The sequence below is a fragment of the Saccostrea cucullata genome, unplaced genomic scaffold, assembly GCF_032062105.1.
Source record: "Saccostrea cucullata isolate Sc308-1 unplaced genomic scaffold, CSIRO_AGI_Scuc_v1 ctg638, whole genome shotgun sequence".
Lineage (NCBI taxonomy): Eukaryota > Metazoa > Mollusca > Bivalvia > Ostreida > Ostreidae > Saccostrea > Saccostrea cuccullata.
The window spans coordinates 887-72,975 of record NW_026919470.1 but is presented as its reverse complement, the minus strand read 5'-3'; the positions used below and the strand labels follow the sequence as shown (position 1 = coordinate 72,975).

Here is a 72,089-nt window from a genome sequence, read left to right as displayed (position 1 = left end):
ATCATCGTGCATGGTGTTGTTTAGCCCGATGTTTGCCAATGTATGTAAGAGTATGATAATATGTAGACATTTTATGTCGTACTGTAAAAGTAAATTCATACAAACAAAATCTTTCAAACTTAATAATGATTTGGAAAAAATGGCAATGTGATAAAATAACCCCACATTAGCCCGGTAGCTAGAAATGTCTACACACATTAATCAGGTAACATATGGGTTTTGGTAGATTTCAAATGCGAAAAGTCGGGTCAGGTGGGGTAATATGAAATGGGATGAAATGATGATGACTGAATAAGGGAACATGTGAAACTGGTCCGCGTATAATACCACAATGTTATGAACATCTCTGTCAACATATAAACAAGAAAAAAATGTACAAACAAATGCAACATATGTACACAATAGAAAGTAAGATGAGAACATTTGTTATAATATGGGAGCGGGGTTTTGAGCGTTGTAAGGGTAAAAGGTTAAATGAAAACTTAAAGAAATTTGGGGGATGTTAGTGGAAACTACTCATTACTAAGCACAATGTGAATATGTACTAATCTATATATAAATTTATAAATATAGAAATGTTAACAAGTGACTTTATATAACATGGTTTCGCAATCATATCTATCTATGATGGCAAAAATGTTATTTGATTGAGTACAGCAAGGCACGATGTAAATCAGCAGAGTGGTCTATGTGGGGCCACTCTCTTTCAACACGTGGCCAAAGGGGACTAGGTCCGACTCCTTACGGACCGCATACTACTAGTAAGTCCTGTCCCCATGGTCATGAACGCTAATCTTACCGTTGGATGTCCAGGCCTGCTTTAACTTGCGTTCTCGACAGAGCTGCCTGCAGAAGTATAGAAGACGATCACGGTATTTGGTTAGATCTTCGTTGATAACAATATGCTTAGTTTGAGAGTTTTTCCGCAGCTTCTTAGATTCCTTCATTACCGAAAACTTGACATCGGTAGATCGGAGTCTGACGATGATTTGCCTTGGTGACTGTCTTTGTTTCCGTGGGTCGCCAACACGATGGGAGGTCACAATATCAGAAGCTGCAAGCGCTACTCCCACTGATGATGTCACTTCCAGGAGCTTTTCAGAAGTTGATTCATCAGGGGTTTCAGGAATGCCGGAAACACGGATGAGGGGCCGTCGACCGTATTGCTCCAATTCGTCTACCTGAAGACGCAGATTTTCGTTTTCCTTACGCAGAAGGTTGAACTCAGACCGCAGTGGCTCCATCATCTCGGTGATCTGATGAATTAACTCCTGGACCTCCTCTCTGATAGAAGCTCTAGCAGATGCGCTAACAGCGTCGGCTATTTTTTGTAAATCATCGCTTGATATTGTTAGAGGCTGAGGATTAACTATGTATTGTGCCGGATAACCAAAATGTGAGGGTGGGTGTTGCAACACTGACGAGGGATGAGTGTCAGGGGTAGAACTACAGACTGGCGCCCCGAGTTGATTGGACGTACCCTCTATACCTGAGTTGTTTAGTGATCCCTCTCGGGTTTTTTTACTTGCAACGTCTGAATGTTGCAGTGAAATGTCACTTAAGTTGCGTTTATTTTTGTCACACATACTATGAAAGTTCAATTCTAATAAAACAAAGAGTGTATGAGAGTGTATGAGCAGAGTTCACATACCTCAACCACAAACGTAAACGAAAACTTTGCATAAACCTTCTTAAACTTAAGGCAAACACTCATAATGTGTCCATAGTCAAGCCTCCTTCTATGTCCTATCAATAAAGCCAGTCACCTCACCCGAGCACCACACTTTTAGTGGTAGAAATTACATTTTTTGGTGAGAGCGAAAACAAAGTGCAGCCATTCAACAAGGGCCACAACTCTTTTTTTCGTTTTTTGCCCTTTTGAGGGATATTATGTGTTTCCTGTTCTGGAGCTTGGTCTGCAGTTAAAGGTGTGAAGCTCTTTCGTGAGAAGTTCTGAGTGTTTGTCTGTAGGTCGTAGCAAATAAGTTGATTGGTTTCGTGTTCATGTGAAATCACCTTGAAACGTCTATCCACCAACTTATCATTAACATATCTGTATTTCCCATGGTAGATAACTGTAAAAAAAAAATATGACCAATTGCAAGACTCTGGATAAATTTAATGTCGTTAATTGTTGAGTTTCAAGCAAAAGATTGACGCTCTGCGTACTCGAAACAAAATGCAGACTGGTAGAACTCCCGAGAGAGAGTAAAAAAGATACATATTCCTACATTTTTGAGAGCCTTTGAAGAAAAAAATTAATGAGTAGTTCGGACAAAGGATCTTAATTCGATGACATGACACTAATTGAGTTGAGTGAACATAAAAAGAATTAGTTAATTGAATCACGTGGTTTTGCATAAATGTTATTTATTACCGGCCGCCAGGAGGCGGTCGGTTAGTTGATATGAAAGTTTTAAGTCGCCGTGCGTTTCTGCGGAGTTAGAACAATTTGAATAAAAATATTTAATAACATTCATAGTATAGAATATTGAACAAAGATATTCTAAATGTTTAACAAAAAGCACAATAAACATAAAATAAAATTTTTATAAATAATTGGGTTAATATTTCATCCAATCCTGATTGACAAACTCTGACAATACTGAAGTGCGGAGAAAATTAGCACGAAGTGTCTTATGTAGGCATAGTCTAAAACAAAGACCACATTGTATATCAACAATTTTACTTTCTCTTTTTAAAAAGCCTAGACAGGATTTGTTGTACTTATTTTAAAATACCGTGTATATTTATACATTTCCTATGGAAATTTTTCAAAAATTTTATGAAATATTGATTTCTTAAAAGCACAGAACCATTCGACAATTTTGTCCATGAGACTAGGGTAAAGCGCGTTTTTACAATGTGCCAAGCATTTTCCCGCCACATCTCAACACCAAAACAAAGAGACTGAAAGAAGAAATGTAATGGTGGATCTACCGGTAGATGGATTTGGGGGGTTGTTAAAATCCTCTAAGAGAGTCCCACATATTTCATATTTGTTCCGTTCAAATTAAAGTAGAACTATAGCTAAGTTTAAACTTTAGTTTTGTACTTTTATGTAATAATTACTTAAACATCAAATTCGTTTGTACGGACGCAGACGTCTATGTGGCAGTTTGCTTACACATATAATATTGTACATGTATTTTGCATGAAGAAAATCGACAATGTCTCATGCAAGTATTTCATGTTACGAGGATATTTTAACAGATAAATATAAGAAATTTTAAAAACAGATCACGCAAATTTCAGTTTCGAATTACTTTATCAAAGGGATAATTACTAGTAATTTGTTTGCGGCCGATTTTTGACGCTTGCATCAATATGTTTCTTGTTGGTAAATAAAACGGATTTTCGCCTTGCCTTAAAAAGAAGGATTATATACCAAACTTTTAAACTTTTTGACTTGAAAATAAATAAGTGTAAATCATTCTTTAAATAAAGAAATGATTAAATAAACGTTCTGTAAGATGCCAAATAAAAAAAAAATATTTCCAGCAAATAGAACAAATTAATGCAAAATTAAATTCATTATAAAATATATGAGAGGGTCAATGAGACCTAATGATAACTCTTCATCTTTATTTTTCACATTTAAACCTTTTAGAATAAAACAAAATGATTATTTCAGTACGAAATAAAGGCTTACTCATATTTTGGTTCGATCTACAGAATGCAGCACTGGTTGGTATGGAAAAGACTGTTCTCAGAGATGTAGTAGTAACTGTATTACACCAAACATGTGTGACCGCGTCACTGGATCTTGTGTTGGAGGATGCGCTATTGGATGGATAAACGACACATGTGACACAAGTATGTGTTATAGAGTGGTTTCTTGCTATTTTCTTTTTACATCACTTATTTCAATGTTCTGTATTGTATTCATTCATTATATTAAGGTATGAGTGAGGTACATACATATTACTATTCTTCATTAAAAGAACAAAAGTACCCATGGGTGTCGACGTAATTAGTGTTCTGGAAAAAATGTGATTGATGAAAAATTCTTACGTTTTATTTCTGACCCTTGATCCAAAAAAAAAAAGAAATGTCTTTGAATCACCAGAAACAGTTCTATCATTTGATCATTGACGTTACGCTTTCATAGCGCTACGGAAAAATTGATGTAATGCTTCGAATAGTGTTACTTGCTTGACTGGTACCCTATCGCTATCTCTTTGTACTTGGTATATGAGTTTAAAAAGTAGATATGCTATTTATAATAAAACAAATGAACATAAAGGAGGCTTTTGATTTGTATATATGTGATCAATTTTATTAATTTCTCGAAGCAGTCTTAAGGCTGTTCAAAGGTAATTCTACGTTTAACGTCACATCTAAAGTTCAAAACCTACGAGGGAGGGAGGAAAAAAATAAACAAACAAAAATTTCAAACAATTGTGAATTTATTCAAAAAAACCTATTCAGTATGACCTTTGGAATATGCAATAGTCCTATGACCTTTGGAATATGCAAGATTTAAAAGGTGACATAGCTACAAAATTCAATTTTATTCATCATTTAATTTATTATGGAGACATATTAGGATGACCAGCAACTTATTTTTCTAGTATTGTGAAATTCATACTCTGATCACAAAGTCAGAATGGACGTTATAAACATTCCTCATGCATGAGAATTAACATACAACGACAGCAACGCGAGTGAAAACATATCAATACTTACATTTTTAGGAAATTCATGGTCAATAGCATTTCAGGCATAACTCAAAAATTTGATAATTTTATTCGAAAACGGTAAGAAAAACATCCCGGTACTGAGGAAATACGTAAGTAAGTACTTGCATTTAGCTTTTACACTTTGAGCTTTTTGTTATAAAAATATATAGCAGAAAAATGATCCTTGTAAATTGTTATCAGTGTCCTATTGGTCTTACAGTCCAAGTGTTTGTATACATTTCATTTTTAAATGCATTTAAAGGATCACTCCTTTATAAATAGGGACCTGACCTATAGGACCTATAATCTATAAGATAGATTATATTTTAAACAGCCTAAACGCATTTTCATGTATTTCGATGAAGCAGGACATTTCTGTTGTCCTTGTAGTCCATTTACTAGCTCCAAAGCATTTAGGTTGATATCAACATAAATGAAATATTTCAAATCTATAGAAAAAGCACATTATTTTGAAATAATTGCTATTTAAACTGCCTTGTAAATGAGTCAGTACTATTCATATTCATGTTTTTAATTAAAAGCGCTAAAATTAAAACTGTTTAACGTCACCCACGCGCGTAGGTTTCAAAGAAATTCGTCTTTGAAAAAAACAAACAATTCGGAATTCCGTATGTCTGTTCCGGTTTTGTTCTACATTTAACGACTGAATTCTGCTTCCCGCAGTGACAGTAAATGTGCTTTGAAAGCCGCAGTAAAGCCACAAAAGGCAGTTGGTGTAAAACTAATGAATTAAAGAGTTTGAGACCATAAATGTAAGTAAAAGATTGATTATTTTATGATTGAAGTTAATGACAAAGGCTAGTTTGTTGATTTTTTTTTTTTTTTGGGGGGGGGGGGGTCAGTCTTCGAATCACACGTACAGACTGTGACAGATTCTCAGTTCGTAATTCTGTTGGCTGAAGTTTTCATTGTTCTTTTGAGAGAATTGAAAAACTTTTTTACTGAGTGAAAAGTGTGTCAAAAACCAAGATTTATATACAGCGAGAAGCATCATTTAAATCTTATTAAATATGTTTCATATTAAAAATATTTCTGTAAAAATCGAAAGGACATTAATGAGCAAGATAATTGATTTCTTCATAATTCATGTACCTACAAATAGCTACAATTTTTTGGGGAAAGATTGATTGATTGATTGATTGATTTTATATTGTTTAACGCCAAGTCGGCAATATTTCAGCCATATTTCGGCGGGTAAGTATTAACCGGTTTTTGTAAGTTTTTGATTTCTCTGGCGGCCCCCAATGAGCCTACTCTTTATCGAACTCCAGAGAAATGATCTTTTGCGTGCCAAGGGGGTTGTTATCCTTGACACGGGGCACCATTTAATGTCCCATCCGACGGACTTAAAATTCAAAAAATATGTAAACTGTTAAAAATAAAATCATCTAAATATATCTCATAAAATTGCTCTAATCATTTCTATATTTTATTGTAAAAATCAGTTTCATGTAAATATTCCAAAATTGCATGTACATTAACATTTGTAAAAAGGTCATGTATCGTTTTTGTATTACCAAATAGTCTACTTCGAATTGGCGAAAAATCAGAACATTTTAATAAAATATGATTTACAGTTATAATACTTGTCATAACCATTTGAGCAGGGAGAAGCTTACCGAAGATAGGGCCTTTAAAGTGAAAGAGAGTAAGGAAGGTGGTTTGGGTATTCCAAGAAGTGAAGAATCCTGTCTTTTGTGTGAAATTCAAGGTATTAATGAAAAGATAATCTATCAGCTATGGTCCAAATATTAGTAATGTATACAGGGTTATTTTTGCCCTATTTTTGCCCTTTTGCACTTGCACACTATTTTTCCCAATTTTAAATTCGCCCATTAACAGTTTTATTTAAGAAATTATGCTGTGTAATTTGAATTCGCCCAGTTTTAAATTCGCTCAATCAAGAAGAGAGCGAAAAGGGCAAAAATAAAGCGGGGGCGAAAATTTCCCTGTATACAGTATTCACACTTTTAAAACTAAATGCTAGTAGAACTAGTACTAAGAAAAAAAAACAACATAATTCAATTTGAAGATATTTTAATATGAACAGTTTTAAATATTGTCATCAATAATTTTAATTGTAGATATTGATGAACTATTCCTACAAGAAGAAGCATTTGCCTCTAGGATACCACGGATATATGGCAATATGAATCCAAAGGACAACTGAGGCCTGATTAAAAGCCACTTTCCTGCACATTCAGTCTAGGCTACATTGTTTGCTAACAAAAAGACTCAGACTGATTTACATACTAAGGAAAAACTCGGCTAGGGAAATTAATCTCAGGTGTCATATCAAAAACTCTTATTACTTAATTGTAGTGTTTTTAATGTACTGAATAGGTTAATTTGAATAAATTCACAATTGTTTGAAATTTTTGTTTGTTTATTTTTTTTCCCCCTCCCCCGTAGGTTTTGAACTTTAGATGTGACGTTAAACGTAGAATTAATTTTGAACAGCCTAATAATCTGTAAAAACTATATATCGCTTTTGATTACTTGCCAACATTAAATGCAAAATTATTTATAATTTCACAAACGACATGGATTGTTCTTTGCTTTGTGAGGAAAATGAAAATTTTAGATTCACTTTTGAACGCTCTACACACGAAAAATGCGCGATCCCTGCTAAATAATGTAACGCGTTACATGCTTAAAATACCTTTCATTTCCTTTTTAAAATTCTACATTTTGCATAAAATTATTTAAATGTAATTTTCTTACTAGAATCGGGTAGTTCTGTTGAAAATCTATCCATTCATACCAAATTCATCCATATTCATATGTTGCGAGTAATTTTTTTTAAATCACGGATGAGTTTAATATGTAAGACTAAAATTGTAAAATGGCACCAACATCGCTCTTAAGGTAGGATTCTTCTCATATTTCTAGTATATAAAAATGAATGAAATTTTCACAGAATAAAGAAGACAATATCAGTAAGTGATAGGATCATTGAGATTAATTTTGACCTTTTTATATTATAGGCAAGGTCAGTTCAAGGTCACTATCTTTTTCCTTGACATTAAGAATAAAAAATACTGTTGCCAATCATGTGATGCCTACTTCTACTTCAAAAGTTAAAAGATTGTTTTTAAGCATAATAAGATATAACTATATGGGGTCTATAGCACGATATAACCAAATTCAAATAAATAATTTAAATAAACTGGATATTGGGTAATCTGAATTTTCTCTGTTTTTCTTTATTTTTTCAAGATATATTTTCATATGCTTCCTATATTTAACTTTTTCTTATTTTCGCATATAATAAAGAAGTCTAATTAATGTACAAAATGATACAAAAACCAAAAGTTTTGATCGTTTACTAAGAGAGAAAAAATACTTTTTATGGATTTTGGGCTCAATTCTGCACTTTGATAGGAAGCATTTGAAAGCTAACATAGTTGTAGTTTGTTTGAAAAATCATATTTATTTAATATATTTTGAAAGTTTAGACCGTTATTATTAATTAAACTTGCATTTGCAAATTTATCCAAGTCTTTCATTGTGTAAAAATTATAACTCAATTCATTGTTCTATTATAATTTTGAGAGGCAGAAAAGAAGATATTTTCATACGCCACCATTCCGCCAAAAATATAATCCCTGCTAGTTTTCAAACACATTTTACCATTTCCATTTAAAGTTGTACAATTATTATGAGGAAAGAAAAATATGGTCTTTTTAATCTCTTACATCTAAATATATAAGACATATAAGCAAACATACTTTGAATGTTTCATCTAGTCAGAAACCAGAGAGGAATCCTACCTTAACGTCCATTACATACTTAGACTTTATGCTGTATACTAAATTTGGGAAAATGGCTTTATAAATCTGCCGTTTTACATGTTACAGGTTATCAGGGAAAATTACGCGAATCAAGACGTCATAATGCATTTGGTAGCGAGAAATTTAAGTCATTTTTGATAGTTTCAATTTTTAGAGATGTTGACAGGGCAATAAAAATGTCATGCGAGAGTTAGGTTCAGGGTTAGGGTTTGTCTGCAAGGGTTAGCCGTTAATTAACTTTGTTCTTAATTCTAAATATTTACATAAGTTGTGTTTTTTTACTAAGCAAACAGTGAAATTGATTTGAATACCATTTTCGTGTATACTCGCACGTAGAAATATGCACGGAGAAACGTGCGCTAAAGTGACGTCACAGTAAAAATGCAACGATATAGGACAGCGAGAAATTCAAATAATAAGCGATTTTAGTTGCTTTTAAACATGTAAAATGTAAATATAAGGAATGTTTTTAAGTTTAGTGTGAATTATTGGTGTGAGAATCACAGACTTGCACGTAGGTATATATTTCATGAAGCGAGCGCTTCATGAAATGTGCCTACGTGACAAGTCTGTGTGATTCACACACCAATAACTCACAAAAAACTTAAAACATTCCTTAAATATACATGAGAGGGTCAATAAGACCGTATGATTCATTAACTCTTAAGGACAGATGATACAAACAATTTTTTTCTTTGGAGGAGAGTTCAGAAAAGTGGATAATTCTTTAAACTTTTTCTCCAAAGAACTGGAAAATGAAATAGACTTGGAAAATCTTAGTAATATTTCAATACAAAGAATTCAGCAATATCATAAAGGTATAGCGTTTCTCTATATAATAATTACATACTGTGATGGCAATATAGAGACAACACTATGGTTATATATAAAATCCGCACTTTACTTAGCCAGCGGTCGCCAATAATACAACAATATCACTGTGACTTACAGACAATAGATGAAAATGTCTTGTCAGGACGGCATTCAACACGAGAGTGTTACGTCACAGTCCTCATCACTGCAGGACACGTGATCGGAGGCCACAGGGGAATTCGTCCCCAGCTCCCCCAGGACCACCACACTCCTCCCCATTTTGTAACAGGGCGTCCCAGGCCCTAAGATATATACAATGGGACAAACTGTTAGGTACAAATAATAGAAAGTTAACACCTAGCAGGGCCCATCTTTCATACATACACATGCATTCACACAATAATAAATCTTTAACCATTAATGTCTAAAATAATAAAAATCACAGATTTAACAGTTCATAACACAGTCACTCATCCTCCGCGTCATCTCGGAACACCACGAGGTCCCTCGTTGTTACCCTCCGACTCCTGTCGTCTACCAACTGGTCCAACGTTGATACATCTGGGGATAGGCTCTGCTACGACATCTACAGTGCGGCCAACAAATCAGGATTCCCTGTTCCTGATTCAGGTAAGTTCAGGTAAGTGTTCCGGGCTGCACGTCCCGGCTATAGCATAACTAATCTATAACGACCCCCTCAACTGAGGCCCAAAAAACACTCTAAAGTTCCTGAAGACAAGACCCGCTAGCAAGGCGACGTCCTGTCCCCTCGCTGCGGCAACTCGACGGTAAACTTCTCCGATGAGCCTATGCCCCATCGGAGCCTCAACTCCACAAGGAAAGTCGGGACTGTCCGACTCGACTAACAATCGGTCCGTAGGAATAGCTCCGACTCCTGACAACTGGGTCGCGGACATATCCGCGATCTGACCTCCTACCCCAAAGAACACGGGTCTGCCAGATTCAACCCAGAGCTTCACCTGCTCGGGTCCACCAGTAAAACCACGTATAAAGATAGGCACCAGGATAGGAACGAACATCCCGTCCATCAATGTAAGACAATCTTGTGTAGGGACGCGGCCCAAAGGGTCGTCCGCAGTTCCCTTCACAGCCAAAATCATCCCGGTACTGAATGTTGCCTGGCGGAAGAATTCCGCCAGAACACACCTCTGACACCTCTGGGTGGCTGGACTGGAATAGTCCAGTCTAATCTCCCCCACTACGTAGTTCTTACTCCTACAAACTCCCACCACGCGGGCCACATCTGCCTGCAAAACAAAGTCCGCAGACTCAGGAGAAATCCCCTGAGCCACAACCCACTGTGGATTGCCTAAGTCCGAGAGGGGCTCCTCTCGGAAACCGTATGTCACACAACCTCCAACCAGCTCCACTCTCACGTCAACGGGGCGCTGGTCTTCACTCAATAATTCCCCCCAGTCTGTCCCCTACAACCCGGGATCCTCCTGGGAAACCATAAACAACAACTTGGACCAACGGAACCTGGGGGTCCGCGGCGCTCCTCCGCTGGCGCCTTCCTCCGGCGGAACTACAACAACTGAGGGTTGCGGACTCTCCGCTACAACGGTCGTAGTCACCAAGCTCTCCCTAGAGTAGGGAGGCTGTCCGGCACAAGAACCACCTCACTGACCAATGATTCAGGCAACAACTCGTCTTCCCACGACTCCGCTACGTTAGAGCGAGACCGCTCTAAGTAGTTCCACGTCCCCATCAGATCAGCTCCATTTAGCAAAATGGCTATAACTCTGGGATGTATTAGCATTGCCACGTGAAGCAATTCCCCCTTCCGCACTCTGCGGATTTCCGGCTCCAAAGGCGGCATATTACCAAAATGCGCAGAGAATCGGATCATCAGGTCTCTAATACAGGCCGAAAACCCCCACTCAACTCTCCCCATCCGCCTCACTACCCAGAGGCGGAGCTGTCCCAGCAATCGAAATCGCTGGCTCCCTCAGGGGATACCCTGAGCAATCGGGCTAACTCAAGCAGAAATTCAAGGAGTACTTTAGGATCGTCAACCCCCCTAGTGTGGTATTCCCAAATGTGAGCTAACATCGGGGTGGCCCCCGAGAACTTCATCCCGCATGCGTGAACCGCACATCTGCGGGTACCAACCTTAACCTTGCATGATTAGATAACAACCCCGCACGCCCGACTCCCTGGGGTCGGTGTGCGCTGGCTTCCTGCGACCTCGCAGGCTCCTGCTCTCCAAGACTCAGCTCTGCCATCTCCGCCCAAGAGCGCCCCAGCTGAACAGGCTCTCCTCGCCCAGCTGGCGGCAAAGGGAGTGCTGCATCTAGGATCCCTGTAATAATCCCCCGACCTCTGGGCTCTTCGAGGTTCCCTTCCGGCACTTCAGCATCACTCGCCGGTGCGGCCACTTCCGAGTCCGCATCGCTGCGTTCCCGCATCTCTTCTTCGGCGGAGCTTCCGCCCTCAAACACAAACTCATCAACTTCCTTAGACATCACTTATGAACCTACAAAGACAGGTAATATTATCAAACCTATGTCTAACTTACTAATTCATGTACAAGTCTACCCTAACCTGATGTAAACCCAACTGTGACTTGCACATGCTTCCGCATCATTGTTTAAACCTAACTGCTCTACCTAGCCAGTGTCGACTCCGACGGGACTGCATTCGGGGCAGATATATTGAGGTACAGATTTAGCATAATCCTCACTTATACCTACACACCCTGGATGAAACCAGTCCCTACAGTTGTCGCACTGCACCATCATCCCCTTGGGATCAGACTGTAAGCAGACACAATGTTTCCTGGTTTTAGTCTCCCTAGTGGCTCTAGGTCTCTTGGGCGATTGAGGTTGTTTAGAGTGATCTTGTCTTTCCCTGACCCGTTTGCGAGTACCCATATACGGACCTACTGACTCCGTTGGCTTGGGGCTAACTTTTGAGTGACCCCCACTCCCCGGGCTCTCAGGACTTAATCCTGAGTCCGCGGTCCCCAGCGGTACAACCACGTCATGTATAGGAGAACTATCCCCATCTCGGGCTACTGACTGTCCGGGAAACTTATTCTTGTAGTTAATTAACCATTTGGGGAGTTGCCTGGACTCGCACCTTTTAAGCTTGTCATGGTGCATAACCTTGACCTCGCGCCGAGATTTGACAACAAATATTGTGTCCGATTTAACTTCGATTATTATCCCAGGACCCTCCATACTGACTCTACCTTTTTTTTCCCGCATTGCGGCGCCAGTAAACCAAATCTCCGACCTTGAACTTGCTGGTACGGACCTTAATGTCATGCGACCTTTTCAATGCCTTCTGCGAGACTTTTAGTTTTCCGCGGGCAATGTCGTGCGCGTTTTGAACATTTTCTTCTAGGTCACGTACATATCTGTCGACCTCACCCTCCTCCCCATTTTGTAAAGACGTGGAAGGTGGTGGGGCGAACATCAAGGTTGCTGGTATATTTACTTCTCTACCCAGCATGAGTCGATTTGGAGTATACCCAGTATGGCGGTTTACCGCGGACCGCATCGCTCCAGCTAATGGGCCTAGGTACTTATCCCATGACTTGGGCTGGCCATCTACGTAGCAACGAAACGCGTCCATTAGAGTGCGGTTATGGCGCTCTACCTGGCCATTCCCTGACGGACGGTAGGGTGTTGTCCTGGCTTTGTGTATCTCTAACATGGCGCAAATCTTACAGAACAGCTCGCTCTCGAAATTACGGCCCTGATTTGTGAAGATTTCGTAAGGATAGCCAAATCTAGAAACGAAGTCATTGATAGCGGAACGGGCGGTAACTTCCGCTGTCTGAGACGGAAGCGGAATACACTCTACCCACTTGGTAAAGTTATCTACCATCATAAGTATGTATTCGTTCGGGGAAGCGGCCCGAGAAAGTCTAAATGTACCCTTTCCATCGGGCTTCCGGCTTGGTAGCTCTTGAGCTCGGATCTGTTCGGCAACGAACCTCGCTTATTCCTCGCAAGTCTTGACATATAACTTAATGTCCTTTGTCATGCGCCACCAGTAGAACTGTTTAAGGCGTTCTTTAGTTCTCTGGATTCCCTGGTGACCAGAGGACGGTATGTCGTGACATAAGTGCATGATCTCGGATCGGAGACTCCGCGGCACTAATAGCCGACGGGGCGCATCCGAGTCATCGGGTTCTCGCCAAACCACACCTGACTCATCGAGATAGAAACAATCTCGCTCCAGAAGATATCACTTCTCTTCCGGACTACAGATAATTAAGTCACTTTCGGTAGGTAAAGTCCCAGACTCTAAGTACTGTCTCAGGTATACTATAGCTTTGTCATTTCTCTGTTTCTGAGCTAAATCTGCGGAACTGTAGGGAGATAGCGAGATTCCCGCAGTGTCACCTGTTAACTGACAAACTTGGGATTTAAACTCGACACTCCACTGACATTAATCTGAAAACTGGGTAGTGTAGAAGCACTCGCAGTCGAGGGAGTATCTTCCCTAGAACTAGAAACAATGGCCTGTCGGAGAGTGGGATCTAACGAATCACAGTTACCCCCCTCAGCGGACAGACTTTCCGCTGACACAGGCGTTTCGTCAAAGAGTTGGGACAAAGAATTACATCGTCTATTTCAGTATTAAACTCATGCCAGCGCTCGTGGGCTCGGCGGCAATAACGGCATCCGCCGCAGGGCAAGTCTTCGACCCTAATTCTCGTCGAGTACCCCTGGCATGAATCGGGTATGTCCCAGGACAGAGCGTCGGCATTTACATGCTTCTTTCCCGGGCGGTGTACGATCCGCATATTGTACTGGCTCAGATCTTCGAGCCATCGAGCGATCTGGTTCTGCGGATGCTTGAAGTTCATTAGCCAGACCAGGCTATGGTGATCGGTCCTGACCGTGAACTCGCGACCCAGCAGGTAGTGGCGGAATTGTCTGGTAAACTTAATAACCGCCAATAGCTCCTTACGAGTAGTACAATACCTGCGCTGTTCTGCGGATAGCACAGCACTCCCATACCCTATTGTTCTTTCTTTCCCACCCTGGACTTGGCTTAATTCCCCGCCTACGGCATAATCCGAGGCGTCAGTGTCCAGGATGAAATGGCCTGTACTGTTCGGTATCGCTAGAACTGGAGGATTGGTCATTAACTGCATGAGTTCCTCGAAAGCATTATGCTGCTCTTCGCCCCACCGGAAACCACCTTTTCCGGTAACCGCATATAGCGGAGCCGCGATTCTGGAGAAGTGAAGGATAAAACTACGGTGATAATTGGCGAAGCCAAGAAAGCGCTCTACGCCCTTAACATCACGCGGAACTTGCCAGTCACGCACTGAATCAATGTACTGATCCCCCATCTCAACTCCGTGCTCGCTCACGGTTCTACCAAGGAACTCGACCTTAGTCTTAAACAGCTCGCATTTCCGAGGCTTGAATATAAGACCATACGCTCGGAATCGCTCAAACGCTTGTCGTAGGTTATCAAGGTGAGCCTGCGCCGAAGATCCTAGGACTAATACCAAATTGATAGCTCGAGCGAAGGTCGCTGGGGCATTGCATAAACCGAACCCCATTCTAGTAAATTCCAATAAGCCGTACTTTGTTATAAAGGCATTCTTTTTCCGGTTTTCCTGAGCTATCTTAACTTGCCAATAAGCCGCGTTAGCGTCAAGCTTGGAGAACCAGCGGTTTCCCACTAACGTGTCCATGCACTCCTCGATGAGTGGCAGAGGGTACGTGTCCTTGACTGTCACCTTATTCAGGGCTCTATAATCCACGCACCAACGGACGCTGCCATCCTTCTTCCGGACGCCCAGTCTGATGAAGATGGCTGAATAACTCCGGCTTTTAACATCTTATCGAGATGAACCTCTTCCTCCCCTTGAAAAACAGCGGGGGTGCGTCGCATCCGGTGCTTGACGGGAGACGCGTTACCGGTGTCTGTTCGGTGTTCGATCTCGGAAAAACTTCCGAGATCAAGGTCATCAGTAGCAAAGACGTCGGCAATTTTTTTGACTAGCTCCGCTGCCTGAGATCTGACTTCCACAGGCGCGGTCTTGTGTAACTGCTCTAAGAGTGGGGCGATATGGTCATAAGTCTTGTCTCCCTCAAATGTTATACGACGCACTGTGGGCTTAGTATCATTGACTAGATCGGCGGGGACTGCTTTCCCCACCTTAGTGCCTGTCGTAACAATATGACTTCGGTCCGTCAAGTTCAAGATGCACAGCTTGGCTCTTTTTCCTGCAGCGTTGTATGTCCGCGAGGCTACTATACCAGGCGGAAATATGCTAGCTGGTTCCAGCATAAACTCTGGCATATCGGAACTAAGGGTACCCTTGATGATTTGAGCAGTGTGCGGGGGGATCCGCACTCTGCGGACTGAAACCGCATCGAGTACTGGTGCTGACTCATCAACACTCATAGCAAATGTAGTGTCAGTGCCCTTGACCCTTAAAGTACCGGCTTCACATGAAATTTCTACACCATGCTTGCGCAGGAAATCTATTCCCAAGAGCATATCATCCTGCAGAGGACCAACATAGATCGGGTGAGCAAAATCATAATCCCCGATACGTATGTTAAGACTCCCGAGGTACTGAGCAGTCATACCAGCTCCCTCGCCAGCTAGCCTAACATTAGTATCGCTTACCACTTCAGGCTGCGGCCTCAAAAGACTTATAAACTTCGCTTGATATTATGGTTATTTCGGCTGCTGTGTCGATGGTTGCTTTCACTTGTTCGCCTCCCACTCTTATAGGAATACGCCACGCTCCTGAACCAATGGCTTGACTACCGGACCTAACAGACGGAATTACATAGGTCGCGTTCACATTCGGTTGATAGAACTTGACTTGTCTCATCACCTGACGCACTAGGTTAGTCTTTAGTTTTACTACTCGTCGACTTAAGACAAGGCTTAGGGGTCCCCGATCTACGCCAACGCTGGCGGATCGGGCAGTCGCGAGGCAAGTGCCCTGGCTCTTGGCATTCAAAACATTTAATAGGTCTCAGCGCACGAGAACGCCCCCTATTCGGTGACGGATCCCTCGAGGACCCTCGCTCGGGACTTGATCCTCGGGTGCTGTCCTCCGAGTCGCTGGAGTAGTATTTCTTACCCGAGTCCCAATCTGGCGACTCGGAACGGTCCCTGCTGGCACGATCATAGGAACGGTCCCTGCTGGCACGATTAGGACGGTCCCTTGACTCCGAACTCTCTCTTCGTGCCACATAAAGATCTTGACACTCAGAATCTGATCTGGCCCGATAATAACCCAGATTTGGCGACTGACTCCGGTCATTTTGACGGTCTCTAGATAGGGATCTTACCGCTCTCGGCCTGCGGGCTAAAGCTCTGCGACTAAGCTGATAAGTTTTGACTCTCTTAATCGCTTCTTCTAGAGTCCCCGGGGGATTATTAATTAACTGCTGCCCCGCCTCGCCGTCATTACACCCCAGAGCAAAACGAACGACTATTTGCTCTTGGAAAACCTCTGGCGAAGTACCGCCACCAATTGCTTTCTGGGCAGTGTCCATTACTCGGTCCCCCCATTGCTCTATAGCTTCGTCCGCTCGCTGGCAGATAGAATTAAATTCCAGCTGTGAGGCGGCTCTGAGGGAAGTTTTACCGAATCTGTCCTTCATCCGGAGATGACCTCTCGGAAACTTAACAGCGTGCCTCGTCGTCTGAGGATATCAAAGTACTTAAGAGCTGCCCCCTCTAGTGTGAGACTTAGAGCAAACAGAGAGTCGGGATCGCTCTACTGATGATATTCGGCGATGGTGGAGAACTTGGCATAGAACGGACCCCATTCAACATCCCCGTTATATCTTACCCCTTTGACCTCGGCCGGAATATTCTTACCGACACAGCTAAGGGTACCAGCGGGAAGTAAACTTCGCAATTGACTCTGGCTCGCGGTGTTCATTAGCGAATGACCCTGTCCTGCATTATGCAAACCCCCATAACTAGGTACAAACGACGGACTACCCCCTAATGTAATTGACTCCCCAACCAACCTACCATAGTGGCCAGCGCCTTGACCACTCGAGTTAGCAACACTAGGATGCGCGGACGCTAAGGGCAATGTCGCGGAAGTACCCACTCGGGTGCACCATGCAACCTTACCCGGGCCCGGTGGGCCCGTGCTTGGAAGCACTGGGTAATCGCCCCCCCTGACGCGAATGAACCCAAAGTAATAGTACTCGGAAGTCCCGAGGCTAAACTGTCATTGCCAAATGATAATAGAGAATGACCTTGAGACATGTTTACAGTGTCCCCCCACCGAGACAGGTACAGGCTTTCCGCTATGTGCGGTCACTACTGGGGTCACTGCAGGCATCTGATGTCCTGGTAGTGCGCTAGGGACCCAAGGACTCCCCTGGCTACTAGTCACTACAGGCGGACTGACTTTAATATCCTGCATGGGCGGGGGTGACTGAGGCTGACTGGCCTTCATTAATCCAGCCAACATTTGCGTAATATTACTTAATTGGCCCCCCATATTCGTCTCCATAGACCCAATGTCGGATCCCATAGACCCCAGATGCGCTGACACACTACTGACACTAGTCCCAAGGGCATCAATATCCCCTCTCAGGGCCCCCATATCCTGACCTAGGGTATCCACCCTTTTAAGTACTGTACCAAGGTCACCTTGAATCTGACCCATTTCCCCACGGATTCGGTCAACCGCTCCCTCCAGTATATGCTGTCGTTCCTGGAGGAGGGAATAGAACGCGGACCATCCGGGTGTTTCACCTGGACCCTCTGAAATTGCTCCCTAAGTGAGTGACATGTCCCCCTCCCCATACTGAGTGATATTATCCGGGGCACTCCCCCCTGGGGCATCGGTGTACTAGCAACACCTGGGACGAACTTAACACTCGTAGCAGGCGGGACTTTCCCTGGACTGCACTCTAACGGGGTACCTATCAGACCAATCCGATCTCCTCCCCCTCCGCGAGCGTACCAGCCCCCTTCGGGTCTCAAAGTCCCCCTACCCAGACCAAACGAACTAATCTCACTAAAGTGATTTCCTAATAGTAGTATGAACAACTAAATCACTTTAGGTAAAAATATGTATTAATTGGAAACAAAAGATTAGATTATACAACAAAATCAAGGAGCTCTCACAGCATGGCCTGTACCCAGCTTGGCGGAAACGCGGGAAGAGAGAGAGATATGGGCTCCCGAGCCCGAACCCAATTACAAATTAAAAATACCCCCCAAATACACTACATTCCCCCCCATTTTGTGGAGGAATGTCCCAATTCCAACCAAGTGGAGGCCATTTATAATATATATATAATCACAAAACACTTTTGCACGAAAAATGATAATTAACCTTCTGTGATGTACAATATACAAGCTAATTACATGATTAAATATTCACAAAATATCTTTCAATCATTAACTGTCCAAATTATGATCACGATTGGCTCTACAAACAGAAACAGTTCACCACAGTTCTTCCTGGCCATCGGCTACTGGCGGTATTGGCGAACACGCCAGCCTGGATCCTCCCTGGACACAGAACATCTGACATCTGGACAAGAACATGAACTGAAAGATAACTGTATATGAGTCGTCTGATTAGCCCCACTCAATGAGCAAGGGGCACGAACCTTCTCCTTAATCTGGTGCAGTCATTTCCCCCAGACCCGCACAATTACACTTTGGTGCTTTGCGTCTCTTATGCCCCTGGCCTGCCAAGGCCTGGGTTCTGATCAGAGGCTCTGACATGTTCTTACCACTCCCTGTAAGTCGTTCTGGGCACTAACGACGGAAATGCCCAGGCTGATGGCATTTAGAGCAACGACCTCTCCGGTGCTTTTGCTTGCGTTGCCAGGGGAAATCCTGTCCCCTGCCTTGGGGTCCCTTTGGTCATGCCTACATCCTGACTTGACACCAGAATTTTCCCTCCGTGGCTTCCAATTTCTGGTCTCCAAGGATCCCATACATGGAGCTTGTGGGGGAGACTTTATCTCCATGCCTGACGGTGTACTACCTAATGAGACAGAGCGCACTGCTCTGTGCTGAGGAGTAAGGGCTTGACGGCTTAGCTGGTAAGTCTTTACTCGTCTCACAGCCTCATCCAAATTAACAGGGGGGCTATCGATAAGCCGTCTGCCTGCGCGCACATCCAGACAGCCCATCGCAAACCGCAGGACTGCTTGCTCCTGGAGCACTTGTCCCGGGACCCTTGCCCCTAGAGCACATTGCGCGGTTTCCATAACCCTGTCACCCCACTGCTCAAGACTCTCATTAGGCCCTTGAGCAATGGAGTTAAACTCCACTTGCGACGCTGCCTGCAATGCACCCTTTCCGAACCGTTGCTCGAATCCAGATGCTATCTCCTGAAAAGTCATATGCTCACCCCATGAGGAGAGCAGGTAGAAATACCTTAGTGCTGGTCCTTCGACGGAGACACTGAGAGCCAATAGACTATCATCATCATCCCACCTATAATATCGAGCTAACGTTCTAAATTTCTCATAGAATAGACCCCACTCAAGGTCACCAGTGTACCTGAGACTCTTGGCCTCAGCTGGGATATTTCGGCCCGACCTTGAGGAATCACTGGGAGATGACCCCTGGAGTCTTACAGGAGTCTCAAGAGAAGTATTTTCCTTACCGCATGATGCACCTGAAATATAACTATCTATTGGCCTAAACTCCAGAGCTGAACTCGCCACACTGACACCTGGCACAGCCTCCGTGCCTGTCTGACCCCTAACACACATCTGCCCCGATGCAGAACATGAGTGACTCAGAGTCCCGGGGGATTCACTATTTGTATTTTCATATGCCTCCCAAGGCATAGCGTAATCGGACTTAACCGGAGTTAATGGAACTTGAAAACTAGAGAGGGGCTCCCCCCAGGACACTGCCCCCTTACTGGTGAGATTGAGTCCTCATGATTGAGGGATGACTACCCCCATTCCCCTGACCAACACTCTGGCCGGGGGAAACTCTCAATGGGTTACCGCTATACCCACCTGAAAACAAGACTCTACACTGCCCCTCATTATTCCTCTGCCTAGGTTGACCCCCATGTGAGAAGACTACATTAGTGCTTGTACATGTAACCTGGGTGCTGCTGGGTACACTAGTTACATAAGTCAAACCACCTGGCCCGGGGTTCCCTGTGGGGCTACTCAATGAGGTTACATTGTGCCTACTCACTGCAGTGTTCCTGTTTTTCTCCCCTACATTCGATTCCAGGGAGTGGTTACCCCCTGACTTCCCTACCAGGATCTGGGTCAGTTGGGCTAATTGGGTCTGAACTCCCTTTAACCATGCCAGGACCTGATCATTGCTCGGAGTAACCCCCGAGCTCTGATGTGGTCCACCCCCAGCTGTCCCAATGTCAGTGGCTGTATTCATACCCTGCCTATCATTAGTCTCCAGGGTAAGGGACATGTCTACCTCCCCAACCACAGTATTATTCTCACCCCCTCTACTGCCCGAAGTGCCAAATACTGGTGGTCTGAACGGAGTTAACCCAGATATTTGGTCTGCCCAACCCGATTGAGAGCCATCCCGTGCATTTGCATTATGCCCCTGGGCCCATGCCAAACCAGCCGGCCTAGCTACCTTGCCCCCCAGGACACCCATGCCACTCATGCGCTCGGGACTCTCCTTTACCTGACCAAATAACCTTTTCTTCTCACTCATACTAGTAACTCCGCATTGAGACTAACAGACAACAGACTAATGTTTCGACTGACCTAATGCCCTAAAACACTAATACATCAGAAAATCATTACAACTCAAACAGAAAAATCGATTCACAATAATACATACTCCAATCACTGATTTCTAACAGATTTCATAATCCAAAACCCTATTCCATACACCGCCGAAATAATTAAAACAAAATCACCTGCACGTGGCCTGACCACGCGGAGTCCCCTACGCTCCGCTTCGGTCTCGTAATCCTGCCGACAACGCCAATAAATTGATTTCCTAATAGTAGTATGAACAACTAAATCACTTTAGTTAAAAATATGTATCAACTGGAAACAAAAGATAAGATTATACAACAAAATCAAGGAGCTCTCACAGCATGGCCTGTACCCAGCTTGGCGGAAACGCGGGAAGAGAGAGAGATATGGGCTCCCGAGCCCGAACCCAATTACAAATTAAAAATACCCCCCAAATACACTACATCACGGTCCATTATACACCTCAAACCACAAGATAAATTTACTGAATGCACATAAAAATACCTCAAGGCTAATCCACTGTAAGTATAAAACAATTGAATAAACCAAATGCACAAAGACTTTAACCTTATAAAGTTACATTACATAATAAAAAGGTACACAAAAATCCAACATGGCGACAGCACTAGCTAACACGTGCTAGGCCGGCACCAAGCTGCCCAGACAAAAAAAAACCTGGATCACAGCGTCAATATAGCATTTCTCTATATAATAATTACTGTGATGGCGAAATAGAGACAACACTATGGTTATATAAAATCCGCACTTTAGCCAGCGGTCACCAATAATACAACAATATCACAGTGATTTACACACAATAGATAAACACGTCCTGTCAGGACTGCATTCAACACAAGAGAGAGAGAGTGTTACGTCACAGTCCGCATCACTGCAGGACACGTGATCGGAGGCCACAGGGGAATTCGTCCCCAGCTCCCCCAGGACCACCACATAGGCTAATTTTTACCATTTTGCTTTTCCTGATAAAATTCACCTTGCTTGTAATACTTTTCTAAAGTTTATTTTACACTTTTAACACCAGTTTAACATATTCTAAAATTTGTTTTCATCTGTAAACCTTTAGTTAGTATGTTTTGTCCATATTTTTAATTATATTAAAATATCACTGATATTTTCCAAGTCTATTTCATTTTCCAGTTCTTTACAGAAATAAATTCAAGGAGTTATCCACTTTTCTGAACTTGTGATATGATATTAAGTATCCTCCAAAGAAAAAAAAATGTTTTTATCATCTGTCCTTAATATATATTTGCCATATATATATGGTAGTCTGATCTTCAGGTTTATAAAATTAGCAGTTAAGTAATCCAAAATCCTGAAAAAGTATCTCTGAATCAACAAAGTTGTGTTAATTTATCCACAGTATTCTTTTTAAGATTAAAGTTAGTCATTATATAGGGAAAATTGTCAAATCTCCAATATATTTGCAGAAAAAGCGAATTGGAATATCAGCAATGCATTTTCAAATTGCAAATTGATCAGCAAATATATGTAATAGCTACATGATGACACGAGATGATGCATACAAAATATCGATGAGTTATTGCACGCGAGGAGGCGTTACCCTCCGAGTTTGCAATAACGAAACGATATTTTGTATGCATCATCGAGCTGTCAATCATCTAACTGATTTATCCCATGACCCTTCATTTGACCTTTTCCCATATTTGGTATTTTCTTTGCATCAACTAATAAAGACTCTGAAACAGAACCACGTGATAGTCTTAACGCGAAGGGTTTTTGGTATCCAAGTAACGGATTTACAAATTTGGTAATTTTCATCGGATTGGGCTAGGACGTTATAAATTTCGATTTACAGAATTGGTATTTGGGATCGTTTCCGGAACTGAATCGGGAAAATGTTACGGAATGGACTGAAAATACTAGATTCGGAAAACATGTGTCGGCCATTGAAATAAGTGCGTTTAAAAAAATCAAGAAAGTAAAACCACGAGCCGTAACACTTCATGGGCGGTCAACATGGTTCAAGTGTTCAACGACTGGAAATCTCAACGAAACAGCAACTTGGTGAGTTTAAAGGGGCATGGACACAATTTCAACTGAATTATTTAAACCAATTTTAATATTTATAATTCCTACATAAGGCATCATCTATTAATTAGCAAAATTTTGAACATCATTTTTTGATTAGAAAACAAGATACAGAACTTAAAGTTCTTCATAATGTAAACAAGGCTTGTGCCTTGTTTTTGTTTACATATATATACATGTATATGTATAGAAAATATCTTTATTTATAACAAAATGAGATCCAGGATCCTCTTGTATCAGGGCAACTGACATTCAAGTTTTTGATGATCATTAGAAAGAACATCATTAAATATTTGTAAAAATGGAAAAATAAATTTTGAAATTTTAGCTGAAACTGTGTCTATGCCCCTTTAAAATCATTCTCGAAATACTCACTAGTAAATACCAAGAACTTGCGTACTTTATATATCACGTTTTTTACACTGTAATTGAAGCCAGGGGCGCATATGGATTCCCCTACCCCCGAGGACTTTATATCCGATATTCTACGGTACATGAGAGCAAGGTGTTCATGATATGAACTTCTCAGAGGATGCCTGGAAGGAAAATGCTACTACTGATTGTGCGAATTCCTATCATGGGAGATGAAGTTATCCGCTTCGAGAATTATGCTCCGCCAGACCGTGTCAATGTCTTTTTTGTAAAGATTTAAGCATTTTGATTTAAACTGTGTTATCTGTTTTGGTATTTTTCCCTCTTGTTTTTGTTAGTTCATTAAAATCTAGAAACGAATTTTTGTCTCATTTGCATAGCTCCTCCTACATCCAGGGTATAACAGTTGGATATCACTAGCTTTATATCACATATGTGATATTTAATATATCACCACACTTATGTTGATATGAGAAATACACCCTTGCGAAGATCAAAGAAAAATTTGTCGGTCATGGGATAATTAAGGTTAAAAAGCGATAGGTATCAAGGCATTCAGAGATATTTTCATGACATTTATACTTATTTGTTATTTTTTGTCTTCTATTACCGTCATATACTCTATAATACATAGTGTAAAAGGCTTTTGCTATCATTGCAAGACATCACAAATCCCAATTTATTTCATATCATGCTTATAAGGTTTGGTATTAAAGGCTGGGTTAAGGAAATCTTATTTCTCTAAAACTGTATTAATTTTTATCCTTTTATAGGGTACAACATTTATAAGACATTTTCTAAGACTTCCAAAAACCTTGAATCTTATAATGATGAATAAAATGAAAATTGTTGCATGAACAAATTAAAATCTACATTTTGATGCATTTAAAATTAAATCTTAAGTTTTGGAGTTATCCTTTCTGGCTGAGGATCGGATATCCTTAAACCCTTTGTAATAATTCAAAATGATTTTTCAATACGAAATGAACGCTTACTCATATTTTGGTTCGATCTACAGAATGCAGCACTGGTTGGTATGGAAGAGACTGTTCTCAGAGATGCAGTAGTAACTGTTATACACCAAGCATGTGTGACCACGTTACTGGATCTTGTGTTGGAGGATGCGCTGCTGGATGGATAAACGACACATGTGACACAGGTTTGTGTTATAAAGTGGTATTCTTCTGGTCAGAGACTAGATAAGCTTATGATAGTAAAGTGTCCATCCGTCTGTCTGTAAACATTTTTTTTCCAAATGCTACTCCTCTAACGTTTTGGTCTGATTTTAGTGTAACTTGGCACACAAGTAGTCTACCGTTTTTACATTTTCTTTAAATTCCGATTAATGGTGTTGCCCTGGTGGCTAAAAATAGAAATTTCTGTGAAATACTTTAAAAATGCTACCTAGTACAGTTTTGGTCTGATTTCAATAAAACTTACCACAAGTAGTCGACACTAAGATACACAATGCTGTGTATCCATTTCAGATTTCACTGAATGGTGTTACTTTGGTTACTAAAAATACTTAAGAATTTTCAAGTCCCGACTGCTACTTTTCTCTTCCTTTTTTGCTCCGTGGGGATCCAGGTTAGAATAGGTCCTCAGTACCCCCTTGTTTGTCGTAAAAGGCGACTAAATGGGGCGGTCCTTCGGATGAGACCGTATAAACCGAGGCCCCGTGTCACAGCAGGTATGGCACGATAAAGATCCCTCCCTGCTCAAAGGCCGTAAGTGCGGAGCATAGGCCTAATTTTGCAGCCCTTCTCCGGCAATGGTGACGTCTCCATATCAGTGAAATATTCTGGAGAGGGACAAAAAAGTGCGCTCGATACTTAATTAATTCTTCCAAATTCTTACCTCAATTGCAAAAAATGGAAGGTTTCAAAAATTTCCTCTCTCCTCTATCAAGTTCTCTCGTAGTTGACATTTGAACGAAGCATATTGGACCGAATTATCTTTGAAACCAAAATGGCAGTATACATAAGCGAAATGTTCGATGATTGCAATATCAGGGCCAGGAGGACTATTAACAACAATTATGAAGAATGTTTTGTTGTGGAAAGAGTCAAAGAATATGTTAAGAACACACAGTTAGTAATATTTTGAGATTACAGTTTTAAAAACATGGAGAAATAAATCGAGAACCGAGCGCATTTTTTTGTGCGCAATAAATATAGTTTTTTCAATGGGTGGCTCTGTAGCTCTCCGGTCTATCAATATATATTTTTTCGGAGAACTACAGATCTGCAGCTAAATTTTTTCATGAATTCTATTTTCTTTAAAAGGAATGATTTGCAATTTATTTTTTTAGGATATTTTTGAAATCAGATGAAAATAGGTTAAAAAATTATCAGTTTCAAGTACATCTTTAAACTTACTGAAACATTTGATATTTCCTTTTCTAACACTAGGTCATTCAGGTTCTTAACACCTTTTTCAACCAATGTTGTATAAAATTTCCACTTTTTGACATCCACAAAATTTCATATATCTAAATACAGATTATCTAATACATGTTCAGGACAGTTTCGCTTTACATAAAAAAATGAAATCAACATTTATGAGTTTGAAAATACATTGTAGCAAATGTTACCATGCACCTTCATTTTTGGTCAGATACACTATTTACCAATTTTAACTTGATATATGAAATGAAAGATGGTAAGTGTAGCATATTTAAAACTAGCTGCAGATCTGTAGCGTTATGGTTTTATATAGTTGTCTTTGACCATTACTACAGATCATGTAATGCAAAAAAGGTGCAATTTACGGCGCAATATTTTTTGCGCGCTTTTGGGGAGAATTTCTCCACTTTCAAGCATTGGTTAATCAACTACCTTTCACTCCCTAATTCTAGACACATTCTGTAGCCAATATGTATATTTTATACACCTCGCAACCATTTTTAGTTGTCTCTACAGGCAATAAAGTCGCTAGATGTGAATTTTCAGCAATATAACAATTTTAATCAAGCGAGTTTATCACTTGTAGAGACGAGTTTGCCAATTTTCTAATATGGTTATCCACAAGTGAACATTCTTGCTGCCATCATATTTCTAAAGGTAAATTTCTGAGGCCATTTTTTCCCCTGTTCGTTTGAATTAACCAATTGTGTCGAAATATTGACAGCTTGATACATGTATATGTCTGCAGCAGATAATGATGCTTCCTCGGATTATGGCCGAAGAAGAGAGGGATAATCGTAAAAAAAATAAAAGCAAATAAAATACATATTTTTAAATTTCCTCTCACTTATTCAATGATAAATAAAATGGAATTTCGCCTTGCTAAAAAATGTATGATTATATACCAAACTTTTTGACTTGGTTTTAAATAAGTGTAAATTATTCTTTGGAATTTAAAGAGAGGACGAAATGAATATTCTCTAAGATGCCAAATGAAAATATATTATATCTGAAAAAAATAAAAATTGTTCAAATTAATACTAAATTAGATTTATTCTAAAAAGACATGAATATGAGAGAGCCAATGAGACCTCATGATATTTCCCATATATAAACCCACAGTAATACATCGGAACGATTTTTCAGTACAAAATAAACGATTTCTCATATTTTGGTTCGATCTTCAGAATGCAGCACCGGTTGGTATGGAAAAGACTGTTCTCAGAGATGCAGTAGTAACTGTATTACACCATTCATGTGTGACCGAGTTACAGGAGCTTGTGTTGGAGGATGCGCTATTGGATGGGTAAACGACACATGTGACACAGGTTTGTGTTAAAGAGTGGTTTTCTTGTGATTTTCTTTTTGCATTACTGATGTCGATAAAACTTTGCATTGTGTTCATAAACATTTTTAATCTTTTTCAGTTGACATGGCATATTGTAAGTTTTGATTTTATGTCTAAACTCACTTTGTAATTGCTTTCTTCAACTTTTGAAATGAAAGTCTTGAATCTTTGTTTTTGTCCTCCTTAACAGGCGTGGATTGGGCGCCATATGATGTATCTGTTGTCTACCACAACCTGACCTGGAGAAGAGAAGAAACAAACAATATAGTCCGATATGACCCTGCTGTGAACCTGATGTGTAGCTTTACCACGAAACCCGACGAAAATTTGTTTTATGACGTTTCTTGGTTCATAGATGGATCAAACGTTTTTAATCAGACTGTTGATGTGTCTAGTAATTACACGGCAGTGCTGTCGGCTTATGATATTCTCGAATTTAACAGGAAAATTGGATCAGATGTATGTTAATTGTAAATGTATTACATCGCAAAAATGTTCTGTTTTGTTAATTGAAGACGTTGTGTCCATATCTATCGGACATTGCTTTTCATTGTTTAATAAGTAGAAGTATGAAAACGTACGATAATGAAAGAAAAAATGTGTAAGACAACTCCAAAACAAACATTCATTCATAGAAGAATAATTTAACTATAAATGCTTGTAACGTACCTTTTTATCGTCTTTTTAAGATACACTGTAATGTTGGAGCAAAACGAATGAAAGTCAACATCCCCTCTTGTCGTACCAAAGTCGGAAATCGATTCTTCGCCGGAATACGGGTATCAATTTTCTCTTAATTTTTTCCCACAATATATCTAAAAGATTACTCCTTTTTGCTCACATGAAACTTGACTGCGAGCAGATATTTTAAAGAAACTTAGAACAAAGCATTGTTAGGTAAAGGAGACCTATTAAATTATTAGGATACAGGAGAAAAGTTCTTTCCAAGGTTTTGATAAAATATAAATTACAAAATTAAGGAAAGTTCATAAAAATACTTTTTTTCAAGAACCAACAGAAGCAATGAAACGCAAGTGAAGGCTCTCTGAGGAAGTGTACAATTAATTTTTTTCAAATCATGGTTTGGGTGAGGGGCACATTATCGAACAAAGGTTTTACATTACAAGGAAATTTCCAAAAAGGTCATAAAAGTATCCTTAAATATTGTAAATTCTATATTCAATCTTTAAATCATTTCACTCGACGAAAGGGTGGGTATACAAATTGGTACAAGGTAAAATAAGGAGGGGGGATGTTACGTTAATATAAGGGCCCAGGTGACTCAGGTGAGCGTTTGTGGCTTAGGGAACTTGTAATCCTTCAAGGCTGAAATCTTTATTCCTGTTACATCTATTTTCAGATAAAAAATCCTAACATAGTGTTGGAAAGAAAAGGGTCGGAGAATATTGAACTGGAAATGACAATACCGTTTGCTTCTGAATCCCTTTTTATAAATGGAGTTCTGCAACCTGTTAGCGACCTCAACATCCACCTGGCTTTCGAAACAGGTGTCTCCTCTACATACGGCGGTGGCGGTTCTTCTAACCACTGCGAGGTCAAAATTAAAAGCTTTGGTTACCACGAGAAACACAAATACGAAAATGGCGAATGGAGACAAAATACCTTCTTTCCAGTCCACAGCCAAGACACTGATGGCTACGTTATTAATAGTCAGATGATCCTGCATTTAAAGACTGGTGGTACTAATGGTGTTGGCAGTAAAATATTTGAACACGTTTCTTTGCCAGATATTTTGGTAAGTCCATGGATTTGGAATTGAAATCAAGATTTTGTCTAACATCAACAGCCCATCGATATACCAAAGTCCAAGCTTTCTAATATCATTGACAGCTGCTTTTTCAATAAAAATTGAACTCATAATATTAGTTACACGGTCACTAACTGACTGTGTAACGAATTTAACCCGCTGGAGACCTTTTTCAATATTGAAAAAAAATTTGGGCATATTATGAATCCGTATTAGGTCACTAACTGACTGTGTTACGACTTTATCCCGCTGAAAGCCCTTTTTCAATAAAAAAAAAATATTTGCGCATATTATGAAAATATTAAGTTTAATCCAATAACAATCAACATATAAAATCGTTACGGTAACAAGAAATTTAACTAAACTACCTACGTAAACCGTTTCTTAGCCGCCATTTTTATTTACAATAACAACGCTTTGAGCGGAATCGCGTGCCCGATTTTCATATTACTCCTCGACGGAGACGTAATACGGAAAATTTAAGGGCGTCATGTGATCAGCCTTTATCCAATCAGCAATCTACAAATTTGTCTGAAGCGGGATAATTTAACTTACACTGTCCTTGGTCATTTGCAAAATTATTTTGTAAAAAAAGGATTCTGATTGCTCACAAAAGTACACTTTGAAGATGACATTAAAAAGATTCCTGAGTTTTTGATTGACAATATCAATGTATTTTTTGGAGAATAGGTCTTCCAACAATCTTTTGGATTTCACAGAGGTACCAATTGCGCCACATTATTAGCAGACGTTTGTATTCACACGAAGCAGAATTTGTCCAAAATATCATGCGTGGAATAAAGAATAAAACACTTGCTGTGACCATCAACTGGACATTTAGAGATATCGACGACGTATCGTCTATTTACAATGGTTATTTCCTTTCTTATGTCGATACGATTAATCCCGATGAGGTTGAGATAAAAGATACCATAGAGTCTGACACATCTGTTTCATATCTAAATATTTTTCTTTTAAACAGAAGTTTATGGTTATTTAACAACCAAGCCTTATGATAAACTTGATAAGTTTTAAAACAGTACGACATTTAACTCTGGACACGACAAAGTCCACACTTTTTACTACCATTTCTAATTATGATATCCAAAATATTTTTTATATCACTTGGTGGGATTTCTTAGCAGTATTCAATATTATTATGTTGGACGTAAGAACATCTTAACTTCTAAAGATATGAAGTTCTAAAACTCAGAATCCTATGGGAGAACAGTGAGATTTTCAGTCCCATAAACTATCCCACCATTCTCCCATGGGAGAAAAAAATGCCAGATGGGATATTTTCTCCTTGGGGATTTTTTTCTCCCGTGAATCTGTTCAAATTTGATAAATCCCACGGATTTTGACAATGAATAATTTTCTCCAATACATTGTTAAAGTTGGAATATATTCTACATATTATGATGAGAAATTTGTCATCGTCATAATGTATGGGATAAATTCCATGTTTCACAATGTATGGGAGAAATTGTTTGCTTGTCAATATCCGTGGGATTTATCCCATCTGAACAAATTGAGGGAGAAAAAATCCTACTAGGAGAAAATATCCCATTTGACATTTTTTCTCCCATTGGACTGAAAATCTCACCATTCTCCCATGGGATTCTGAGTTTTAGAACCTCATATCTTTAGAAGTGGAGATGTTTGTGACCTCAACATAAAACCCTGGGATACTGCTAAGAAATTAAATGCACCAAGTTATATAAAAATATTTTTGATATCAGAATAAGAGATGGTAAGTATAGAATCTGGACTATGTCGTGTCCAGAGTTAAATGTACATGTCGTACTGTTTTTAACTTTCAATCGTCAACTGCCCTTACTTACGCAGCAATATACCTTCATTACCTGCATACGGGGATTAAATTTCTCAGTTAATTCGATACACTAGAGTATGCTTTACTTTTATACAATTTGTAAAAAGAGGTAAATTATTGACAAACAAGTTGATGAAAAAAGAATATCAACAATCTCATTTAAAGTCATCAAGTTCTTTCGTCGACACAATGACCTTGTCAGCAAATACAATTTATCAGCGAGTCAAATTCTGACTGACATTTTTCATACTTATTGTTAGGCCATTATAGATTATTTACTTATTGAATTCACATGACGAAAGACCATCTTTAAACAATCTCTCAATGGTAAATTATTGGTGGCTTATAAAAGCAAATTCCTTTTAGCCACCAATAAGCTGCATCTTCTAGATTCTTATTGTCCAAACTTCATTAAGCAGACATTAAGCAACCTTTAAGCGTTAACTCGACATTAACTTAGGATCCTGATTATTCATGTATACAGACGATATGTAACTTGGAATTTCGGAAGAAATATTGGTAGATACGAGGGTTGTCCCAGAAAAAAAGTTTGTAGAGAATTAACATGTCTGAAAATAACTGTTACATCTTGAAATGCATTATTTAATTGAAAGGCATCAATTATGATACACAAATAAGTTCTACAATATCAGCAACTGAATTGTACTGTAGCCACGTATCCACTTCACATTCTGTACATTTTCTCTTTTTACTTACAAACTTAAGGTACAACTTCTATCATTAAGTAATGGATAAACTTAAGTAAGTTTGAAGATTTAATTTATTTGTAGTTTGTTGACTATTTAAATGAGAGAAAAACGGAGTCAAATATATTGTATTAGTGGATAAATTTTGTCTCAAGACGCAAAAAGTTTGCAATAATCAGGAAAGTACTGATCGGGTTCTTTTTTCATCAAATATACCCATGCGTAAAAGAAATAGGATTAATCAAGGGCTTTTATGCATTTAGCCCAACATTAAGTGTTCTTCTTTGGACATTATAAAATGGTGCTTAATTTGTGCTATATATTCATTTCTAATTTAATTAACATTGTGAATTACATGCCTAAAAACACACTTAGCAACATTGTACAAAGAAAAAAGTATAAATTAGTACTAAACCTTCCTTTAATTTATGATGGAACTGTATTTTCTACAGATTCGTGTACATGATACTAACCAGCTATGGAAAGGACGATCCTGTGGCGTATATGCAGACCCACACATGTATACATTTGATGGAGTGTAAGTTAACCCTAACAAAAAATACTACATTTAATTATAGTTAACTATATAATCAAAGATTTTACTGTAGTAAATCAAAGTAAATGTTTAGTTTTTTTTTTACAATGGATTTCGGAACTATTTAACATCAGTCAGACATCTACGAGGGGTGATCAAAAAGTTCGCGAACTAATTGAATAACTTAATAAATTAAATAAAAGAAACAATATTTGGTTTCAATGTTGATTATGTTTTAAATTAATCCTCCCCGATTTTAATGCACATCAACCACCAATCTGCACATGCGTGAATCACGTGATATTGGCGGTCACGTGACCCCCTCCGTAGCGTTCTGTCAGTCACAAAAGTTGAAAGATTTTTCTGTGTTTTATATTTCTTTCCATGTGCGTTAATTTTTATGGCAAGAACAGTTCATTTGTCAGAAATTGTCATATCTCGGCAACAGAATGGGTGGATAAGAATATCCTTTCCAAAAATAAGCATGGCGACAATTAAAACAAAAATCTTCTGTCTCGGGAGAGACTTTTTTTTCAAGGTGGATAGAGAATGGGTGCCTCCTCTTTATCATATCTAATATGTTTAAAATCTAAAGTAAACGATATCTTAGGTATTTAATAATTATATTATTGTTCAAATATTCAACTATTTTTCAGAGTGTTAATTAGAGGTCTTTGATGGCAAATTGCTTAATTAGAAATACATATCTTTTCAAACTTGCCTTCACTGGGCAAGATGACAAGTATCATTTTTAACCATCAGCCTTCCTTCACTTAAGCGATCAATCCAATCATTAATTGAATTTAAAGGAACTCATTTATCTCCATAAGCTGTGTACAAATTAATTTATGATACTGCAGAGGGATTTCTAAGATATACAATAAATTGTACAGTCGTTTGTAGAACGAGTTCGACTGAGACAACCATTTTTCGTCACAGATGACCTACATAGTGACGTCATTTTCACATTGTGACGTCACAAACAAAGAGAAAAATTTCATTCAGCATATGCTATTTATAGACCTTGTGTATGGCTATGTGTGTACCTAATTTCATTCTAATCTGAATTGTGGTTTTGTAGATATAGAGATAGTTCGCGAACTTTTTTATCACCCCTCGTAGTATGATATTAATATACAAAACCAGAAGTCTCTGTCGAGACTTAAGCTCTACTGGTTTGAACTTATAGCAAAGGAAGAGAAGAGTACTTAAGCAGCTGGGATTTGAAACTTTACAACAGCAATATATAGAATAATGATCGTTGATAAAGTCTCTTTATGTTCTTAGTGTAGTCTACTTGTGTGCCAAGTTATACTGAAATCAGACCAAAACTGTAGGAGGAGTAGCATTTTGAAAGAAATTCACAGAAATTTCTATTTTTAGTGACTACAGCAACACCGTTCATCGAAATTAAAAAACGATACACAGAATTATGTATCTTAGTGTATTCTACTTGTGTGCCAAATTATATTGAAATTAGACACAAACTGTAGGAGGAGTAGAATTTTGAAAGAATTTCACAGAAATCTATTTTTAGTAACCACGGCAACGCCGTTCAATGAAATCAAAAACCGATACACAGAATTATGTATCTTAGTGTATTCTACTTGTGTGCCAAGTTATACTGAAATCAGACCAAAACTGTAGGAGGAGTAGCATTTTGAAAGAATTTCACAGAAATATCTATTTTTAGTAACCACGGCAACACCGTTCATCGAAATCAAAAACCGATACACAGAATTATGTATCTTAGTGTATTCTACTTGTGTGCCAAGTTATACTGAAATCAGACCAAAACTGTAGGAGGAGTAGCATTTTGAAAGAATTTCACAGAAATTTCTACTTTTAGTAACCACGGCAACACCGTTCATCGAAATCAAAAACCGATACACAGAATTATGTATCTTAGTGTAGTCTACTAGTGTGCCAAGTTATACTGAAATCAGACCAAAACTGTAGGAGGAGTAGCATTTTGAAAGAATTTCACAGAAATTTCTATTTTTAGTAACCACGGCAACACCGTTCATCGAAATCAAAAACCGATACACAGAATTATGTATCTTAGTGTAGTCTACTTGTGTGCCAAGTTATATTGAAATTAGACCAAAACTGTAGGAGGAGTAGCATTTTGAAAAATTGTTAACGGACAGACAGACAGACGGACGGACGCCGGACGCATTACTATCGCATAAGCTCTTCTGGTCTCTGACCAGTAGAGCTAAAAAACTGTACCATCTCTTGATTCTAGAAGATAACACGAATAAGATCATCTTCGTGATATAAACAAAGTATATAAAATCTATTGCAAATGCATTGGGTCTTAATAGTTTTGTTCAGGTTCAATTTTATAATATTGCTGTTTTTTAAATACACCCATTTACTTAAAAATCTTGGACTATTTATTAATTAATAACTTTTTATGCACCTGGATCGATAGATTGGGGCGTATATTGTTTCTGTCCTGTCTGTCTATTTGTTTGGCTGTCTGTCTGTTGTCAACTTTAACTTTCGCCATAACTTTTCAAACATAGAAGGTAGAGACAAAATAGTCGGTTTGCCTTCTCGACATATTACGTTCTTTCAAATGACACTAAGGTCAATGACCTTGACTTTGACAAATATGCTAAAAATAGTTTTGGGAACTGGGCGCATAGTGTTTCACAAGCACATCTTTTAATTTTTTTACAGATCATATGAATGTCAGACATCAGGAGAATTTATAAACTACAGGAATCAAGCATATTTACAATGGGTAATCAGAATGAAGTGGATAATTTCAAGTGCTTTGTAACTTTAAAATGTCACTTAAATATTGTACAAGCATAATTTTTATTTAGATTCAGTCGAAGCATCACCTTTGTTTCGCACGATACAACGGTCCGTGGTGCGTCTGCGCAGTTGCAGCAAGAGCAGGAAGAGATGTCTTCATAATGGATCTCTGTGGAGATAATGGCGTCATCAATTTTGAGCTGTGTGAGGACAATAGTTTAAAAGTGACAAAAATCTATGACATGCACTATAAGGTAATTTTTTCTTCAAATCAATAATTTTAAACCGAGACCTACAATATAATCCAGTCCCAAATAGGCAATGCTGAAATATATTCAGTTATAAAGAGCGCTTTATCATTAAAACTTCAATAGAGAAACTCTTTAGTTTAATACCATATGCAATTAATATTGACTTGTGTACATGCATGCTATGTTTGGAAAAAAAATCTACCGTTTAAAAGTATGTCTCAACATGCAGTTACATATACTTAAGAATTATATTGGAAAATGTTCCAGTCATCGCTCTTTAATGCAAATTATACAAAAACTTTTATACTTTTCTCTTACATAAAACTTCATCATTGATTTTTATTGTACATTAGACATGCACATATATGTAAGAAACATGATTTTTTACTCTTCTGCAGACGGGGCATCTCAATGCGTCAAATGTACAAACATTTCAGCTTTTCATGTAGAAATACTAGATATGACAGATACAAAGTAGTCCGAAATATCGGACGTTTCCTGGCTTTTTTCACGATTTTGATATTTTAAGTGCCTGGAAAACGTCAGAACCGGCGCCATTAAGAAAACTGGGAAATGAGTTGATTTTAGATATACTTTCAAACCGAATTAAATTCCAAGGTCAAAAGTTATTTATAGTACAGTATTTTCAGTACTAACGAATATCGTTTTTTGGGTTCATTTATAAAATACACAATCCGTTCAAGCTTGCAGGTCCTGTAACGAAATTTGGAGATTATTTTCTTTACATCGATATTGGTGAATACTAGAGGCATTTGTGCTTTTAAAAAAATCTGATTTTGGCGTTAAGTTCAGTTAGCACTTAGCAACTACTTAACGACGCCGTCCAATTATTTCTACCCTAGGGATTTTGATAATTTTTCGTTAATTAATTTTTACTGTTATATTTGTTGTTTAAAGATTAAAAAAATCGAATGTTTACAACCCCGATTTTTTGGGGGGCCATCTCAAAACTTGTCATATTTTACTATTGGACCCTATGGGAATTGGATGGAAAAGCCCCAAATTATCACATTTTTTTGTTGTATTTCTGCCCTAAGGATTTTTTCTTCAGTCAAGTATATGAAGCTTCTTTTCAGAAAGTGCAGAACATTTTGCCATTTTTGTGCTTCAGACACGGGCGTCCTTGAGTCCAAGACACTTTGAAAGATCGTTATTTTTTGCATTACTTTGAAACCGATTCGAATTTTGTGTATTTGTGTGCTGACGTCATGCTCAGAGAAGTTGAAAAGCGAGGAGGCGACATAATTCAAGTGACGCTTCATGTGTCGGTATTAGGACCGTTTAAGTGGCGGTAGTATCGTTTTAATGACGATTTAATTGTAGAATAACCACCCCTTGATTCCTCGCGTCTCGGGAGTTAGCTCCTCGAAATAAAGTTGTAATTGGTAGGCAGAGTTGTGACACCAGCTGGTGTCGCTGAATTCCCACTTTTTAAAATTGCCTCTGCTCCGACTCTCCCTTGCATTACCACAGTATAGAAAGCAGGGGTTAGATTCAAAGGAATCTCTGATTAGAGCAGAATATGGCCCCTGTTCAAACGGGAATGCGCTGGGAACCAGGGAACGACACATGTGGGTGCAATGTTATTGTTGAAAACTTACACGAACGATCACGTTCAACGAACGATTCAACACGATTAAACCTGTTACACGAACGATCCTTCGTGTAAACTATTCTACACGTTACACGATCTTACACGTTTGCTAATGCAAACACACGATTCTTCACGCAGTATAGTTCCAAACAAATAGGAATGAATATTTTCAAAACGAAACTAGTGCTAATTGTAACGGGGACCGTTACAGATGTTCCCCAAACGCTCCCCATGTCCCTTTTCGTGCCTTATTCCTCTTAGACCTTTTATAAATATGCTAAGTATCCAAGGATTTCATTTAAGAATATAAAAGTTACAATTATATCAACTATATATCGTTTAACGTTTTGCATGCGCGCACACGTACATGTACATACATATGCAAGATGATTATGGCATGTTGGTTAAATTATTAACGTATCTTTCTATCCCGCGAATCAAAGAAAAAAATACATAAATAAAGTTACCATTTTTTAAGCATATGTCATTTTTTAATATATCGATTCACATTTTATTTCTCTACTTATTTTAACCTCGGGCTCAAAGTTGGTTTTATTCCGACCACAAGGCAGGGTTAAAGTCGACTAAGGGTATCACGCCGATAGCTAACCAATCAAAATGAACTTACTCAATAGTAGTTCCATACATGGAAAAGGGATTTTCCTTTCTGTTCAGATTTTTTTTTTAATATTTCCTCTCAGGCCATTTTGACAACGCTGGTACCTGTGCCTAGTAAATTTTATATACTCTGTAAATAAATATATAAAGGTTTTTGACCGGAACTATTCATTTTTTTCCAATGCATAGGGGGCTACTTTCTGGGGTTTACAAGAGATGTTTAAAAAGACATTCGTGTTAGCTAATGTGACCAATATTGTGTAACACCTTCTTATTAAATGTTTTTTTCATGAATGCAAATATCTGATTATTTTATGAAGGAGCGTACCCGTATATTGATTTTTGATATACCGAAAATCGCTATTTCTGGGGATTGCGTAATTCTAAAAAAAAAATCAAATTTCAAAGGTAAAATAAACAAAGGATGCTTGGAATTAAAATATTATTTCAAATCAGTAGAATTGAATGCTATTAACGACATCTGAATAAATAGACTATAAAAGGCTTATATACCAACTTTGTTCATCTGCACTTTAATTTTAAACACGACAGGATTTGTTATTTTTTTCGTATAAATTAATAATTTCTATATACTTTGGAAACTCAAATCAAATATTTTAATACACTTTCCTTGAGCTTTTTTCTGCAGTTTTCCTGAAATTTTATGTGGGTCCGAGGTGTTATTTGAGTTTAACAGCGATTCTCTACCTTGCCATTAATTTGATTTGTTTGGTTGTTGCTGTGGAGGGGGGTATTTTTATTGTTAACCTTTTTTATGTTCTCCAGTGTAATTTAACTAATTTTACAAGTTCACTGAAGCTAGTTTTTGCACACACTTCTAAATTTATGTGGACCATATCACATCCATATTAAAGTAACGCAGACACAAAGTTTGATGGATGAATTTGTCATTTATTATACATGTATAAATGACGACAGATAATGAAAAGATACATCAGATAAAGGGGAAATCACTCTTGAAAAATTGTGTAAATTTGTACAAAACATTAGTTGATCTCCCCAGTGTAACATATTACATGAAGAAAATCCAAATAAACAATCCAGAATGTAAAAAATAACAATCAGCAAAAAAGGTGGCAGACTAAAACTGCCAAAGTACAAGCATGCAATGTTTGTACACACTGAACTTGTATAACGAGGACATACATTATAACCAGTTTTCCTATTACATGTATAATTAGAAATCAACTTAAAATCACCGAGTACTAATAATTTTGCACATTCAAATCTGACTACTTCATGATGTACTTATCAACTCAGAGGTAGGCACATTTTTTTTTTCTTGGTAACAATTGCAACACCAAGGTTACATATATTTGATAATGACCGATATTAACATGTAAGTTAGAATGTAAGTTAAAAGAGTTTGGCTCAAAACATGTCTACAAAATGCAATTAAAAAAGAAAATCTTTGGTATCACAATACCCGTACTTTAAACCTTTGCTATCACCTATTAAACATAAATGGATAACCACATATGTGTACGATACATGATATTCTCCAAACATCAGCAGACAACTTCTGGCCTAAAGTTGAACTTTACCCAATATACAATTCGTGATAATTTTCAGCAGACAACTTCTGGCCTGGAAGTTGACTTCACCAAACCCACAGTTCATGATAGACCTCAGCAGACACCTTCTGGCCTGAAGGTTTAACTTCACAAAAACTATACTTCATGATAGATTGCAGCCGACAATATGATTTTCAGCAGACACCTTCTGGCCTGGAGAGTCAACTCAACGAATTTCTAAAAAATTAAATCCCACAATGCCTATAAGTAATTGACTTGTCACTTGCAAATGAAAGCTTTCTAATCTTATACTTTTTAATTGCATCTGAAATCCATCTCCCCATTTTTTGAATAGATTTTTTTCTGAAAATCCCAATTTTGCATTATCCTTTGCTGCACCAATTAGAAGCTATGCCATTTCTATAGTTTTTGATTCAGACCAATGACAGATACTGCTTAATTTAGATGTTTATTCACAAATGAATGAGACACTGGTTGACTACAATGAATTGACCACCTAAATTCTTTTAATAAGAACAGATTATGCTGGATCTGCAAGATTTTTTATTTTGTGTATAAACCCTATTGCACATATGTGGGATGAAATGCTACTAGTTGAGTATTTGTTGGCAAATAAATGAGTAAAGAAATTGCATAAAACTATTGGTGAAATAGGTATTAGGCAACTGAAATCGCTGACCAGACTTAAAAATCTTCCAGCTTCATTGACATTAAGATGCTCTTGTGCTGTATGTGATAAAGATGCAGTCAAATTGCTTTAAGCCACTGGTGTTGACATTATCAAGAGATGATGTGGTATTGATGCTTCTTTCTAGAAAAGGTGAAATATTCCCCAAGACTGAAGCAAAATCTACTGACCAAGAGGCATCTGTGAAAAGTGTGAGGTATTCCAAAGATAATCATCGGTAGGAAAGAAGTATATATTTCCCATTGTAATACTCAATGAAATATTACCAAGTGTCAAGAGCTGCCCTTGCTTCGATCAAAAGTGAGAGTTTATTGTAAAGAAATAGGTTTTTGATACCCTCAAGTTAAATTTGATTTATCGCATTAGGAATGCCCTTCCGAGAACTACTTACGCATACAGCACATGCAAAACTAAGCAGACAAATAAAAGACTGCATACTTTCCTCATAAACCTAGTATCATTCAAATTTATGTTTACTTTAAATAATTCAGCCCCAGGCAATCAGTATTCCAAAGCAACAGAGCTATTTTGATAGCATACTTACAAATGTACTATGTAGTTGAAGGAAATGTGTTTTTATCCTCTTTAATTTGGACACGTACAAACACATTGTTATACCAATGCAATATATTCTTGAAATGGGTGTACAAATAAAAAAGAAATTATCTACCAGGTAATATGTGAGATATTCCTCCTGCTAAATAATTTAATGATCTCATCAATTAAACATAGTGCCCTCAGAGTCCTAGAACACCTGAATTTATGGAAACATTTCTGGGATAAGCCAAGGTAATGGATTATCCTAAATTTCCTGGATCTAATTTTGGAACAACACCTTATGTTATGGGGATGACCCGAAAATCATTAAAAGGTTTCTGATTGAAAAAAAGGGGGCCACCTATCCTACCAAGTGAAGAACTGTGTTCCATGTGTTTTTGTATTACCTAACCATGTAATTTACACATTTTCTTAACTAATGAAGGATACTATAATTGATGAGGGGCGTCAGTTGGAAATTTCTCTAAGTAGATACAAATGAACACTTAAAAGGCATTTGTCTATTGTTTACATTAAAAAGGGGTACTTAAGAATTCTACTGTCCAATAATTGTAACTGAAGTCACTGTCCAAGTGAAGGAATTATTCTCATGATTTGGCCAGAAACTTCTTCAATCAATATATAAATATTTACCCAAACCCTTTTATTTTTGACTGAAATTGATGCTCCCAAGGGATGCCATCAGATAAAGAAATGAGATTGTCCATTTTTTTGATATGTTCCCCTGAACATGTACCTTCAAATACACTGGTCACCAATTTCTCCACTGAGGCATCTTGACTTCCTGACACAATGTCCGACCCGTATTGTCCTGTTTGATGTCCTTTCAGTATTTTGAGTAGCTATCGGGGTTGTCTGGATAGTGCTCCGAGTATATGGAGGGGATGCCTGAATAGTGCTCTGTATAGGAGGGGTTGCCTTTGGAGTGCTCGGGGATGAAGTTGGCTCCATAGTGCTGCTAGGAATGGTCATCCTGACTCCTTGCTGCTCGTTGTTGACTGATTTTGTTGTTTTAGTACCTCAGCAGCGAGTCTTTCAAAGTCAATGTTTTTCACCAGTTTTCGACTTTTTTCGTGTGGATTCCTTTCTTGCCATGTATCTTTTGACACCATACACTTGCGTCTCTTTGACATATTTCCTGCAAAAAATCTAAAATGTGTCAGAACATAGCAATTGCCAAGTGTTCAAATAAACTTTCTTAGTTGCAGCAGTTTTAAAAAATTGTCAGAAATAAGTATCAAATATAACAAGCCAAATAAAATGCTTGAATATTGAATGAACTGCTGATATATGATTCAAATTTTTATCAACCTGTATAGATTTGATATGTATGACTAACAATGCACCATATATTGCGACTTACAATGCATACCTCATTTGGTCATCTTGTATACACTATATATGTATGCCTAACAATACACATGCCAGTGTGACTTATAATGCATGCCAAAGATGAAAAATGCATATTAGGCATATGTGTACGTCGACGTAAAAGAAAAGTCTGACTGACAATACACATTAAACAGAATACAATGCACATATATATATCCTTTATGACATACAATGCACACTGAAGTGAGACTTATAATGCATACCCAGATAAGCCTCAACAATGCATACCTTGCATAATATATACATTGAAGTAAAAAGATAATATATGACTGGCTATGCACACTAAGATGACTCACAATGCATATATCATATGTATGACTAATAATGCACATTAAAGTGTGACTTACAATGCATACCCAGTTATGTTTCAACAATGCATACATGAATTATGCAAATATATATGTTGAAGTAAAGAGATATGACTGACAATGCATACTAAGGTGACTTACAATGCATATATATATCGCATGTATTTCTAAGAATGCTAACTAAAGTGTTACTCATAATGCATACCCGGTAATGTTTCAACAATGCAAAATATGCATATATATGTTAAAGTAAAGAGATATGACTAAAAATGCACACTAAGGTGACTCCGAATGCATATATCACTCAAAAAGCATTGTCGAAAAGCTCTGTTCTTGTCTTTGTTTTACCTCAATCAATAAACAATTGTTATAACCAATCAAGACTTTTCTTGGTATGAATTATCTAATTACTTGCATCAAGAACAATAGAGGTAAGAATAAACTAATATTTGAAGATATCCAACATGCCTAAACAAACCTGCTTGAACTCCACTGAAAAACATGCAATAAACAAACCGTATTTGATCACATATTTTGTAAGTTTTTCTTTGGGAAAACTTCCACTACATTTTGAGAAACAAGACATTATCATATATTTTTAATTAGGACAGGGGCTGAATTTCGACCCCAAATCAGCCCTACAAAAACAAAATCACACACATGTATGTCTAACAATGCACGCTAAAGTGCAACTTATAATGCATACCAATGGTTTTGTTTCAACAGTGCATAAATTTATATTTTTGAATTATGCACTAAATAAAAGATTATATAACTTATAGTGTACATTCAAGTGACTCACAATGCATATCGTTTTGTATGACTGACAATGCGCACTAAAGTGTGGCTTATAATGCATACATTATAAACTTGTATGACTAACAATGCACATGACAGTGTGTCTTATAATGCATACCTTATGAACTCGTATGACTAACAATGCACACTTAAGTGTGACTTATAATGCATATATAAACTTGTATGACTAACAATGCACATAATAGTGTGGCTTATAATGCATACCTTTATACATGTATCAACTTATCTGACTAACAATGCACATGACAGAGTGACTTACAATGCATTACCTTAACTTACCAATTTGCACAAACAAGTGGGAAATTTTTCCCTTCATCAATTACAAAAAGCTAAATTATCTCTGCACCCCTACAATGCAGAGCATACTACATGTAGTAAGAACATAAAGAGCATACTAAGACATAGCATGAACAAAGTGTGCATGTCATTTCATGAGTAAATAACTTTTCCTTATACCTGTATTAAAAGCTTTCCATGATATAATGATATTTTGTCAATTAAAAAATGAAATTAAAAGTAAATGTCACTTGACTTGTAGACTATATATAGATCTATCATAAATTTATTATCGGCCGCAGCAGCGGCCGATCTATTTGTGGTTGTGTTAGAAAGTGCACATGGGGAAATGAGATGTTATTATTTTATTAGTTCAGTAAATTAATTTTCAAATGATAACATGTATAAAATCATGAGTAAAATATTTTAGATACTTGCTTTAAATCAAGTTTTAATCGCTGTTATTTTGTTTCAATTTCATTATCATTTGGCATCAGATAATTGAAAATTTATGATTAAATGAAAAGAGTTTACAATAGGTACTCCCCATTCAGGGAGTGTGTAAGATATGAAAGGAAATCGTTATGATTTTCCGGATAAACGTGCACGTGGTAAAAGTGCATGGTGAATAAAAAATTGAAAAGTTGCTCTATAAGTAAAAACTTGTTTGAAAATGCTACAGCTGCGAATGACACAAAGATTATTATTATACATTTTGCACCGCACCAAGCAGCATAGCCTACTCTGCAGAAACCATAGAGGCATTATCACGTGACAAATAATCAGGGAATCAGCACTGGGGGGGGGGGGGTTAGCTCCCCCCACTTTTTCGCAAATATATGCATTATATAGACATTGAAAATGGGCTTTACCATTTTTTGTCGACATAGCCCACCCCCACTTTCGATTTGCTTCCGACGCCCATGCATATTCATCATAGACTTTTTTTACATCGATAAATCCATTGGATGAGCAAATGCACTAAAATTTTTAGTTTAAAACATATTTTATTCATTGAATTGGATTGAACAGCAGGCATGATACTACAATTTCTATCAAATTTTTAAAAATATTTATTTATTTTGCTTTGAAGACAGCCTGAAATGAAAATTATCATTATATCAGCTTTGAATATCCTGTTCTTTTCTTGCATGAATGCTTTGAATTGTGAAAGTACTTTTTTGACATGTTAACATGTTAAATATGTCAGCGGCCGATTTGATGCTTTGCATCAATTAACTTGTTATATTACTGATTTGGAGTTTTACACTGTGACACTAAAATAATATTATCATGGATTATAGGTACTGGAAGAATTATTCATTATTATCAGGGTTCGACACTAACGTTAGTCCGTTAGTCTCACACTAACGAATTTTATGTTGGACTAATAAAATCTGCGCCTAGTCAGTCCGATCGGACTAATTAAAATTACTGCTTGTATGAAAAATTATCTATGTTTGATTCTCGACATTTTGCTGGAAAACCCCTAAATGTATTTTTAGCTCTTTTATGCATGGCGGGAGGTCAAAAGTCCTGATCAAAAAGACGCTTATTTGCATAATTGAATGATTAATATTATGGTAAGTGTTTCAGTGATCATGATTTAGTAGTTTGACACATGGCGCAATGGAGAAACAGAAGAAGATGTCAGACTTTTTTTAAACTGGATACTGACAATGTTAAGAAGCGAAAGTTAGACGTTAGTATTGAGAAAAAAGATCGGGAGTATGAACGGACTCGCAAATCCCGTGATTTCCATGAATCTTTGACATAGAATCACTATAATAAAAACACTATACAACTTATATTTAAACATTTATTTGTCTATAGATAGTTTTCGATGGACCTAAATTTAGCAAAAGTTACTTCCCGTTGGCCGCCATACTGGGGGTCCAAGTATTCATATTCCTTCATTGTTCAACCAATTTTAAATTTTTATATTTGCGATTTTAAATTAGGAATCATTAAGGAATCATTATTTTTCTGAAGTATATAAATATTTGGAAGCCTCCTTTATTAAAAAAAAATATTTAATAAAGATTTTCCAACAAATATTTCTACTATATTTTCTTAAACTTGGTAAGACAAAGAGGAAAACTCACCGTGTCAACCTCCAATATGGCGACGAACGGGAGGTAACTTTCGCTAAATTTAGGTCCATCGAAAACTATCTATTTTTGGCGGACTAATAAAATTACCTGCGGACTAGTAAAAGTTATAGGTCACTAGTCCGGCTGGACTAATGCATAAAAAAGTTAGTGTCGAACCCTGATTATAGTTAATTATTGCTTCCATTGAATATGAATTACATGGAATACTTATGAATTACTAGCCTTGTCAATGGCATGGCATAATACTGCACTCCTCAAATACTCTCTAATTGGAGCTGATCTATGGTTATTACAGGCAATGTGCAAACCATCCGGCTTTAGGTATGACAGGTCCCTCCAAAAATTAATGACAATTAAGAGAGATTGCCCAAGGTTGTCTTCGCAGCAATAATTCTATGATGACACGCCGAATTCCGACTCCCACATGTGATAACGAGCTATCGACAGAATACATCGGGCACTCTGAGGCAGACTCGCGGTGGGGGGCTCTGCTAATGTAATTCAAACCCGCACACTGCACAAGTATTAGTTTTCGTGTCATATATGCATATTAGACCTCCTTTAAACCCAATGTCCAACATGAAAATTTTACAATCCAGATTTGATTTGCACACATCACAATTAGCATTCATAAAGTTCCAAGAACACTCAATGCCTATAGAATATACATGTACGAATGTCCCAGATGGCGCACACTCATTATCTCCTTTGCATCCGTCCTACGAGATGGAACTTCAGTCGCTTCCTAGGCATTGATGGATATACGTATGATTTGACAAATAACCAACTGTTCACAAATACTTCTGTATCGCACTTCTATTTTTCAAATAAAAAATCGATCGCAAACAAGAGTTTCAGTTTGTAAAATTCCAACACTTGGAAAACCCTTCTTACTGCGATCGAATCAAAACAAGAATTGACGTAGAATCTACATTTAGTGTCTCTTCTGATTGGTCGGTAACATTACCTCCTATCGATCGCTCTAATATTGACACAAAATTGAAACACGGATAAAAACGGATTGATTAACCAGTTAAAAGTACAAACTCAAACTTCATTACATGAGTACATAAAATCATTACATGAGTACATAAATGCTATTATTTACAATAATGCAGTTTAACGTTGGAGTTGAATCTTGTATCTTACTCCAAGAACTTAAGATTGATTGTGACATTTGGATGAAAGGTCAGGGTCATTAAAAACCACCAACTCTTTAACTTCTATCCTGCCAACCGAAATAAACTCTGAAAGGTGTTTCTAGATACATGTACATGTACTTCATGTTTCTTTTTACCCTTGGGTCAAGGACAAAGGTTAAGGTCGATTTCAAGTTCATAGGTCAAGGTGATTTTGGTATATAGCTATCATCAACATTTTATCCAGGTTACCAGTGACCTTGACCTAAGTTTCAAGGTCAAGGGTCAAAAGATCTGCATGCTTCAGTATGTTACATGTCTTGACATTTAGAAGTTCTTAATTCTGCATGAACATCACAAACTCAAGTATACTGTCGATTAATGCATTGTGTGCGGGTGCATGTGCATGCACGTCCTTGCATTTACTTTTGATAGTAGTATAATGTAGGCATTCATTATATCTATTCATATTCGAAATTTCACGCTGTATTGTTAAGAACCAAGAAAGTTGTAGGCATTTTAAGTTTTAGCCAATCAGATTGCAGCACACGTGCATGTGCGTGTGTTCATGATTATTTTTATATATCATGCTGTAGATCTTCGTAATGTATGGCTATTTTAAAAATTTCAAAGTATTTTGTCAGAAAACAAAAAAAAGATATTTAGACTTTTAGTTTCAGCCAATCGGAGCGAAGCGCACGTGCATGCGCGTGAGATCTTGCTATTTTGACCATGTCATCATGTCTATACTGCTAATATATCCTTATATTATGAGTTTCAAAGCATTTCATCCAAAATTTAAAACGTTACGGCTATATCTATTATATTAGTCATTTCACGTGTTACACGTGTGCGCACACGAACGCAAGTGCACGCAAAATGACCTTCCTTCCGCACATCTACATAACATACCTAGTGACCCTAAAAAGGTTTCACCTAGATCGGATGAGTAGTTTACGAGAACACTCGCGGACAAAAAAGTACTGGAGAACAAAGAAAAATTCAGAAAAAGTAAAAGCAATATGTTCCCAAACTTCGTTTGGGGAAGATAATAAGGTTTTAAATTTATCAACACTTTTAAATAAGTATTGATGTTATTTCATCGACTTTCAAAAGTAAAAAAAAAAACGTAAAATAGATATTTCGGAAACTAATTAAAACATGTTATACTTATTAATTTTTTTTGATATTTATTTTTTTTTACATGATTCTCCGACTTAAAATTTAAAAAAAAAATCGACATTATGTTTTCGTTATATCAGAAGACATACCTGTAGGTGGACCGAGAGTTTTTATAAAAAGGGGGATTGGGTTATTTTACAAATCATTTATTTGCAGAAATTATAAATTAATTGATAGTTACCTCCAGGGAACAAAACCCCAACAATCATGTCGTGTACATGAAAATTCGCTGACTGTTTAAAAATAATGTAAGCATTAAGAATTAGCTATTTGATGTCTATTTTTGATGCTTTGATTTTAAAATATTTTGACCACAACTAGCAGAAAACATAATAAATAACAGAGAAAGTATCGTTAAACATCCAATTACCGTTTATTACAAGATGTCACAATATTCGACGAGAACCATATACATGAACTGTACGACCTACTATATTGCATATTTACATGTAATAAGTTCGTTATGGTTTCAATTAAGTAAATCACGCTTTTTAAAATATTATTTGGAATAAAAGAAATCAGACAAGCAAAATGCTTTTTGGATTAAAAGGAATCAGACAAGCAAAATGCTTGTTTAACAAAGAACATTCCGATGAAATCTTAGAAAAACGAAATCTACACGTTTCCTAACGCACGATTAAAACCGCAAATGATTGAGTCTGATACACGAACGATCAGGCACGTTATACGGACGATTCTACAAGATTAGTTTGTCAAAATAACGTTGCAGCCACTGTAGATGTATCGGAAACTGGTTTGTACACAGTAAAAGAGTTTCAAAGATTGATGTACTAGTTTTACGATGGAAGAAGCCTTTTGTAGACCTACTAAAATGACAACTAAAAGGGTTAGAGCATAAGTGGCAAAAGCCGCTAACTATGCGAGCAGTTAGATTCATGATTGAAAAATTGTCTATTTAAAGGATTATTTCCTTAATTTATTTGAACTGTAGCTTTTTTGTAATAAATAACTCTATAACTAAAAGAAAATCAAATGCAATACCCTGGTATCGAATTTATGCTTAGAATCATTTTTTTAAGATGCACCTTTCCTGAACAAATCCAAGAACTCCACGAGTGACGTATTGACGTCGTCGGTGTTGCGCGGACAGCTATTTTGAATGATTCCGTTGATCAAAGATAAAAATGTTTTCACTGAGATATTTTATTGAAATTTCTATAAATTATTTAACCAATATTGATTATGTTGCATTCAAATTTTTAAGTTTTTAATATTAGTGAAACAAAAATTATGAAAATTTTGGCGTCTTTCTGGGATAAACCTGGTACAAGGGTGTATGCTAAAAGCAAAGAAAATGGTCTAAAACATATTCTTACTTGTTTCTTTAATTAATTGAGATAATTATAAATACCTTTTGACTTCATTTGCAGGTGCATTTTCCAACCGGAACTACACTTTCTATTTACATAATGGTATGGAGTGGGCGATTCATCATTAATTTGGATATCGTTCCCTCATCTTTGGATGTAGGAAAGGCCGATGGTTTATGTGGTTTCTTTGACGGTGTAAAGGAAAATGATTTCAAAAGAAGGGATAGTCAGATAACAGATAGTATTTACTGGAGGTCTCCAAACAATTTCTATGACTCCTGGAGGTAAATATCAAAATCGTAGGAGAAACATAAGTTTATAAAATAAATTAATAAAAAAAACTATATTGAAATTATGAAATGTAAAACCTTTCACAGCCACTATTAAGGTTTGAACCAAATAGTGTGTATGGCTTACTATACAATCACATATATTTTGGGGGTCAAAGTTTCTTTCTTTCGGGAACACAATGGGATGGTTGGGATTTAAATTCGTGGATTAAGAACTTGCCGTATAACGGGTATTTTCTGCGGTTGGAAATCGGCGATTTAACCCCAAAACGGTATACCAAATAACTTTTTGCGTTTTCAGTTTCTGCACTTTACTGCAGAAAAAATATTTACGGGGTAGAGTATAGGATCATCAAAATCTAAGATTTCTTCGTATGCTGTCATGAATTAGTTTTGTAAATTCATTCAGGCATATGAATGAAAGGTGCATGAGAAGAGCTATCACGCTATTAAAGCTGATTGTAGTTATAGTACTAGTCCACTCAAACAACAATTAAAATCTTTATTCTAACACCACAGACGTTTATTTTATTTAATATATGATACATTAAAATAATTTTAATAAATATATAGATGATAATGCCTCAAAATAATTTATAATACACTTGAAATCAATTGCCATCAAAATTCAATCGGGATTTTCATCTTTAGCTACATGTAAAACAGTTGCATTATCAACCATCCCCAAAATCACACATCACGTGCATTGGGGCGTAACTAATACTGTCAGTCGTCTGAATTGGATGCAATTCACGAGACAATCAAGCAAAATTTATAAACAAGAAGTTATTTAATCACGGTTTCAAGATAAAACACAAAATTGAAAAGTGGAAAATCAGAAAGAAAAACTGCCATATTTTGTTTGCAGCTTTCGGAGTCTCGATGTCACCCGAATTTTCTCGCTAATGGAGACACATCCACGCATGAATTTGCAGACGCACCACTTAACATACTTGCATATATAAAAAATCTAAAGGCTATTAAAAATATTTAGCGATTGTATTTTTGCGGATTTGTCCTATCCGCAAAATTTGGACAACCGCAGAAAATACCCATTATACGGTATATATAATTTGGTGAGTTTCCATTTGACACAAATATTTGTTTTGACCTGAGGGTGCGTAATTACCTTGATCCAAGGCCATGTGTGTAAGTTCAAGGCCTATGACAGAAAAAATTTAAAATCGGTTCATATCTTTCTCATGCCAAAATTTTTATTTCACAAAATGATCTTTCATGGTGCCCTGAAGAGTGTGTCATGACCTTAAACCAAGGTTAATCTTTGGACAAGTTCAAGGTATCTGAAAGAAAAAGTTTTTAATTCATGTACAAATGTAGATTGTTCATGATGCCCTGAAGGGTGTGTCATTACTTGGAAACAAGATTTATCTTTGGACGAGATCAAGGTATATGAAAAAAAAGTTCATAATTTGTGTCCGGTCAATATCATTCTTCTGGATAAACTTCGCGAGTTCCTATTTTACAAATAGATTGATCATGATCTTAGGGTGTGTTATGTCCTTGACCCAAGGTCAATTGCGCAAGTTCAAGGTCACTGACAGTAACAGTTCATTATTCATGTCCGACCTGTATCTGTCTTATATAGAATTATGTTGGGAGTTTCCACTCACTCAAAAGATTGCTTATGGCCCGAGGGTGTATCATGATATTGACTGATAGCTATATAAGCACTGTATGAAAATAGATAATTTATGCGTCCATACCTTCCATTGAGAAATACTTGAAAAATTGTTATTTATTTTTTCAGTGTTATTAAAAACAATGTTTTATAGTATTGATTTATTAGACTGCGCCTAAGATCTTTTTTTTAAATATGAGTAATTATCCATAAATTTTTATTCAAAATATTTAAACACCAATACTAGGTTTAGTGACCTGCTCCCTCTCTGAAAAAAACCAGCGAAGGGTATATGTCCAAACGGTACTGTTTCTTTCGTCTCTTGTAAGTGAAATTAATTGTCCCCTTATGTTAACAATTTAAACTCCCCTTCTCCCAAGAATGCCTTGTACGAAGTTTGATTTACATTTACCCAGTGGATCTTGAAGAATAAAGTGAAAATTTGAAAAGTTTAGAGACGGGCGGATAATAGGGTATCAGGAAAGCTCACTTGAGCTTTGCGCTCAGGTGAGCTAATAATGTGCTATTCGTGGGATTCGAACCCAGGATAAAAAAATCCTGCAAATCATTTTCTATCGATTGATTGTTCATTTCTTGACGTCCCATTCGAGTATTTTTTACTCATTTAGAGAAGTCACCGTATGCCGATGAAGGGCTTCACATTTAGACCTCTACTCGGCACTCAGGGCTGTTGTCAGCGCCTACCGTGATACGGGACCTAGGTTTTTAAGGTCTTATTCTAAAGATCAGTCAATTTCACTTATAATACTGGGTGCTTAGCAAGGAACGTGCACTTTTTATGTTTATGTCTTAGGTTTGACATGATGCGGCAAGAATCGAACCTGAGCTTCCCGATCATGAAGCGATCGTCCAACACTAGGCTTCCGCGACCGGTTATTTTAGCATTCTAACCACTAGACTACACGCGTTATGATGAAAACTGACATTCAAATCATTTTTGCTATGACCTTTTAATGAATGGTATGAAGTATTTTTCGAAAACATGCCAATGTTTCATATGTCATAAAAGTATATATGTAAGGTGCATAGATTACTTTCATGTTGATGAAATAATGTTTATGAAATAATGTATGTTTTTATGCAGACTTGGGGATTAACTTTTAAAACAACAATGGAGCGAAGACCAACATATAAAAGCTCTATCCCTAACCCGTTAAAAGTTACTGTCAAGGTTTGGTTTTTAAAAGTAGGTCAAACTCCAAGGTAAAGGTCAAGGGGTCAACGTTCTTGGTATCCAAAGAAGGGGCTTCTCAAAAGGATTATATACAAGAAGTATGAAAGCCCTATCCCTTACCGTTCAAAAGATATGGCCAAGGGTCAAGTTTTTTTCACAAGTACAGAAATCGTCAAGGTCAAATCTGTTGGTATCCAATGAAAGGTCTTTCAACAAAAAATACATATATGAAGTATAAAGGTCCTGGTATCTACTGTTCAAAAGATATGGCCAAAGTAAAAGTTTGGTAATTTTGTGTAAAAGTGGGTCAAACTCCAAGGTCAAGGTCAAAGTCAAATTTGGTGGTACCAAAAAAAGGTCTTGTCACAAGGAATACACATGTGAAATATGAAAGTCATAGCTCTACTAAATCAAAAGTTATGGGCAAAGTTAAAGTTTTTGCGGACAACAGACAGACAGATGGACAGACACGACAAAAACTAAATACCCCCGAAACTTCGTTTACGGGGGCATAAAAACTTCGTTTACGGGGGCATAAAAATACCCTTATTGTGCTCTTAAGTGTGGGTTAAATTCATATATAGGTATATGAAATGAATCGTTCTGATACTACGCTCCTTCGTTTTCTTTTTGTACGCCTTAACAGTGCTAGAGTAAAAAAAAAAGTTTCATAAAGTCTTTTGATTGGTTTATAGAATACCGACCAATGAGAATCTCCTAAGTCAGGATGGCTCAATTTACAACAACTTGGAATCCTTATCTACCATTCAATTTCCCCGTTGTACGTGTACCGAAAGTGGACACACAGAATGCTCCTACAGGACATTTTTCTTCTCTTATTCAAACAGAGGCAAACAATATAGATGTAATTTTCATCTGATGAATACCAGAAGGCGAAAGCGTGACATATTGAGCAAAAATACATTTCAAGAGACTTTAACGGTAAACAGAATAATTTATTTCATTTCAAAATCATAGAAAAATGATTCGTTTGCAAAGAAGGTGAAATCACTAATTTCGTGGGGGTTAATTTTTCGTTGTTTTCGAGGTAAGGAGAGACCCAAGAATTAATACCACCACGAAATGTAAAATTTAACATGCATTTCTACTAAACATTTTTTCCGACCACGAGTTCAAATCCCCACAAACCAATATTTTTTCCTCGGACTTCGAAAATTTGACCCCACGAAAATATGATTTTACAGTACATTATTAGCTATATTATGCCATAAAAATGTAAGGTTTTCAAACAGTTTTGAACCTGGGTGAAATATTGAGTTTATGACGATGAAAAAATCAAGAATATGGCATGGAGTACCATTCTGAAAATATGGCTTCATTGATTTGATAAATTTCTCTATTTTAAACAGAAAAAAGCTTTTTATATACTGATGGAAATTAGTATGGGAACGCATAATGACGCGGTACTGTTACCTAATGTTTAGCATGTTTCATATGTTCGAGGCTCTATGTAGCTGTTGTTGACTTAAAATGTCGAAGCTTACTCTACCTCAATAAGAAACTTTGCTATTGAAAAATGATTTCCATGCATGATTATGTATGATTTTTCTGCAGTGAATTTGTATGATTCAGAATGCAGGAGTTTTTTTTTTTTTTGAAATCAGTTTCATTTTAAAGAAAACCATAGGGAAATATTTGTATTGAAACCGTACGTTGTTCTTTAAGGACTCTCTCTACGCCAGTTCAAAACGTTTTTTTTTTTTTTTTTTTTTTTTTTTTGACATTGAACAAAACATAATGTATAAAAGTGGTAATATCAAGCTTATAATATCATTTTTCACAATATGGTACGTGGCATTTATCCCCAGGAAAAATGCTCAAACAAAACACAGTATCAGTAAATAGAAAACACTGCCGTTTACTTCCATAGAGAAAATACATGTTAATAACATGTTCAATTAGTTTATCTTGGCCTTTTAAAATGTAAAGAATATTTTGAATTGATTGAAAATTAACTTAGTCATATATTGTAAATTAATTTTTTTTTCATTAACATCTAAGGGCAGATCACTCTAACTGCTAAAAATACCATAGAATTAGAACTATTTAGTGTGCAGTGTAGATAGGGTTCTTAATTTTAAGGAAAATCGTCCTGCATTTTCTTGAATAATCCTATGTACGAGTATAACATTTATATTTATATATGCCAGTTCAAACTTGAAAAATTTTGTTTCAGAGAAGCAAACGTGCAATTACGTACGTGCAAACAGAAGATTATGCCCAGACTGTTTGTTTACAGGCCTTTAATGAATCTATGGAATACAGGATTTGTCAGCAGTATGTAACTGACCTTAGTAATGTCACGTTGTCCAACTGTATCGAAGACATTGAGGTAAATAATACAATAACATTATGAATAAAACACAGTTTGATTTTTTAAAACTTTATAAGCGCTGATTAAACTTTAATATAAGTATTCGACATTTAATATGCATTTGAAAAAGTGTGTCTTGTATATATTTAATTAATGATTTTTCTAATCCTTTATTACCCATTTGAAAAAAATAAAATGTTTAGGTTTCATTTTGTTGTACAATTTTATAATACATAAACCAATTTTAAACTTGTCTTTCATTTCTATTGACGTTAAATAATATATGAACACATCACCCTAAACTAAATACGCTGTAATACAAATGGATAAATACAACTGTTCAATATATACTTTAATGTATTTAAAGCTACATACTATACAAAGAAAATTTCATTTATTTCAATTTTTTTATATTATACTAGTATTAAACAATTTTATAAGACAGTACTTTTTTTGAAAGGGGTTAAATAGAACGTGAAATGAGCAGTTTCAGTTGAATAGCGAACCATTACGTTTTTAAGATGACAGGCCAATATGTGATGTTTTTAATATTGTTTACTATAGTTAACTAAAACTGTCCAAATGGGACAAAATACCCCCGCTGGGTTTTAAAGAGGTGCCAAATCATGAATATTTTATATATCTAAGAGAAGAGACAAATAGCAAAACATTTTTAATGCAAATGTAATTGCTCATCATATTTTTTTATGAATGAAGCGAAGGTGCAGCCTAATAAAAAAATAAAGACTAAAGATATCAGTGACCTTGAACTTGCATAAATGACCTTGGTTCAAAGTCATGATACAACCTCAGGTCATAAGCAATGATTGTGTAAAATGGGAACCCACCACATTTTTCCATAAGAAAGATCGATCGATTGATTGTATATTGTTTAACGTCCCTCTCGAGAATTTTTCACTCATATGGAGACGCCACCACTTGCCGGTGGAGAGCTGCAAATTTTGTCCGTAACTTGGCACTAAGGGCCATTGAGCATGGAGGGATCTTTTTCGTGCTAGCACCTACTGTGACACGGGACCTCGGTTTATACGGTCTTATGCGAAGGACCGGTGTCGTATAGTGAGACTTCCCCCATAGTGAGGCTTCCCTCCTTTCCTATATAGTGAGTCTTCCCCTCGGAAGGCTGGCTATATAGTGAGCCTTCCCCCTGGAAGAATGGCTATATAGTGAGACTTCCCCCACGGAAGTTTCACTATATAGCCGTTCTTCCGCGGGGAAGGCTCACTTTATGGCCAGCCTTCCCCCATTCATAGCGAGACTTCCCCCTCTTATTATAGTTTCCGGAACATTGTTTATTATTTTAAAAAATTCTAACAGTGTTAATTTATGACGAAATTATCTTCCATATATATACATGTATTTATATATTTATTTTATATGCATGAACAGTTTGATATCCATTATAACATATGCATGTACATTGAGATTATATAATATATATAATATGTATACCCTTTCCATTACATGTATTGATAACGAATAATTTTATTAGTTGACGAGTCACTTATATGAAATGTTCTGATTGTTTTAAGCATTTGAATAAAAAAAATTGATAGCATAGTTTTGTTTGTTTGTTTTTCTGTTTTTGTACAAACATTAGCTATTTACACATTAGATATGGTTCAACCGATTTAATAAAAAATGTAGCGAAAAGAAGAAAAATTTATAGTACTTTAAGACTATGCGAGAAATAAAATAATTGTGCTCGAATGTGAAAAATAAAACATGCATTCCAAATCTCAATTATGATTTTCTTAGTTCTTAACTATATTTATCGAAAGTTTCATGTACATAAAGTTTAAATTAATCTACGTTAAGGATAATTTTAAGCATCATTTAATTAATAGATATGCGGAAATGTAAAATTGATGGGAAAATATTTCATTTACTTTATCCACAGGGACGTTTATAATATTAAAGACTTCATAGATCAGTGGTTCGACAAAAATTTACACTACAGTACATAAATCTCAGATTTTTATGAAAGGTCCGTAACTGATCATGATTCAATTTGCTGAAATCACGAGAGAGTCAGTGATTTGAGCGCCGTTGTCGTTTTTCTCCAATTGGCGAAAACCAGTATGCACGCATTTTATAAAACAAACTTTAAAATTATTACAACTTTATATATTAAATATAAGCAGATAAAACCCGTTTTGATAACAAAAAATATTGGAAAAGTAATAGTTCACCGATTTTCTTGAAATAATATATTATTTAACTCAGGATCAGAGGCGCTTAGATTTATTTTTATTAAACACATATATTTCAGAACATATATATGTAATTTTATTTAACATAACTGAGGAATTTAAAATTAAAAAAATACAATATAGGAATGACTAAAATATACATGTTTAATATGTATTTTGCATAATTTTATTGAATATCTCCTCCCCCCTCTCTCTCTTTTTTAGTAATATATGTACATGTATTTCTCTCATTGTGATTTTTTTTCAATTCTGTCGGTCAGTTCGTAATACAGTCCATGTTTTTCGTTCTGTTCCTTTTTTTCATTTTCTTCGTCCGCTGTGTGTTATTGCGAGTTAATTAATTAGATAACTAGTATTAAGAAGGAGTAACTCTTTACAAGTAGGATATAGTGATGTAATTTCATTAATATCACGCAAATTTAATTTCAAAATGAAATATAAATCCTAAAATTACTTCATAAAATTTATAAAAGTTAAAAGGTCCCTAAAGCATACAATAAATATTTAATTATGTCAATGTATATAAAATTCAAACCGAAAACCGAAGGGGGAAGACTCACTATGGTCAGTATGGGGGGAAGTCTCACTATATAGCCATATTACCCCCCAGGGGGAAGACTCACTATATAGCCAGACTTCCGGGGGGAAGTCTCACTATGGCGGAAGTCTCACTATATGACACCGGTCTCCAAGACCCACAGTGGGATTCGAACCCGCAACGTAAGGATCAACTCCTTACTTCGCGACTCTAGAGCAGACGCTCTAACCTCTGTGCAACGCGGGCGACGCCATAAGAAAGATATGGACCGGACACTGATTATACTTTTTTCTTCCAGTTAGATTGATCTTCCTCAAATGACCTTGGGTCAAGGTCATGACACAGCCTTAGGTCATGAGCAATCTTTGTGTGAAGTAGTAGATTCTAATGTTCCTCTGTAAGAAAGATATGGATCGGACACGTTTGCACAGACAGACAGACGGACAAGCTGATTCCTATATACCCCACCCCTCAACTTCGTTTGTGGGGGTGTAAAAATCGTATTCCGTTTGCTTTAAATTTATTATGGATTAGGTGTTCAAAATACAAGCATATATTCAACAGCATTTTTTTTACCGGTCACGGTAGCCTTGTGGTAGAGCGTTCGCTTCGTGATCGGGAGGCCCGGATTCGATTCTCGATCGCGGCGCCGCGTAATACCTAAGACGTAAACATAGGTAGTGACTGTTCCTTCACCAAGCGCTCGGCACTAGAAGTGAAAGTCACGGGTCTTTCGGATATGACCTTAAAAACGTAGGTCCCGTGTCACGGTAGGCGTTGGCACGATAAAGAACCCTCACTGCTCAATGGCCCTGAGTGCCGAGTCTAAATTTCTATAGGTCTAAATTTGAAGCCCTGCACCGGCATACGGTGACGTCTCCATATGAGTGAAAATTCTCTAGAGGGATGTTAAACAATATAAAATCAATCAATCAACAGCATTTTTTGAAGTATTTTTCTTTGATTGTTAATTTTCTTCCTTTTTGCAAAATGGTTGCTCATGTATATGCAATTTTTTAGATGACAGGTGATGACAACCTTACAAAAATTCATGTAGAAGCTGCTTTAGAGCAGTGCACAACCTTCGTTATGTTAAATGCCACACTTCAGGAAGCAGCCCCTGAGGTCACGTATACAGTACAAAATCTTTGTCCAAGCAATTGTAGCAATCACGGAACATGCAGCGGAGGTAATATAAAATTATTAAGTATATTAACTAGTAGTCACATATAATGATCAGTGGAAAATAATGAGTGGAACTTCATAGGTTTTAAAGTGAAAATTCTAGTTCATGATTCAAGTTTAAACTCTATTTTTTGTATAAAAGGAAACTGTACCTGTGATACCGGTTATGGCGGAAGTGACTGCTCGTTTGATATACTGGCTCCCCCTGCAATAACATCAGTACCAAGTGCTGGTCTGTGTGATCTTTCTAGTAGGGACTGCAGTGAAGCTACCATGTTTGGAAAATACTTCGTGGAAAATATGGATTCTCTTTGCTACATCATTGTAAAACAGGTCAGTATTACATGTACCATAAGTTAGCAAATGAAAAACTATATGAAAAATTAAAAAACTATGAAATCACTCATTTTCGTGAGAGGGAGGAGTTGAACTTTGGATGTATGAAGAGACCCACTATGAAATATAATTTTTTCACAGATATTACTCATCAACAATTCTTAAACCTAGAAATATAATGCCAATGATCCCATATTTTTTTCCTCACACTACGAAAATTTGACCCAATATTATTTTAAAGTAATATTATCTTAAAAGTGATTTTCTATGGTGCAGTTTTGTTTTGCTGAACAGAAAATAAAGTTGTATTAAGTATTCATCAAACAATCGTTTTTATGGTCATTTCTCATTTTACATTAAAATAGATATGTTGCAAATTTTGGGGAAAAAAGGCATTTGAGGTCAATATTTTTGTTTCTGGGTTAATACTGTGAACAGGGAAATTATCGCTCCCATTTTATTTTCGTCCCTTTCGCCCTAACCTCATTTGGGCGAATTTAAAACAGGGCGAATTCATATAATACAGTATTTTTATGCATGGTTCGATCTGTTTTGCCGATTTACGAAAACAAATTCATTTTTCATCAACAATTCTACATTTAGGTTGACGTAAACCAAACAACAGTTACAGAGGACCACAGACAAGTGCCGCTGGAGGAGAGGACATTATTTGAGGGATTCTGTCCACATTCTGTAAACAGCTCTGGTTTGTGGATCACAGAGATAACGTTCAACATCTCTAATGACGGACTTCGCTTCACGGATACGTATCAGATTTATCTCTACCAATCTCAATGTCAGGAGTTTCATAATGAATCAGGAAGTGTGTTCTTCGCTTTAAAGGTAAGATACTCTATTGTTATCTTACCCCCCCCCCCCCCCTTCAGTTAGGTCTTCTGGTTTATGCAATACGCTGCAGTAAAGATTTTGTGAAAGTTTGTCGCCTAATGGTTTACATCTATTTAGTTCAAAAGCTTTTCCTCATCTTTACAGGAGAATTTTTGCTACATCGACGGCATATGTGTGCCCTCCATGAACAAAAGCAGTATAAACGAGTGTTTGATGTGTAATGCCACTGTAAGTCGGTACAGCTGGACAGTTTATGAATGTGAGTCTTATTTCCCATATTATTACTTACAAATATTATTTTTAGTCTGTAAAATAATCTTAAGCCAAAAATTTAAGCTGACTTCATAGTCTCTTAAACGTTCGATTTCATTACTTTATTTTATGAAAAGAACTTTTATTTAGTAAAATCAAGGTATAAAAGGTTTAATTATACTTTAGTTGACATACTTTATACAAAAACCTTTTGAGTACAGTATAAAATACATTGACTCGGAAAATCTACTTCAGGGCTCTTGAATTTGATTGTTTTTCTCTGATATGAAGTGTCATAAAACAAGGCACATGGAGACACTAACGCAGAAAAAATTAATTTAATGATTTCAGTTAATCAAGTTTGATAAGCATTTATTTTTACAGATTGTAAACAAGGAAGGATTTCCGCCGACAATAATTCCTCTCCGTCCTCAGTCCAGCTTATGACAATCATCGCTGTCCTGTGTTCTGTCGGTGGATTGGCAGTCATCGTAATCACTGCCACAGTGATTATGAAAACGTGCAAGAAAGTGTAAGTAAATTGCAATAATCTTTCATGAAATATAATTTCCATCTATGAATTAACACTGTGTGTACTATTGAAATTCGTAATTAATTTACTGCTTAAATAGAATTCTATGGCTATTTATGTGCGTTTTTATTAATGAAATATTGATTTGCCAACAAGAAAAAAAAATCAAATATTTCGCATGACATAGCAAAGAAAATGAATATCGATTTTGGAAAAAAAAAATCTTTAAATGACAATTTCGACTTTACAAAGCCAATTTCTAGTCTCCATATATGACATTGAAAAAAAAAGCCTGCAGATATTACATGTATCATTAAATAGGAACAGTGGATATGATTGTTTTCAAAACTTATATAATAACAATAAATTTAAATAAAAATATATACTTTATTATTCAACATATTTACTTGATTTAATACGCAGTTATTTTGTATTTGGGAGGGGCATCAAGGGAGTTTCCCTCTTTTTAAGGATTTGGGACAGCATTTCTTCTATAAGTTAACAATTAATTTTGTTGAGAATTTATTAATTGGGAAAACAACATAGTTGATATCAAACTAAAGTATCATTTAGTTAGTATTAATAGTTTAAAAAAATATTTACATGGTAAATAAAAAAAAAAAAAATTTACATGGTAAATGTTTTACAATCGCCGTTTATTTTCTCGTAAAAAAACCTTTTAGATGACTTTTACATTTTACAGGAAAACAAGGAACCAGATCTTCGATAAGAAGTTGAACAACTGACGACCAAAAATACTTTGTGTGTTGCACATTTATCCAATGTTTAAAATATGTAATATTTATAAATATTTAATAATTATTTTTAAATTAGAATATGTAATATATTAAAATATGTAATTTTTTTTATTAGAGACAAATTATAACACGAGTTAAATAATATCATCGGTATCTTTTGTATTTTACAATATCATAGACTTTCTTTGGACAAATTCACGTCTTAGTTGTTTATTTCAGCAGACTGCTGTAAAAATCATTCTTTGAATACAACTTTTTCTCAATTATTTAAAATTACTTGCTACTTTATCAAAATAGTTACCGTAGTCACAGTAATTAAAAAATGCAGTGTATTTTAAACATGTATGTACATTTACGGTTGTTTGTTGTGGAAAATAAAGTTCGTAGTTTGCAGTTACATGTAAGATCTTTATCTCTCGCCCTTTAACCTGAAGAGTCTGGTTTTGGAATACTTATATGTAACGTCTAGATGGCACAGATTCATTGCACGAGAGTCATTCAAAAAATACGTAGTCAATGTTCCTAAAAGTCATATTATTATTGCAATTTTAGCCAATTTTTAAAGAAACATGTTTTGTTACCACGGACCACGATTAACCAACATTGTAACGTCAAAAACAACTTCGAGAATGTTTGTCAAACTAAAAAAAATTGAATTCATTATAATGTATACAGTGCGGATACAAATTGAAGTTTGTGATTTTTGCTTCATTCCTGAATATATAGAATAATGTTAGTAAAAAAGTTGAAATATACCTGAGGTTAATAAACCTTTCGTTTAGAGATACAATGCATATTTTTGGACATTCCGATTTTCATAGGCGTTCACTACTATTGGGGCCGTTTTGCGACTGTTAACGGTTTAGCCCTCTACTTGAACACTTGAATAAGTCCTCTCTGTACTGCAGATAAAGTCTACCGTCCACAGCAGAAGTTTTCAAAACAGCTGTGAGTTTTCTCAAACACGCAAATTACGATGTTCTTGTCCAACTCTCAATGAACTATTATATCCAATAAAGTAAAACCATTGTATCTAGAAGTTGCTGTGCATTTTGAGACCCAAGAATTTCCTTCCCCCATCTCATATTTTTCTTGTTCCTCGGTGATAACAAGGGCCTGTGTTTTTTGTTTATTATCAAACCAAGTTTAGACAGTTCCTTCATCTTTGCATCAACAATTGAACGAAGATCTGAAAAGTCACTCTCATCCAAGAGAGAAATGAATTTTCCATTAGAACGTAGATGGCGTTGTATTGTCACAATTATTTCATAGAGGGAATTTGGTTTGTAATCAGTAACTTTTAATGTTTTCAGCTTTGTGACAAATTTTGTTTGTTCTTTATTTGTCATTAGCAACAGTGGTTTCTCAATAGATATTTCTTTCTGCCAAGACTCGAATAGACAAACGGCCCATTTAGCTTCATTTCTTGTGTTAACGGGTATTGCGCTTTCCTTAAGATTTTTCAGCTCTGAAAGGTGGGCCAAAAATCTTGCTGTTTTCTGTTCCTTTAACTCTGCTTCTTTAATTTCGGCATTCTGTGAGTAATTGCGTCCGAGTCGTCAAAATTAGATATATCCGAATAATTGGGCACCTTGATAGTTTTGAAATTCAAATCAAAATTGCTATTTTAATCATTGTTTCAGTTCTCGCGGTTCAATATTTCTTCAAGAATATTGTCGGAATTACTTTGGTTTGGTTTACGAAACGAATTCTTTGTAACAAGTTCATTATCAATCCTTACTAATTGACACGACAAAAATGAATGAAATTTTGGAAAATTAAATAATTTTAGAATTCTTCACAGTACAAATGGGCAGCTCGACTTATTACAAAGAAAGAAAAAGAGACCACAAGACCCCGATTCTAGCTGACTTTCACTGGCCTCCAGTGGAGTTCCGCCCGAAGTACAAATCCTTGTATATACCTACCTTGCAGTGTATGGATTTACTCTCGAGTATTTACTGGCACTGATTACTATCCGTAAAACTAACCGTACTCGACGATAAGACGGAAGTTTGCAATTCCTTTTACCGAGGATGCGCACCTGGATGTATGGCAAAAGACAATTCAACTACTCTGCAGCACATTTATGGAACTGTCTCCCGGTGCACATTCGACAAGCCAAATCAATCCACAAGACAATTAGAAACCCATTTTTATGCCCCGTAAACGAAGTTTCGGGGGGTACCTATACAGTTTTTGTCGTGTCCGTCCGTCTGTCCGTCTCTCTGTTTGTTTGTTTGTAAGTAAAAACTTGAACCTTGCCCATAACTTTTGATTTCGTGGAGGTTTGACTTTAATATTTCATATGTGTATTCCTTGTGACAAGACCTTTCTTTGGGTACCACCAAATTTGACCTTTTGATCTTGACATTGGAATTTGACCCACTTTAACATGAAAATTTTAAACTTTTACTTTGGCCATATCTTTTGAACTATAGATACCAGGACATTTATACTTCACATATGCAATATTTGTTGAAAGACCTTTCATTGGATACCAACAACCTTGACCCTTTGACCTTGACCTTGTAGATTTTCGTACTTGAGAAAAAAACTTTAACCTTGGCCATAACTTTTGAACGGTAAGGGATAGCGCTTTCATACTTCATATACGAAATCCTTGTGAGAAGACCCTTCATTGGATACAAAGAACTTTGACTCTTTGACCCTGACCTTTGAGACTGACCTACTTTAAAAAAGCAAACCTTGACCAAAATTTTTAAAGAGTAAGGGCCAGTGCTTTCATACTTTACATATTTGATCCTTATGACAAGACCTTTCATTTAATAACAAAAACTTTGACCCTTTGACCTTTACCTTCGAGATTGACCTACTTTTTAAAAAATTGAACGTTGGCCATAACTTCTGAACAGATAGGGCTAGGGCTTTCATGCTCTACTTAAGTATTCTATGTGGCAAGACCTTTCATTTGATACCAAATTACATAATGACCTTTTGACCTTTGAGATTTTTGTACTTACTGAAAAAAAAACTTTAACATTGGCTTACTTTCAAATTTCACAATTGTTTTCCAGTGAGAATACCCTACTTTTGGTACCAATTAATTAAATTTGCATTTATGAAAAGCATAATCTTTACTATGTTGCCATACGAGGGCATCAGTGTTTCACAAACACATCTTCTTGTAAATTAGCTTTTGATAAACTTTTTAAATTTATCTATCTAGTGATTTCTATTTGTTTTTCTTAACCACTAGACTTTTAAATCATTGCGACTGTATTTTTTTGCCAAAACAAGGCATTTTCAACATAAGTCTAATTATACCCCACGCAACTAGTTGCGGGAGGTATAATGTTTTTGACCCGTCCGTCAGTCAGTCAGTCAGTCAGTCCGTCAGTCAGTCCTCTTTTTTTTGTCAGCGCAACTCCTCATAAACCGCTGGACAGAATTTGGTCAAACTTTGCAGGTATTTAGGACACAATGTGTAGATGTGCATATTACCAGGAAATTCCGATTCCATTATTTTTTCCGGGAATTTCCGCACTTTTTAACTTAGGCATTTGGCCATACCTTGAATATACAGATGAACACTTTGTCAGCACAACTCTTCATAAACCGCTGCACAGAATTTCGTCAAACTTTGCAGGTATTTAGGACACAATGTGTAGATGTGCATATTACCAGGAAATTCCGATTCCATTATTTTTCCGGGAATTTCTACACTTTTCAACTTAGACTTTTTTGCCATATTTTGAATATACAGATGTACAGTTTGTCAGCACAACTCCTCATAAACTGCTGCACAGAATTTCATTAAACTTTGCAGATAATTAGAACACAATGTGTGGATGTGCATATTACCAGGAAATTCCGATTCCTTTATTTTTCCGGGAATTTCCACACTTTCCAACTTAGACTTTTTCGCCATATCTTGAATATAGAGATGAACAATTTGTCAGAACCACTCTTCTTAAACTTTTGTACATAGTTTTGTCAAACTATGCAGATATTTAGGACATATTCCATAATTTTATCCCAAAGAGTTTTGCCTATTATTCAAGAAAATTTCTCCCCCCCCCTTCCACCCCCAACCACTTCAAATTGATGCTTTGTCTTGAATGAATAATTTCATGAGAACATAGTATGTTGTTGTGCGTATTGCATAGAAATTCTGGTTCCATTATTTTTTCCATAAGAGTTTTTCCCTATTATTCAAGACACCCCCCCCCCCCCGGGACACACACACACACTTCAAATTAATGGTTTATCTTAAATAAATAATTTCATAAGTTCAATATATTATCAAATTTAAATGACTGCATCATAATTTTCTTTCCATGAATTATTTAATTTTGTAAATTGTCGCACGCTGAACATCAAATCGAAATCATAGATGAATGAGTTAACCAAAAAGAACGCACCGGAAATTAGTCTGGAAAGGAAGGATAATCCAGTGAGAGAATAAATTGGTAAGTAAGCAAATCAAATTCTGATATATGTCTAGATCTAGCTTATGTACTTAAATTTAAATCATATACATATATAGTTTGTATAGTCCTTAAACATGTTGTATGTTTTATTAACCTGCATTCATTAACATGATGTAATAAAATTGTAAATCCGTAACCCGAATTTCCTCCGTTTTATTAAGAAATAGACATATTTTCAGATATTTACCTGATAACATGTGCACATCTGTTTCTTGCACTGTTTTCTTTCTATTTATCAATCATTTAACTACATTTCATCCAAAAGACTGAGAGATTGGATATGCATTAACCTTATTTTATTTTTCTTCTTCATTTGGATCCACATGATTTCTGCATCAATTTAAGACAAGAGTCAAAAAATGAAAATCTCATTTCGTATTGAATTTATATTATATTATATTATTCAACTCCTTGAACTGACATACACATTTACTTCTATAGTGTATTTACAAATGCATATATTAAAAACTCATTTTCACAATTTCCATAGCAGGAGAACTTTCTCTGAGAAAGCATTGCATCTTATAAATTACAAAATACAGAAATGGCATCCCCAAGACAATCTAAAATGACAAGCCCTGCTAAAATGGCATCTCCAAGCCCTGCTAAGAAGCGGCGTGTGGATGATTTAACAGACTTAATAACATCCACAGGAGATGACCTTGACACACAGATTACATCATGCTTATATCATTTGGGTAAAAGGGACATAACACAAGCCACACGAATGCTAGAAAAAGTCAGGAGGTTAATGAAAGCGAGCAATGCAAAATATATAGTAAAATTAAATGAGATTAACATGGAAATTTCTGCCCTTAACCAGAAAGTTAATGGACTTGAACAAAGGGAATCTTACCAGTCAAGACATATTGCAGATTTACAGTGCAAAATCGACAACTATAAGAGTTTCATATCATTTGATGAGGATTTTGAACAATCAGATTCATCAATCTCTTCACACAACTTAGGATCCCAAGAAACCCAAGACTTGCCAGCCCAAACTAAAACCAGCAAAGCAGAGATGCCATCGACCTCTACCCAAGAGAACCCTTCCTCGCAGATTATCATGAATGACAATTGATTACACAAAAATTAAAACAAAATCTGAACATAAACATTATTAATAACATTTTTTAATTTTAGTTCAAAATTATTCTTTTCCTAAAATTATTTCTTCCAATCATTTGTAAAATTATTATGTAAATATATATGTTCATATATATAATTACTAAAATTATTTGCTTTTTCTCGAAAAACGAGATTCTTTCTTCTGCAAACAGAGATGTTTTATTTTAAATCATAAGGCAGTAAGCCAGCTAAGAACAATTAAAATAATTATTGTATAATTAACATACATGTTGTGATGTTATGATTTTTAAGAATTGAATTTTTGAAATCAGACTATAGTTTTAATTGGAGTTTTAATATCACTTATTTAGACACTTCCAGATTTTTTTTTTTGGTTTACCAAATCTATTACTGACACTTTGTGTAACTTCATAATGGTAAATAAAAACTAGAGGTACTGTGAGCAATGACCTAAACATAGTAGACACTGTTCCTTCGCCAAGTCCTCAACTCTAGAAGTGAAAGTCAAGGGGCTTTTAGATATGACCTTAAAAACGTAGGTCCCATGTTACGGTAGGAGTTGGCAGGATAAAGAACCCTCATTGCTTACAGTCTATGCGAAAGTTTTTTCTACCACACAGGACATTCGGTCCTATGTAGCCAATCAACACACAGGACCGAATCAAATATTGTCAGACCGAAAAACCTAATGTAAACAAATGAAACACACGAAAATTAGTGATGGAAAATGATTATCAGTTATAATCGATTAATAATCATAGAAGTTAAACTTATTAAACTTATTCAAATTTCAGTCAGGTTTTTACAAAATAAAATCTTTTACCTAATTACATATAATATTCAAAAATGTTTATTAAAAAAGTGGAAATTAATATTTCATTACTTTACACAAAATCAATATATTGAAACAGAATGGGAAAATATTTCTTTAAAAATTCCAGTCAATGGGTATATTACTGATATTAGTCCCACCTTTCATTACATTTATTTATTTCTTGGGATTAGAAGTTTTAAAGTAGTTATCCAGACTAGACTTGTTATTCTTGATTATAGTAATGATTACTACATATTGTCTACACTTAAAATGTTTTCCTTTGTGTAGTAAAACATCGTATTATTGTCCGTTTCCTGTTATTTGTCTGACCCTATATTCAATGGTGGAAAAAAATATGGCAGTGCTTCGATCCTTCGATGTAATAAACATTCATCACAACTTGAAAGCTCTTTGCACTTGGATTTGGTAATAAAATTAAAGTATGACTATTTTATTTTTTGTCAGCGATGTCGGCAACATTTATTTTTTACTCTGAGACATCGGACATTCCGGTCCGGTGTAAATAAATGATGCATCGGACCAGAGGCATTGCACATCGGTCAGGACCGACGGTCCGATGTCTTTCGCATAGACTGTGCTTAATGGCCTTAAGTGCCGAGTATAGGCCTAAATTTAAAACTCTTCACCAACAAGGGGTAACAACTCCTTATGACTGAAAAATTCTCCAGTGGGACATTAAACAATATACAACAAATAAATCAATCCTTCCTAATGGGTTTGTCCTGTACAAATAAATCTTTTACAAAATTTACTATAAAACTCTAATATCACCTATTTAGCACATAAAAGAACAATGGGTATAAAAATTGGATGTACCAATAGATAACATGTATTACTTATGCAAATGGTTCCTTCAGAAGTAGTAATACTTTTCATAAATCAATGCTACAATGATGAAAAGAATTTTTTTTTTAAAATCAAAATTTACTATAAAACTCTAATTTCACCTATTTAGCACATAAAAGAACAATGGGTAAAAAAATTGGATGTACCAATAGATAACATGTATTGCTTATGCAAATGATTCCTTCAGAAGTAGTAATACTTTTCATAAATCAATGCTACAATGATGAAAAGAATTTTTTTTAAAAATCATTGACATACTGTTACAATTATATAAAGATTACATCATGTATCATTCGAAAACATTTTTTTTGTTTAGTGGTTCATGATGCCAATTAAACAAAACAAAGGATACAGATACAATTTTTTTTTTAAATTTTGTAGATCAAGATGCCCAGAAAAGTTGGTAGATCAAGATGCCCAGAAAAAAAAACAAAGGGTACAGATACAGAAAAGAACAAATCAAATTAATTAAAGTCAAATCCAGGTAAGACCCCCCCCACACACACACACACACACACATAAATATACACTGATACACCACTTTTTATGCGCCCGAATCGATAGATCTGAGGCGTATATTTTTTTTGTCCTGTCTCTTTGTCTGTTTATCTGTTTGTCTGTCTGTTGTCAACTTTAACCTTCACCATAACTTTTGAACCATGAGAGATAGACATCATATTTGGTATAATACATACACCAATAATGAACCTCTTGCAAATGACACCAAGGTCAATGACCTCATGACCTTGACTGTGACCTATATGCTAAAAATAGCTTTTTGGAACTTTTGCCATAACTTTTGAACCATAAGAGATAGAGACTTCATATTTAGTATGCTTACTCCTCCAATAAAGCTCTTGCAAGTCACACCATGATCAATGACCTTGTGATCTTGAGTATGACCTATATGCTAAACATAGCTTTTTCGAATTTTCGCCTTAATTTTTGATACGTTAGAGATAGAGACTTCATATTTCGTATGCCTACACCACTAATTAAGTTCTTTCATATGATACCAAGGTCAATGATTTGTGACCTTGACTTTGACTTATCTGCTAAAAATACTTTTTTTGAACTTTGTTGCTGCCGGGCGCATACTGTTTCACAAACACATCTTGTTCTTTATACAGAATTGTATTCACTTTGCACATGATATCTCCTTGAGTTTTCATTTGTGAAAACATCAGGTCATTGAAAGTTAAGAAAAATAATGTTTATGTCATCTGGATTTTAAATTTTAATATATTATGTAATAATTAATGCTATAGAGGACTTTTATTTTTTTTCTTTCCCTTACAATGCATAGTATTATAATGTCTTTCATTTTCATATTTATAATAACAATACTTTGAATCATATATTCATATTCTTGTTGTTGACTTAACAATTACATGTATTATTTTTATCATAGATTACCCACCAATGACACCAAACTGCTCAACATTTCAGAACAACCAACAGATCACAACTCACAAAATAAGGTAAAGTGATTGATGTTAACTTGTAAAATAGGAGGTGCACAATGGCAATATGTAATACAGATTCTGTGAAAGTTTCATTAAATTTCACTCAGTAGTATAAGAGGAGTTGCGGATAATAGATAAAGCATAACAGATGGACCGACGGAAATACCAATTACTATTTACCCTCCCACTTTTCAAGCGGGGGGTATAATAACACAACAATTGATACATTTCTCTCAAGGAAATTTTATGTCTTATTCACAGATATCACCAGTAGCCCTTGGATTGAAAAGAAAAGGCACTGACAATGCGAATGACGATGATAAGAAAGTAAAAAAAATTAAATTACAGACACAATATACCAAAATTTTACCAAATACAACAAGTACAGAAAAAAAGCTATATTCTCAGTTACAGAAAGAAATACAAAATCAAATCAACCTAACAGAGAACAAAAGACTTTCCACTGTTCAAACTATCAATATTCAAGCAGAAACAATTAATAAAAGAAAGATAAACAATACACTAAGTAAAGCAAGAAAACGATTAAAAAGAACCCCAGCTCAAAAAGAGGCAGACAAGGAAGTGAACACGAAACTTCAACAGAAAATCAGATCAAAGAGAACTCCTGCTCAAAAGGAGGCAGACAGAGAATTGAACACAAAACTTCAACAGAAAATCAGATCAAAGAGAACTCAAGCTCAAAAAGAGGCAGACAAGGAAGCAAACACAAATTTTCATCAGAAAATCAGATCAAAGAGAACTCCAGCTCAAAAGGAGGCAGACAAAGAAATGAACACGAAACTTCAACAGAAAATCAGATCAAAGAGAACTCCAGCTCAAAAGGAGGCAGACAGAGAATTGAACACAAAACTTCAACAGAAAATCAGATCAAAGAGAACTCAAACTCAAAAGGAGGCAGACAAGGAAGTGAACTCAAAACTTCAACAGAAAATCAGATCAAAGAGAACTCCAGCTCAAAAGGAGGCAGACAGAGAATTGAACACAAAACTTCAACAGAAAATCAGATCAAAGAGAACTCCAGCTCAAAAGGAGGCAGACAAGGAAGTGAACTCAAAACTTCAACAGAAAATCAGATCAAAGAGAACTCCAGCTCAAAAGGAGGCAGACAGAGAATTGAACACAAAACTTCAACAGAAAATCAGATCAAAGAGAACTCCTTCTCAAAAAGAGGCAGACAAGGAAGATAACACAAAACTTCAACAGAAAATCAGATCAAAGAGAACTCCAGCTCAAAAGGAGGCAGACAAGGAAGTGAACTCAAAACTTCAACAGAAAATCAGATCAAAGAGAACTCCAGCTGAAAAGGAGGCAGACAAAGAAATGAACACGAAACTTCAACAGAAAATCAGATCAAAGAGAACTCTAGCTCAAAAGGAGGCAGACAGAGAATTGAACACCAGTTTACAAAGTAAAATCAGATCGAAACGAACAGATGAAAAAATTTCATTGGACAGACAAAAGGATAGGGTCTGTAAAAATCTGAAAAGACAGCATCAACGTGAAGAATTCTCAAACATTTTGAAAGAGTTCCAAAAAGTCATTCAAGATGGACCAACTTACACATGTACTTGCTGTCACAGACTGCTTTATAAGCAATCTGTTCAACGTGTTATGTCTTGTAATTACTTGAAGTGTACAAAAGAAATATTACTTCAATGTTTGACAGGTGAGGACACAATTTGTAAAACATGTCATAGATCTTTACAACAGGGGCACATTCCAGCTATGGCATCAGTAAACAAACTTCAAGTCAAACCTCTTCCTCCAGAATTAGAATGCCTTTCAGAACTGGAGGCTAGATTGATAGCAAAGAGAATACCATTTATGAAATTGCTTAATTTACCATGCGGAAAACAGAAGGCGGTTATCGGATCAGTTGTGAATGTCCTGTTGATGTCACCCAAACCTGTGCTTCGTTGCCAAGGTCATCAACATCAGACATGGGATTCATTCCACTGAAACTGAAAAGAAAAATGAAATACACTGGGCATGTCCAATATCAGATGATTAGACCTTCTGCAGTAGAAAAAGCACTATGTTACCTTAAACAGAACCACAAGTTATACAGAGATATTGATATAAATGCTTTGTGGCAACAAGAATTTGAAAGTGACAATGAGGAATTATGGCAAGCATTAACTGCAACACAAGATATTATGGAAGAAAGATCAGAGGACAAACTGGAAAATAGTGCAGATCATAATAACAATGAAGAACAAAATGAAATTAATATCAATACAGATGTTAGACAAGAAGTTTGCCATACCATCCTTCAACATGAAAAAAACCAAACTCAGACTTTTGAAGACCAACATCAGGTTAGTAAAAAATCTTAACTAGGACACTGTTTCGAAATATTTTAAGTTGAATAAATTATAAATAAAATTATAGTGTATATCACACACATACAAATTACATTGAGGTAGACATACATGCAAAATGCTAAAACCAAACAACTCAATTTCAGTTAAATTACTTGTTTTGTAAAACAAATCATAAAAATATGTTAAATGTTATATGAATCAACTACTCCACTAATATTGTCTTTTTGCTCTGCAG

At 36.4% G+C, this 72,089-nt stretch overlaps 5 protein-coding genes across 5 annotated transcripts; 2 read left to right on the top strand and 3 right to left on the bottom strand.

Annotated features, from left to right (window-relative positions):
* Window positions 1–11,940: 11,940 nt before the first annotated feature.
* Window positions 11,941–12,513, bottom strand: LOC134232288 (death-inducer obliterator 1-like). The gene has a single exon (XM_062714245.1). The coding sequence runs from the start codon at window positions 12,511–12,513 to the stop codon at window positions 11,941–11,943; it is 573 nt and encodes a 190-aa protein (XP_062570229.1).
* A 2,533-nt stretch (window positions 12,514–15,046) lies between these two features.
* LOC134232256 (uncharacterized) lies at window positions 15,047–15,898 on the bottom strand. Its single transcript, XM_062714221.1, has one exon. The coding sequence runs from the start codon at window positions 15,896–15,898 to the stop codon at window positions 15,047–15,049; it is 852 nt and encodes a 283-aa protein (XP_062570205.1).
* Window positions 15,899–16,167: 269 nt separating this feature from the next.
* LOC134232248 (uncharacterized) lies at window positions 16,168–16,932 on the bottom strand. The gene has a single exon (XM_062714209.1). It carries the CDS (start codon window positions 16,930–16,932, stop codon window positions 16,168–16,170), a length of 765 nt encoding a protein of 254 aa, XP_062570193.1.
* Window positions 16,933–24,549: 7,617 nt separating this feature from the next.
* On the top strand, window positions 24,550–38,993 carry LOC134232241 (uncharacterized). The gene is made up of 10 exons (XM_062714198.1): window positions 24,550–24,622; window positions 27,056–27,196; window positions 27,296–27,310; window positions 27,407–27,675; window positions 27,906–27,995; window positions 28,577–28,972; window positions 31,978–32,063; window positions 34,749–34,812; window positions 34,898–35,083; window positions 38,907–38,993. The coding sequence occupies exons 1-10, from the start codon at window positions 24,550–24,552 to the stop codon at window positions 38,991–38,993; spliced, it is 1,407 nt and encodes a 468-aa protein (XP_062570182.1).
* A 9,782-nt stretch (window positions 38,994–48,775) lies between these two features.
* Window positions 48,776–60,827, top strand: LOC134232231 (von Willebrand factor D and EGF domain-containing protein-like). The gene is made up of 9 exons (XM_062714187.1): window positions 48,776–48,960; window positions 52,496–52,742; window positions 53,998–54,153; window positions 57,928–58,096; window positions 58,235–58,425; window positions 59,032–59,271; window positions 59,422–59,536; window positions 59,914–60,061; window positions 60,765–60,827. The coding sequence occupies exons 1-9, from the start codon at window positions 48,776–48,778 to the stop codon at window positions 60,805–60,807; spliced, it is 1,494 nt and encodes a 497-aa protein (XP_062570171.1). The 3' UTR covers window positions 60,808–60,827.
* The last annotated feature ends 11,262 nt before the right edge of the window (window positions 60,828–72,089 follow it).

Coding starts and splice junctions, on each gene's coding strand:
- LOC134232288 (XM_062714245.1), bottom strand. CDS start 12,513: ATGGAGGGTCCTGGGATAATAATCGAAGTTAAATCGGACACAATATTT.
- LOC134232256 (XM_062714221.1), bottom strand. CDS start 15,898: ATGACTGCTCAGTACCTCGGGAGTCTTAACATACGTATCGGGGATTAT.
- LOC134232248 (XM_062714209.1), bottom strand. CDS start 16,932: ATGAAGGACAGATTCGGTAAAACTTCCCTCAGAGCCGCCTCACAGCTG.
- LOC134232241 (XM_062714198.1), top strand. CDS start 24,550: ATGTGTGACCACGTTACTGGATCTTGTGTTGGAGGATGCGCTGCTGGA. Junction 24,623..27,055: donor AAACGACACATGTGACACAG/GTTTGTGTTATA, acceptor TTCGATCTTCAG/AATGCAGCACCGGTTGGTAT. Junction 35,084..38,906: donor TCTATGACATGCACTATAAG/GTAATTTTTTCT, acceptor GATAATTTTCAG/CAGACAACTTCTGGCCTGGA.
- LOC134232231 (XM_062714187.1), top strand. CDS start 48,776: ATGGTATGGAGTGGGCGATTCATCATTAATTTGGATATCGTTCCCTCA. Junction 52,743..53,997: donor CATTTCAAGAGACTTTAACG/GTAAACAGAATA, acceptor ATTTTGTTTCAG/AGAAGCAAACGTGCAATTAC. Junction 58,426..59,031: donor GCTACATCATTGTAAAACAG/GTCAGTATTACA, acceptor TTCTACATTTAG/GTTGACGTAAACCAAACAAC.